The sequence below is a fragment of the Sprattus sprattus genome, assembly GCF_963457725.1.
Source record: "Sprattus sprattus genome assembly, chromosome: 1".
NCBI lineage: Eukaryota > Metazoa > Chordata > Actinopteri > Clupeiformes > Clupeidae > Sprattus > Sprattus sprattus.
Window position 1 is genome coordinate 14,483,845 of NC_137920.1, and position 72,089 is coordinate 14,555,933.

Here is a 72,089-nt window from a genome sequence, read left to right on the forward strand (position 1 = left end):
TGTTCTTCTCTTCAGGTCGAACTCCTCTCTGCCCAGGATGGTGTTTCCTGATGAACTCTTCCCATCATATATGGATCCCAGCAGCACAACTCTGAACTCTGACAGGGGAAGGGATTTGCCTGTAATACAGAATGTATGAATTATAAATGTGTTCATGATATTTAAATGCCCATCTTTCAAATTGCGTTTCATTTAAATAAAATTATTAATATTTCAGTGCGTGACCACACAAATTCACATTCACGAAGATGTCCCTAATAGTGTGAATAACATACCTGTAGTTAAAGGGATTAAAAACAGATCATTTAAAGACATTGTCTTAATTATGTCTCAATAACTGCTATTTTATTATTCATATTTTTATGCTGATTTTCATTTTTTATTTTGTTTATAAAATATCAAGCACAACTCACGCTTCAGTGACTGGAGGTGTTGTCTTTGCTTCTCCACCTTCATCAGTCTCTCGCTTGCTCTCTCTTCCTCTTTCATCCTCCTTTCCTGTGTTTCCTCCAGTCTCTTCCTGTCCATCTCATAATGACAGCCCCTGTTCCCTGTGACCATTTCTTCAACTTTGTCCAGCAGCTCTGTTACCTGTGTGTCATCAGTGCTGTTTGTATTGTTGAGGACATGATATCTGTTCCCACACTTCTCAACCAGCCATTTCAGATGCTCTCCCTCACTCTCAATGTGCTGCTCAATGGATGTGTCTCCCAGCCAGTCTCCATAGGTGAACAGCACCATGGTGTGACTCCACACTCTCTGACCGAGAAGAGATAAGTGTTGTTGAACTGATGTCTTGTGCTCCTTTGTGAAACTAGCATCCGCTCGTATGACAAAACAAAAACCATGTGGACCCTGGTCACACAAACCTTGACTGAGCACAATCTCTCTTTTGACCATTTTGAGGTTATCCTCAAGAGATAGGCATGCCCACCATCCTGGAGCCTCCACCACAGTGACTTGTCTCCCTGCTACTTCTCCCTGTCTCTTCACACACACAGCAGATCTCTGTTCAGGTTGAAATTCCTCTCTGCCCAGGATGGTGTTTCCTGATGAACTCTTACCAGCATTTTCAAATCCCAGCAGCACAATTCTGAGTTCTGGAAGCAATGTGTCTCCTGCAGGAGTAAAGAGAGAATATTAACACCTCCCCTTAACTCAACTCAACTCACTTCAAAGTAAATCTGTGCTAGTGTAGTTCAACTGACAAATGGTTTGATGTACTGTAAAGGAAAGTGTACATTTTTTGGACAATAAGCTAGTAACATTAATTAACATATCAATGTTTAATTTTCATACTAATAATGTGATTCTGCAGATGATAAATTTAACTCACCCTTTGCTGAGCTGAAAGACAGTCTTTGTGTCTGCACCTCTTTCCTTCTCTCTTCTGCTCTCCTCTTTTCTCCTGTCCTCTTCTTTTCCACTTCCTGTAATCTCTCTCTCTGTATTTCATAGTAAAATCCACTGTTTCCTGCCACCATCTTTTCTATCTTCTCCAGCAGCTCAGTGACTTGCGTGTCATCCTTGTTCATAATGTTGAGGACATGATATCTGTTCCCACATTTCTCTACAAGCCACTGGAGCATTTTCCCTTTAACCTCAAAGGCTTTCTCTTCTGAAGGTCTCTCCTGAATGAACAGAACTAGAGAGTGTTTCCAGGCACCATGGCCCAGAAGACTCAGGTGGTTTGATGTGGCATTTCTCTCTGCCTCTGTGAAGGTCATGTTCTCATGGACGACCAGCAGAGAAGCATGAGGTCCTGGAGGACACAGAGTCACACTGAGAACTATCTCCTGTTTAAGGATGTTGGGAGAGTCCTTACATAGCACAAAATCATAGTCTGTCCATCCTGGCGTGTCCACCACAGTGACCTGTCTCCCTGCTACCTCTCCCTGTCTCTTCACACACTGCAGTGTTCTCACATCAGAGTCAAACTCCTCTCTGCCCAGGATGGTGTTTCCTGATGAACTCTTTGCAGCTTCTCTGTTCCCCAGCAGCACAATCCTCAAGTCTGACAGATGGAGGACACCTCCTGTTCATGAAGCAACACAGTACCACAGTCAGACACAAACCACTTTTGCTCCACAAACAAATACAAATAATCACTAATTATACTACAATTCACACACACACACACACACACAAAGACACACACACAGACACACACACAGACACACAGACACACACACACACACACACACACACACACACACACACACACACACACACACACACACACACACACACACACACACAAAACACACACAAAACACACACACACCTGATTAGGATATTAGGCTAAATTAATGAACTCACCACTAGATGATCCCCCTGCAGCCATCTCTTCAGTTTCACTCAGATGGCATCAGTGTCATGCAGTACTTATGGCTGAAAGAAACAGGTTCACAATGCTTAAAAGGAGACAACATAGCAGTATAATAGTATTATATGGTAGATAATAGTATACTGGCATTCTTTATAGATAACTATATATATTAGTGTAATAGTGCAAAAAGTACATCATTGCCTTAAAGGTACACGCACACAAACTACAAACACACATACACATACACAGACACACACACACACACACACACTACACAAACTACAAACATACACACACACACACACACACACACACACACACACACACACACACACACACACACACACACACACTCACACGGCACACACAACTCAGTGGAATTTTGTCAAGATGAGGCATGCCTGAGCTGCTGTGATAAACATGGGCCTGTGACTCCTCCAAGAACACTGTTCACCATTTTCTCTTCTATCGACTGCTTTCTTCCTACCTTTAACATTTTCATCTCTTATTCTCATGTAATGTACCTGTCAATGACATATCACACCCACCATGTCTGTGTACAATTATATAGCTTACCTTCATCAATAAGCATCATCCATTCTGTAGATATAGGTTTAGTTTGAACGGCGATCTTCAAAAGAAGTCTTCGTCTCACGCACACCTGAGTGCTTCTGCCTGTAGTGCACTCTGTGGATATTAACAGTAAATAGGGCCAAAACCTTGTTTGACAGCATACTAGTTTGTCTTACACCATATCACCACTGTTATCATGTTTCAGTGTGACGCATTCGCTACACGTGACATGACAAGTAAGACATGATCTCTATCAGCCTAAACCTGCCATTAAGGACTCTGTTCAGAGATGGAAAGTGCACTGAGCGTTATGGCCCAAAAGTAACAGGAGAGATTATTGTTATTTAATATTACATTTCACCCAAACAAAACTTGGGACTTCACTTTATATTGTTTCTGTAGTAAAAACTTGGGACACTATTTAGTTGCTGTAGTAAGAGTAAAACAAATGTGCACTTCAGTGGCAAGAAGTACTCAGGCAGAGTCACAGACTGTTGATCACCATACCACCAGGACTGTTACTGATTGGTTCCCACCAGGCCATTAGCAGAGTCATTCAAACCTCAAATCTCATTGACTTGATGGTGACTCAACCTCACTCAAAAGCAGGTTATCATGGGTGGGTTGGAACAACGCCATCTAGTGGCCATATACTGGTACCGGCGATTGAAACACACACACACACACACATACACACACACACACACACATAACCACAGACACACACACACACACACACACCGACTCACACACACACACACACACACACACACACACACACAAACACACACACCCAAAACACACACGTCACTCTGGGCCTGTTAACAGTGTGAACTGACATTACATTTATTTTTTTTACAATCGGATACACACTAAAATCAAAAGTATTACACAATTATCAAAACCTTCACTCAAGGAGCAAAACAACGGCTCAGATTTGCACAACTATTAAACATCACACTTTTTCCAAAACCATACACACAAGTGATTTGCAAAGCACTAAACACACTATTATGCTTTAGACACAGACGTATATCAAGAGGTCACTTCCTTGCAATTCCAAAACACTGACTGCAAAATTACTACTCCTGAGCCGGTCAAATAAACACAGCCATCAATGATGATTGCTTACAGTAATTGTAGACAAAACAAACAGGTTTACAGTTAGCACTATAGAAATGCAGCAGATGAGTAACTGTCATCTGTCTTCAACCAAAATGGAAGGAGTCAGAAGAAGAAGAGAGAGGGTGAGAGGGGGAATCCACAGAGGAGGAGAAGGAGGAAGAGGCCGAGGCCATGCCATGAGGCTGAGGTCAAGGTGGAAGTAGAGGAAGAGGAAGACCTGAAGCAGGAGGAAAATGGGCTCAAAGAAGAAGAAGACCAAATTTATCTCATAAACTTGAAAGGAGGACAGGCCTATATTCACGCAAGAACAAGATAGAGAGATCATAAACATGCTTTTGGCAAATACGTAATACTTTCAGGCTCAGAGAAATTCAAGCAAACATTATCATTGACCATGCCATTTTCAATACAGTAATGTCCATCAGGTCTCTCAGTCAACACTGGCAACACTGATATCTTACAGTTTTTCACTATTGTTAAAAAGTATGAAGCGAAAATTCGGCACAATCTGCACAACCTTCACGTCATGTATCAATCGCTCGCCCCAAGTGGGAAATACTTAAGATTCCCTTATCTACATTAGAGTCCGATTTTCCTTGTGAACACACTGATGTCAATTACACATCACGTTGTTGTCAAAACAGTGTACACAAAGTTCTGTTGTTGCACACAATTTTCAAGTAAAATCTCAAAGCATCAACCTGCAAACCACAAATAGTCAAATCTCTAAACTTTCAGGTCTTTTGACCAATTTGCAGTGAGGACTGCACCATTAAAGTGTCTTGAGCCTCTGTTTTGTTGGATAAACTATTGAAAACTTTGAAAAGATCCACAACCAGAGAAGGAGAGGGGTAAGAGTGAGAGGAGGAAGAAGAGGAGGACAAGAAGGAGGAGGAGTAGGAGGTTGAAGAGTAGGAGGACAGAGAGAAGGAAGAGGAGGACAAGGAGGAGGAACAGAATGAGGACAAGGTGAAGAAGGAGGAGGATCAGGAGAAAGAAGAAGAAGAATGGTCATCTCTAATGAGATTTGGGCCGCTGTGGTAGACCATGTTTTCATGGTTTTTCATTAGAACCTTCAGGATGGAGAACAAGTACGAAATCTGTTTGCCTTGTGTACTGTAATGCTGCATATCAATATAATATACGTAGTGTGCTCACAGTATTTGTATTTTGCAGGACTGAAAGAGAACCACACTGTGGAGGAAGAAAACACACTTTCAATATTTTTTGAAAGCAAAGTAGCATTTTCCAGGAGATATAAAGGGTTTTGCATTTTCAGTTAGTTGCTTTGGAATTTGTGTTTAGAGTTTTGAGAACGAGGCATGCTTTCAAAAAATGTGTGTAAGCAATTGAGAAAAACTATAAGCATTTTGTATACAATTTTATGTCAATACAATCTGGTGGAACAGGAGACTAAAATTGTAAATATGGTTTGTGAGAACAACGGTATTGCTGTTTTATGTTTGACTATGAAAAATGTAGGCCTACACTGATACATTTTACAAAAGGAGAAAGGGCTCAATGAGTCATTGTCATTCATATGGTGTGTTTCGATGATTGTGTTTCCAATTTTGCACTTCTGTGTGCTGTAAATGCTTGGTAGTGTGCAGCTAATGCTTAGTTGTGTGTACTAAATGAATGTATGTGTGTGTGTTTTGAAAATATGGCTGTGTGTACCAAATGAAAACACGAGTTCCATTTTGTGAACTGTTAAGAGATTTGATAGCAAAGAGTCATCTTGCAAAGGGAGTGTCAGGTTTAGCATTTTGTGTGTAAGGTTTTCAATTTTCTGTGTGCAGTTTTGAGAAAGACGTTACTGTTTTGAAAAACGGGTTTTAGCAACAGTGAAAAACTGTAAAAAGACATCAAGGTAAAATGCAACTTTATTTGTACTGTATATTCATTTTTTCGGATCTTCTTTTTTACTGTAGATGGAATTGTAACCTGTACTGGAAACATCTTTTCACGTTTGTCTGATATTTGCTGAGCTTACAGTGTTATGGACACTACTGAAGTAGCATGAAAACTGGGACATGTTTTGTTGTGATTCTCCATGTTGACTTGTTGACTGATTTGGGTATATGGAGAGAATTACGTAAGTAATATTTTCATCAGCATTGGTCTTGTGTAGTGTTTTTACTGTATTGTGTATTTTCACTTTCTCTGTGTACTTCACAAACTACTCTAATCACTGAGAAGTAGAATTGCTAAAAGTGTTTTAAGTTTATAACAGCAGTGTGTAAGTGGTACAAACAGAATTCAGTCATATGCAATGTGTGTGTTTCATATGGTAACAAAATATGGTTTTGTTAAATTAGTGTATAGATTTTACAAGAGTGTTTACAGTTTTTTACGATCGGATACACAATTTTGACTGCTTTGTTTTGCTTTTCAATCGCCTCACACAATAAGCACAACCACACACCCAATGAGCAAAAACATCAGATCCATTGCAAAATGAAACACTCTTGTAAAATCTATACACTCATTTAACAAAACCATATTTTGTTACCATATGAAACACACACATTGCATATACTGAATTCTGTTTGTACCACTTACACACCTCTGTTATAAACCTAAAACACTTTTAGCAATACTACTTCTCAGTGATTAGAGTAGTGTAAGTGAAGTACACAGAGAAAGTGAATATACACAATACAGTAAAAACACTACACAAGACCAATGCTGATGAAAATAGTATTTTATTCTCTCCATACACCCAAATCGGTCAACATGGTGAACAATAACAAAACGACTAAACAAGTCTCAGTTTTCATACTGAAACTGCAAAACACAAGCTTTTAGAAAAACATAACATTTCTTTCTATCCATTACCAAAAAAAAAAGAAAAGAAAATACTTTACAGATAATTCTAAACATTATCTCTCCTCCTAGCTGGATCAGGCCAGAGAGATACGTCCACATCACAGGCAATATCATGGTCAACAAGTGTGGCGCGCATGTCATCTGTCAAATTTCGTCCTCTTCTTTGAGCCTCTCCTGCTTCAGGTCTTCCTTTTCCTCTATCTCTCCCTCCACCTCGGCCTCTACCTCTACCTCCGGCACGGCCTCTGCCTCTTCCTCTTCCTCCTTCTGCTTCTCCTTCTCCTTCTCCTTCTCCTTCTCCTTCTCCTTCTCCTTCTCCTTCTCCTTCTCCTCCTCCTCCTCCTCCTCCTCCTCCTCCGTGGATTCTCACCCTCACTCTTCTCGCTCTGATTCCTTACACTTTGATTCAAGATAGGTGAACTCATCTGCTGCATTTTTATAGTGCTTAAACCTGATTGGTGTGTCTACAATTAAGCAATCATGTGTTTGCGCACCTGATGGCTGTGTTCAACCGAGTGCCACATGGTGTAGTATTTTGACTGTCAGTGTTTTGGAATTGCAAGGAAGTGACATCTTGATATACGTCTGTGTCTAAAGCATAAAAGTGTGTTCAGTGCTTTGCAAACCACTTGTGTGTATGGTTTCGCAAAAAGTGTGATGTTTAAATGTGCTTATAGTTGTGCAGATCTGAGCCGTTGTTTTGCTCCTTGAGTGAAGGTTTTGATAATTGTGTTACACTTTTGATTTTAGTGTGTATCCGATTGTAAAAAAACTGTAATTTTGCAATGGATCTGAGGTGTTTTGCTCATTGGGTGTGTGGTTGTGCTTATTGTGTGAGGCGATTGAAAAACAAAACAGTCAAAATTGTGTATCCGATCGTAAAAAACTGTAAGCATACTTTATACTGTATATAATAGTGTGATGCAAAAAGTAGATAATTGCCTTAAAGGTACACGCACACAAACACACACACACACACTACAAAAACTACAGACACACACACGCAAACAAGATGAGGCATGCCTGAGCTTTGCTGTGATAAATATGTGCATCTGACTCCTCCCAAAAACACTGTTCACCGTGGAAAAGACAACGTATTGCCAAATTCCTGAAAGTTTTTTGAGCCTCAAAGTCAAATGTCCTTCCTTTTGTGTCTGTTTATTTGTTGAAATATTTAGTACATACGTATCATCACAAATATACAGTATATGGGATGCTAATGTGAACTACCGTTTCAAAGTTAGACTGCAATTTGAAAAGCAATTTTATATTCATGTTATCTTTGTATTATAATTTAGATAACATCAATCTAAACTTTTTCTGCTTTTTTCTCTTCTATGGACTGCAGTCTTCCTTCCTTTAACAGGTCCATCTCTTATTCTCTTGTAATGTACAATTAGATATCACACCCACCATGTCTGTGTACAATTATAATGTCTTACCTTCATGAATAAGAATCATTCATGCTGTAGATATAGGTTTAGTTTGAATGGTGATCTTCAAAAGAAGTCTTCGTCTCACACACACCTGAGTGCTTCTGTCTGCAGTGCACTCTGTGGATATTTACAGTAAATAGGACCAAAACCTGTTTGACAGCATACTAGTTTGTCTTACACCATAGCACCACTGTTATCATGTTTCAGTGTGACGCATTCGCTACACGTGTCATGAAAAGTAAGACATGATCTCTATCAGCCTAATCCTGCCTTTAAGGAGTCTGTACAGAGATGGAAAGTGCACTGAGCTTTAGGGCACAAAAGTAATTATTTACAGAAGAGATTAGTGTCCATAATTATTTCATTTAACCCAAACAAAACATGGGCCTTCACTTCATATGTTTCTGTTCAGTTGCAAGAATTACTCAGGCTGAGTCATTCCAACCACCAGACTCAGTTCATTGACTTGATGGTGGCTCAACCTCACTCAAAAGCAGGTTATCATGGGAGGGTTGGAACAGCACCATCAAGTGGTCATTTACTGGTGTTGACACACACACACACACACACACACACACACACACACCCCCAGTCACTCTAGGCCTATTAACAGTGTGCCTAGACTTTAAGCTGTGTTATTGTTCAGGAGTGTGTCTTTGTAGGCCAAGCATCTTTAAGACAGAGGCTACACCTTTAAGCTGTGTTATTGTTCAGGGGTGCCTCCTTGTAAGCTGAGCATCTTTAGGCTACAGTGAGAGAGAGGCTTGGTGTGTCTAATGCGGAGAGAGAGTTGATTGCAACATGTAAATGAAGTGGACACATCAGGTGTGTGATGGCAGACTAAAGGTAATGCTCACTCCCTGAAGAAGGCAATGCTTGAAACGTGTTGGAGCATCCTTTAACATGTTGCCATAACATAGCAATGTTTTACTGTAAATAAGACCTTTAGACAGTATTGATTGGGTGTGAGTTCTATACTTCATGTGCATGATTATAAAGAGTCTCTTTGACTAACATGCATGAACATTGAATAAGCTCCAAGTTTGAAGTTGTCTCTGTATATGTGTTGGCAAACAAAGCTGTTAATGAACAAGACAGCTGGGGATCCTCAACATCTCCTGCGTTTGTCTCCCATAACAGACAGTCATGATTGGGTTTGAGCCCAACGCTGCAAGGTTCACATCTGGTTTTCGTTCTTCACAGACAGTATATTAATGCAAAGCTACATTGAGTTCTCTACTTCGTATGAATCTGAATAAAGAAACTCTGCCAAACATACTTGAACATCATAATATCCTCTAAATATAAATAAATATATTCTCTTAATATAAATATAAATATAAATGAATGTGACATATTGACTGAATCATCGCAAAAATGCATCACAGTCCTGTTGAGAGGTTAAAAGTAAAGATCAGCTGATATGAGAACAGCATTATCAACCAGGACTGCTGTTATTGAACCAGACTGATATGAGAACAGCACCATCAACCAGGACTGCTGTTATAGAACCAGACTGATATGAGAACAGCACTATCAACCAGGACTGCTGTTATTGAACCAGACTGATATAAGAACACCGATACCAACCAGGACTCCTGTTATAAAACCAGACTGATATAAGAACACCAATACCGACCAGGACTGCTGTTATCACTAGGGATGGGAATCGAGAACCGGTTCTTGTTGAGAACCGGTTCCCAGTGGATTGATTCCTTGGACTTGTTAGCCAATGTTCTCAAAGATTCTTTTCCACTATCTCAGTTTTGTTCGTCACCTACTGTTTGGCTGTTCCGGTGTTGTATCTTGGTTTCATATACTGTTGCCTCCTAAGTTACATATTATTTTGGTAACATTCCTGAGTTCTGTTAAGCTCTTTGAGGTTCTGTCTTTTTCTAGTTTTGTCTTTAATTTAGTCTAGCATACTTCTAAGTGTTTACCCTGTTTGTTAGTACGCCCTGTTTGTGTCCACTCCCCTGTTCCTGGCCTGTATTCATCAGTAAACTCTGCTTCACCTGAAACACCTGTCTGAGCCTTGACGTCCCGTGACGGCAGTAGTGTTTGTCTCAGGCAAGTTTATTTCTATAGCCTAGTTAGCCAACAAATATGTAGGCTAACCTTATTAATTATCATGATTTAGGAATGTGTATTAATATGAAATACTATTAGGCCTAAATATTGTTGCATTACAGTTATTAATATATCCATTATGTTCATATTTGTTAACCAATTAATCTTTGTGGGGAGACGAGGTGCTTTAATCTTCCAAACACAGAAGATAATGGAATGGTCACTGAAGCAATTAGACAACACCGCTGAATTTAGAATTCTGTCAGGATGGGTGACGAGAATCCAACCTAACAAAGACAAAGACCTGTAATCCACTCTGGTAGGCTCACTTGTGAGTTGGGTTAAGTTTCTGCTGCCAAATAGGTTTCCATCAACGAGGGACGATCTTGCCAATTGCTATAAATTGCTTTTAAATAGATGTGCCTTTCTTGATCTGTTAATTACTCTAGCATGATTGATAGAGGCAACAGATGAGACTATGAGCATCATGACAAGAATATTTATTCAAGTTCTCAATGTGAATGCAATGACCTTCTTACCATGGCATAGATTACATATAGAAAACACAAGTATACAAAAAAGAAGAACAAAATATATTCTTTGCTCATGGAATAGTCAAACTATAAACGTACAAAAACATCATGCATAGTATATGTGCACAGTTCTGAAAGTGACTACAATGAACTCTTTAGTTTGCCATCGGCCATTCAATTTAAACGATGGAAACAAAAATAAAGAACAAGTTATTTTCTTTGCTTATGGACCGACCCAAACCGTAAAATTACAAAAACATCATGTGCAGTACAAATATGTTCACACACGTCATGTTTTACATTTTAGGTGAAAATTCACACTAAAGTTACCTCAGACTCTGGATTTGTAGATAAGTATATTAATTCAATCAACAATTGTCGGGCTCAATCACAACGCGAAGATGAGTGAAGCAATTTCAATAACATCAGACAGGGTTTTTACATCTTACTCTGATAGAGTCAGAGTAAGATATAAAAACCCTGTGTGATGTTATTGATGCAATTAGAACATGCACAAACAGAGGCGTCGGCACTTAAGAATCTAAGTTTCACACAGGAACACAGAAGAGCCATGTTCCCGTACACATATAAGGCATATAATCCATACAAAGGTATTCATTACTAAAAAGGCATTGATTAATACATTCACATTCTTTGATTATGAACAGCTTTTCACAATTCTTCCTATTAATGCATTATATGACAGTAACAGTGACTTACAGTCTCAGCTGATACAGATCTCAGACTGTTGTGTAATAATGTTAATATTCCTGAAACTGTTCCCTGATGGCCCATGTACAGTTGATCACCCAACAACATTGATCTGAGGTCTATGCACAACGATCACTGACTTTGGCTCAAACCAATCACTGACATGGGCTCAAACCAATAAAACAAAACAAAAGAAGATCAGCATGTGCTGACTGTTCCCTATTGATTGCAGATCAATAAACATAAACATACATATCTACACGCATATTTAGTCATCCAGCTGACACTTGTATCCAAAGTTAAACATTCTATACAAATATACATAAACATATCTATATACCTTCATGGGTATTGCAACCATGACTACGGTGTAGTTGGCACCTTGCTATACCCAATGACCTGCATGAACCCATATGTAGGTAGAGGTGGATAACCACCATGTACAGTATAGCGAAGTTTCAGCAGGTTTTTCAACATAATTAACATATATCAAACAATGGCAAGCCTAAAAAGGGGTTGGTGTGTCTGGGGGTCAAGGTAGGTGTGAATGTAAGGCAAGGGAAGGTCTACCTTGACCAATGTGAACTATCTAAATATCTAGTCAGGTAAGGGGGGTTCCAGTTTGACCATGGTCATCTTAATGCTAAATATGCCTGGCTCCATCCATCTTGTAGACAAAGACCAATAATCAGTTCTAACGGCCTGGCTCCAAACACAGACGAAGGCCAGGGATCAAGTCTGATGGCTCTGGCTCCAGACCCCTGGCCTGGTGACACCAGCCTATGTATTTCCGCCTGAATTGATTTCAAGCTCATACTCAGTCTGGCCCAACCCCACCTAACATCGTTTCCAGGCTTCACCCTACAACCGCACCAATCAGCGAACAGTTCAGAGCTGTGATGCAAAACTCGCCTTGCCGAGGTGCATGTAGTACAGTGGCGTTTGTAGTTTACCAGCATTGTCTCGACTCCAGAGAACATCAGAAATCTACCAGATGGCCCCGTTAGTAATGGAGAGACGGGAGACCGAATGCTTACCAAACGTTGCTGATTGGTTAAGGGAACTCCAATGATTTTAAACCTCAAGCTAAGCACCTGCCCATCTCGGAAACGAAAATGCATGGGGTTTTGCCAGACTGACTGATGGAAAGAAATGGAGCCACAGGCTGGTAATGGCCAGGCTACCAGACCCCTGGTATTATTCAAACAGAGAGTGGGGGTTTATCTGATATGGCTTGGTATGTGAAATCCATCTACATGGAGGTAATTAACCGCCATGTACTGTATAGCTACCAGGTTCACATCACATCACATTTCGGAAGAACCCTATAGAACTCCTCCTGGGCTTGACCTCCTTTCCTCTCAAGCAGATGTCCTATAGTCATGAGGTGTCTCAAGGTCTTTCACCAGGTACGGATCGCATATCGAGAGAACTTTGTAGAACTCCTCCTGGGCTTTACCTCCTTTCTTCTCAAGCGTGAGTATCAGAGCACGGTTCTGCTTGGTTTCTGATTCTTTGCTCTCCACGACCTCTCTCTCCTGAGAGTTCAGAACTCTACATGCTACAAGATCAGAGAGGATGGGTGCCAGGAGCCCTAGACGCGTCTCTAGCGCTGCTTTGTGTCTGTGGAAGAAGTTCTGACCTGGTGGGGTGTAGGGACTTGAGGGCAGGAACTCTAAAACAGAAACAGGAGGCTTCTGTCATTAAAATATTGGGAAAAAGGTAAATGTACAGCTAATTTTAGTTTAAGTACCTGTTAGGTAAGTCGTAATCAAAAATAAAGAGTCAGTAAAGGGTACGATTGTGGTAGTTAGTGATTATTACTGTGTATGTCGTTTTTATAAAAGTGCTACATGTCATTACTTCTAAGTAACATCCTATTTACCACACAACCAGACAGTGTTGTTGTAGGGTTAGTAACTGTGAAGTACAGTGTCAAAAATGAGTATTTTTGTAGAGGTGAGTGGTTATTATCGGGTCATTTACAAATGTTTACAATAATTTACAATTTACATTTGATAACGCTTTAGTAAAATTAGTTGATTTGTAGTCTGTTATCTACCAACAATGTGGGGAACCCTCAGAAACAACTGTACTCAGGTTCTGACAGAGGGAACTGTGTGAAAATCCACCTAGTGTAAAATTAACAATTTACCTGCTGAAGTCCCTCCCTTCTGGTGAGCTGTTAATAGAAAATAACAATATCATCTGAAATTACAATTCAGCTAAATGTTTCTAAACATGATTTTACTTCCAATATCTGTCATGAAATGTTTCCCAAGTGTCAAAAACCTATTTACCTGAAAGGTTTATATAGGTCTTCCACACATGCCCATTGCCACTTTCATGCAGATATAGATGAATGGGTTCCATGATGGATAAAAACACCTGAAATATTGGACAGCAGCCTTCATAGCCTTCATGAAATGTATCGATCTGCAGCCCATCAAGAGAAGAGAAAAGGAATTACTCTCATCACCTTTGACTGATCAACAGCTAAATTTAGAACCAATGAACAAAGAATCAATCGTCATTCTATTTACCTCTGGAATAACTTTGTGCACTACTTTGGGCTTCTCTGAAGGGCAGGTGAGACTGTACTCCTCATCAGAGATTAGTCTGCAGTTTGATATGGTATCAACATAGATCTCTGCTCTTTGCTTCAACTTCCTTCTCTTTTCACATAGCTGGATCGAAAGAATATCCCCAAATACAATTAATATACAGTACTGTGCAAACGTTTTAGGCAGGTGTGAAAAAATGCTATGAACTAAGAATGCTTTGAAAAATGTAAACAATAAATGTTTATTTTTTATCCATTTACATGGTAAGACTGAGCACAGCAACAAGACACAACGTAGTTATACTGCATCAGCAGGGTCTCTCCCAGACAAAGATTTCAAAGCAGACAGGGGTTTCAAAATGTGCAGTTCCAGCTGTTTTGAAGAAGACGTTGAGGATCGTAGACGCAGTGTTCAGCCAAGGAAACTTAATGCAGCTGATGAAAAACACATCAAGCTTATTTACCTTCGAAATCGGAAGATTTCAAGCAGTGGCATCAGCTCAGAACGGGCAGAAACCAGTGGTACCCAGGTACAGACATTTACTGTCCGGGGAAGTCTGGCCAGAAGTGGTCTTCATGGAAGAGTTGCAGCCAAAAAGCTCTACCCCGACAAGGAAACAAGGCCAAGTGACTGAACTAAGCACGTAAACATAGAAACTAGGGTGCAGAAACATGGCAGAAGGTGCTCTGGACTGATGAGTCAAAATTAGAAATATTTGGCTGTAGAAGAAGGCAGTTTGTTCGCTGGAGGCTGGAGAGAGGTACAATAATGAGAGTCTGCAGGCAACAGTGAAGCATGGTAGAGGTTCCTTTCCAGTTTGGGGCTGCATTTCTGCAAGTGGAGTTGGAGATTTGGTCAGGATGAATGGTGTCCTCAATGCTGAGAAATACAGGCAGATACTAATCCATCATGCAATACCATCAGGGAGGCGTATGATTGGCACCAAATGTATTCTGCAGCAGGAACATAACCCCAAACATACAGCCAATGTCATTAACAACTATCTTCAGCTTAAAGAAGAACAGAAAGTCCTGCAAGTGATGGTATGACCCCCACAGAGCCCTAATCTCTACATCATCGAGTCTGTCTGGGTTTACATGAAGAGACAGAAGAATTTTAGGAAGCCTACATCCACAGAAGATCTGTGGTTAGTTCTCTTAAGATGTTTGGAACAATTTACAAGCCGTGTTCCTTCAAAAACTGCGCAAGTGTATCTGGAAGAATTGATGCTATTTTGAAGGCAAAGGGTGGTCACACCAAATATTGATTTAATTTAGAATTTTCTTCTGTTCCTTCACTGCATTTTGTTAATTTATGAAGAATTGATGAAAATAAACTGTTAACACTTCCATTTTTGAAAGCATTCTTAGTTTACAGCATTTTTTCACACCTGCCTAAAACTTTTGCACAGTACTGTATATATAGCCATTAAAAAATGAATACACTAAAATGAGCACATAAATGATCATGATTATATATTCCAATGTCTTCTTAAGGGAACATGTCTTTGTTTTATTTTAATCTATGAACAATCCATCAACAACAGTACACTGTATACATTGTGATTTTATTTGATTGATAAAACAGTGCTTGTATGTAGCCAATAGATCACCACTTCACCACACATTGCTTGTGTGTAGCCAATAGATCACCACTTCACCATACAGTGCCTGTATGTAGCCAATAGATCACCACTTCACCATACAGTGCCTGTATGTAGCCCATTTCACCATACAGTGCTTGCATGCAGCCAATAGATCAACACTTCACCACACAGCCTTCTAAAAAAATCCTAAAATTCCTACCTCACAGAGATCGAAATTCCTTGGTAGCAGAAAAACATTCAGTACAGTCTCATCTAGAATGAGTATCACAAGAGCTTCGATCCGGCATTTGATGTTTTCCTCTCTGCGTCTTTTTTTGCCAAGTCCAAACTTAGAGAATCCATTGATGTTAAAAAACACATGGGTGTCTGAAGTTTTCAGAGGCTGGAGCATCTCAAACATTTTGTCACTTATGTGTATTATAGTTAGTGGTGGAGTCTTATCACCTGCAGAAAGATAGAGGAAAAAAGCATCTTGCATGTGGCAAAATAGACAAGTTAGCAAACACTAAATGCCTAGCAAGGGGGAAAGTAACTTTGAAACAGCCACTCACTGGAAATGATCTCACAGTGTGGAAATCCCAGCTGGCTGACAGTCCCCTGAAGACCTTTCATCTTGAACAGCGGACCCGCTGCCATTAAACCTTCACACTCCAGCTGTCCGTAGTCCCAGGACGTTGTGTGGTACTGCACCTCAGCCGCCGTGTCCGTTTTGAAGATCAGCCCTGTGTAACGACACTGGAACACACCTGCAGAGCTACAGCTGAACCTACAATTAGAGCAAATCAGGAACGAGTAAATCATACAGGAAATTACATTTGATAAAATAAGACCTTCTGACACTGGCAAATGCAACAACTAACCAGTATGTGGTCCTCTCTGAAGTAGTGATGTCTGGTGTGAAGACCTGAGAGAATAAAAAACAATGATATTGATATTGTATGGCTGAAAAATATAGTAAATAAATATTATGATCCAATGACTAAATGAACATACCTCTACATCTCCATTGCATTTCCTGTCTTCGGCACTACACATGTCTTCCACTTCCCCTGCAAAACCACAGATTTGTTAACATGATATGATGAGCACTTGATTGACTGCAGATATGTGGGCTGTTAATCATACCTTTCTTTTCTGGAAGCTGTCCACCAAGGAGTCTTCTGCAGAAAATAATGCAGATAAAATGAAAGATTAAATACACTTAGTTTTAAATATATTTTCCCAGTAACTTTTTTCACATAATTTTACATGTCTTAAACAAATTAACAACATAATTATTTCCCAACATTATGGTAGAACATTTTCAAAATCTGTATGCAAAATATGCATTTGTAAAGTTGATCAAATACCAAAATGGCAGTAAAATTAACTATATTTAGTTTACCTCTCTGATTTCTGTGGAATAGACATGTCTGATAGCACTGCTACTGAGGGGCCAGGGGCTTCATTGTTCTCTGATTCATCACAATCTTCATCTTCATCTTCAAAAAAAATAAACCATTAATGTGCCTTCCTTTAAAGTGATCACTACTGAAAATGTTTTTGTTTTATACAGACAAAAACAGTGTAAGTAACATCAGTTTGTTGACACTTCTGTGATCAAGCATGGCCGTATCCAGCTCTGAGGTCACTGAGGTCACTGAGGTCTGGACCTCTGTAATGTTTTCAGTTTCAGAAATAAAATTCACTAATGAATGAAAATTCCAGCGGTTGAGAATGTGTCATCTGACTGTGTGCATGTAGGCTGTAGCGAGTTATTTAGTGTGAGAGTTGAGAGGGGAGGGTGCAGCTCCTCCCTCCCAATACTGTGTTGAATGTAAACTGGCAGCTGTTAAGATTTAAGTCACTGGTTTTGGGAAAAAATTGTCACTCGTCACTGGTTTTGGGAAAAAATTGTCACTCCAAAGTTCTAACACAAGAAATGTCCAAATGCTTTTAGCGTGTATCATCTATGCATAGCTGGGTGTTGGCCAGAAATGTTTATAATGTGCGTGTGTGTGTGTGTGTGTGTGTGTATGTGTGTGTGTGTGTTTGTGTGTGTGTGTTTTAATTTTTTTAATACAATATTTAGGTACCTCTGAAGATTAATTACCTTCCTACTCTTCTCAGATAATTTGCGCTGTATGTAAGCATACGTAGCACTTTGGGATCAATGTTTTATTTAGATAGGTGAAATAGACAAAATTACTTCAAAAGTGGCTGCCGGCTTCAGTCTGATAGTCAACTGTGGAAAGGCACTGTAATACTAGATTTCTAGGCAGAGTTTCAAAGAAGACGTCATATTCAAGACTAGTTGGTGAAAGGTAAAGACTAAAATGAGCAAATTACTAAAATGCAAACTGCTACTGGGCAGAAGATGATTGAAAGAAAACATGGACAGACAAAGATAATACACTGCTGAGAGATAGAGTTTGTCGAGTAAAAAGAAACAAGTAAGGCTCGCCACTCTCATCCTACAACAAGACAAACCAACCCAAAGCACTGCTCCACATTTTGCAAGACTTATTTCAGTCAAGCAGTCAAGCTTTAATACAGCAAACTTTGTAACTGCATGAATTGAAGGAGTCTCTGATGAAAGCAGTTATAAGCTGTTATTTTAAGCAGAAATAATTGGTCATATCTTCAAAATATTGTATTTTTCTATTCATTTCACAACTTATTTGAGGGATACAAATATGTGTTTTCCTTAAAGTCATTTTTTGGTGAATGTCAAACTTTGAAAAATAGTATGATTTCAAAACTGCTGTACTGGGTTAAATTCCCTACAGTATATAATTCATGAGATGATAGTAGTGCACCAGTAAAGAAACACATGTCGTATTACATTTCACATTACATTTTGAAAATGTTTTCTTCAATTTAACTGGCAATGGACTAATATTAAATTAAATTAACATATCAATGTTATACAGTACACAAGACACACACATAGATAATAATTCATCAGGGGAAATGAAAGCAAAAAACACTATTCTTGTACATAAAAAAATCAACTCACCAACTGAAAATGTATGAGTATCTCTCTGCCCGAAGACATCCATCTGTCTGTCCTCCATCTGTCTGTCCTCTGCTCCCTGTTGTTTCCTTCTCACCTCCATTTCCTCAGGTCTCTCTCTGTCCTTCTCATAGTGATGGCCACTGTTTCCTGACTCTGGGCCAGTCTTCTCAGCTCTGAACCCTCTTTCTTTCCTAGAACCTCTCGGAGTTCCAGAACTCACAGTGTTGATGGATTCCTGAGAGCCCCATCCAGAAGGGGCTTCAGAAGGTGCTGCTGATGTGTGTGTGCCGTAGCCAGAGCTTTCCTCTGTGAACATCTCAGATCTGTCATCTCCACTCACTGAAACAGAACACAATTACACTCAAGAGACACTTAAGAATTACACTTACTTGATCAATGTCACCATTCATCCCAAAAGTACATGTAGAGTGACCACCTTTACTGAGGCGGTTTTAATTTGGTGCCACCATATCTACAAGTTTCCCTAGGTGCACTTTAAATGCCAAGATACTGTCTCTGACACTGATTTAGTCAAATTATTAAACATAGACAAAGCATAATTACCAATAACTTGCAGTCAGTACTTTCAGTCAGGACTGATGCTTAATATCACATGTAGAGCATTATATCACATTATACACCCTCTACACCCATGACTGTACTCCCTCCTGCCCATCCAACTACATCTTCAAATTTGCAGATGATACAACAGTGCTTGGCCTCATCTCCAACAACGATGAGGCTGCCTACAGGCAAGAAGTGGGAAACCTGGCAGTCTGGTGATCTGAGCACAACCTCAGTCTCAACATAAAGAAAACAAAAGAGATGATCATTGACTTCCGGAAGTCTGCCCAGCACAATCACCATCTCCCACTCTACATCAACGATAAAGAGGTTGAGCGAGTCACCTCTGTTAAGTTTCTGGGTCTGACACTGACGGAGGAGTTGTCCTGGGTCAAAAACACAGCTTCCGTTTTGGGGAAGGCCCAGCAACGCCTCTTTTATCTCCGGAAGTTGAGGAAAGAACACCTTCCTCAGAGGCTGCTGTATAACTTTTACTGCTGCGCTATAGAGAGTGTGCTGACATACTGCCTAAATGTATGGTTCTACAGCTGCACAAAGGCGGAGCAGGCAGCCATCCAGAGGCTGATTTAAACAGCTGGAAGGATCATTGGAGCAGAGCTGCCCGACATCTTTTCCATCTCCTCCTCCCGTTGCCTGCAGCGCTCTAAACGCATCCTCACAGACCCTTCCCATCCTGCCCATCATCTGTTCCTGTTACTCCCGTCAGGGAAAAGGTTCAGATCATCAAAGGCACGCACCTCAAGGATGGCAAAGAGCTTCTATCCTTGTGCAATAAGGCTTCTCAACAGCTCACCCACACCCCCCACTCCCCCCCCCCCCCCCCCTTCATCTCCCCCCGGCCCAGCCCAACCCCCACGGACTGCACTTCAATATGTAGATATATTGCTTTTAAAAATGATAATATTTATTATTAATATTTTATTAATTGTTATTTATGATTATTTAGCAGTTGAAGAAGTCTGTTGCTGCCTCTACTGTCTCGTTGTCCTTGTGACAATGACAGTAAAGTACTTTGAACTTGAGACACTATGGGATTTACTAACATAATTTAGCCACTTCAGGCGTAATTTCTCCATAAAATGAGGGTAAAGACATGGAACCGTATTTACAAATGTGGCTTGGGTAAAATCACAGATTGCCCGCTGCTGAAACTATTGAAGCAAGTTGCGCTTCTTGTCTAATACGTATGCATACATGGGAAGGTATAAGGGAAAGTGGGTGTTCTCCACAAAAAGATGGGAGGAGATGCGTAATGTGAGCCTAATTATGTATTCCGTGGTATTTTCTAAAACTGCCTGACGAGAGCACATCTGTTATTTGCGTGACAATTATCCGCCTCATAAAAGCAGGTCTAAACCAGGTCTGCTCCATTTGTAACAAAACAAGAGATGTTTTAGCATGACACATCAGCTGCTCAATGGAAAAAATGTGCGTGCGAGATATTTTACGCAATTCATGAAACAAAAACAATACAAACATCAGGGATACAGGTGAAATAATAACTGAAATGTTACTTGTTTAAATGTTTATATTTGATATATCATTTAATTTAGGCATATAATAGTGCTGTAATTTGTCCATTTAAGTTTCACAGCAGGGTACCAGACATATCTTTAACAGAGGGCTCTGCGGTATCGATACCCCCCTCCACACTTGCAACCTGTCAGAAACCAGTGTTTGTTGGAGGACATCTTCTGAGATGGTTAATGGTTCAGATTGTGGGGGGCCTGAGCCGGTCATCATGGTCTGAGCTCGGTTGAATGACACTTTTTCTTTTGGATGTATACATTTGAAAACTCCGGGTTGACAAATGACAATTGTTGTCATGGTTACACGACTCCTGCCCCTCTAGTTATAGCCCCTCGAGAGCAAGTTTCTCCCAGTGCCATGACAACCGAACGCCAGCGTATCTGAAAACCTTGTATCTGAATACGCCGTTTAAGTGTGGACGGAAGGGCTAAACGGAGAAATATTTCTGCGTTTTTATATTTACCCGGGTAAGTGTGGACGGGGCCTAGATTTGTTGTAACCTTGTGAACAGAAAGCTCTAATTCTAATTCTAAATCTAACTCAACATCCATGGTGGCAGTAACACGCAGGCCCATCCCCCCTTGTTTTATGGGAGGGCTAATTACACTAGAGGGCTGAGTAAGGTGCTGATTGCCCAAGGAGGTTCTGGTTCGATAAATACTATGTAGAGTGCGGAAACACAGCCCAGTACTTTCAGGCCTGAGGTAAAATGTGTCACCAGATCACTTGAAGAAATTATCTGACAAATATGGCCAATATTTGTTCTCAGAGAGCATTAATAGTTTAAGGTGGTCATCCTAATGTTACTGATAATGTACTGTACGTCTTCACTGACAAACAAATGGCTTTTGAACACACTTATCTGGCTGGCTGGATGATGTTAATACTGAAATAATATAGCTGTCAAGGTTGCTACATGTTCAGGTAGCTAGCGTGTTTCAACTAGCCTTTTCCTATTAAGATTGAGTCTCCAAATATATGGTATAAAATAATTACTATCACACCCCAACATTCAAATGAGACTCTAGACTGTAGTACATTATGACAAAGGCTCACTGTTAACTCACTTTTAGGGGGACAATCAATGCTTCCCTCCAGCCCCAACTCTGCCATACGCTCTGTCATTCGATCGGCCATCTTGTCCTTCTCCATTTTCTGGCCATCTCTTTTATTCCAACTAAAGAAACCTTGCATTCCAGAATTCAAAGTTAGTCAATCCCAGATACTTGCAGATGTTTAGTATTGAATTCTAGGTTTATCTCTTGCTTCCAAAAAAGTTGTAACGATAGGGAAAGGAATAACATAACATCTGGTTGAAAGAACTAAACTGTGTCAAAAGCATTGCTATCTTCTTGAGTATCTCATCTCAGGAACTTACGAGTAAGGAAGGTTTTTCTTTGCCTCCCCTTTTGTTTCTGCTTCCCTTCCTGTGTTTCCTCCAGTCTCTTCCTGCTCATCTCAAAATGGCAGCCATTGTTCATTACCACCATCTCTTCAACCTTCTCCAGCAGCTGTGTTACTTGAGTCCTGTGACCTCTGCCCTTATTGTCAAGGACATGGTATCTGTTCCCACACTTCTCTACCAGCCACCTGAGGGCATTTCCTTCACTCTCAATGTACTGCTCAATGGTTGTGTCTTCCAACCAGTCCCCATAGGTGAACAGCACCATGGTGTGACTCCAAATATCTTCACCAGCAAGCCTTAAGTGTTCCTCAATATTTTTTCTGTGGAGCTCTGAGATAGATCTATCTACACGTATGACCAGGAGGACAGCGTGTGGTCCTGGAGGACATAGAGACACACTGAGCACAATCTCCTGTTTAGTGAGCTCAGGAGTGTCTTTGAGGTTGAAAGTACTCCACCATCCTGGAGCCTCGACTACTGTGACCTGTCTGCCTGCTACTTCTCCCTGTCTCTTCACACACTGAGCTGTTCTTCTCCCTGCAGTATAAAACTCCTCTCTGCCCAGGATGGTGTTTCCTGATGAACTCTTCCCAGCATCTTGGTATCCCAGCAGCACAATCTTCACCTCTGAGAGATGTGGAACATAACCTGTATTCAGAAACAGCACATAAATAATAATTTAAGAGGTGGGAAAGTCTAGGAAACTGTTGTTCTTTGATGGCAATTAATTAATAATCAATCAAGGGACATATGAAGAAAAAAAGGCATACCGGTAAGTAAGACATGAGTGGCTATTTCCATGTATGAATTCCTATTTAATTGTCCTGAACATGACGTTAAACTGTACCCATGTAGATGGAGCTTGTGAGTGTGCAAGACACAGCAATGGTCTAAGGGAAGGAAACCCTAACAGAAAACCAACTGGTTCTCCAGGTTTGGGGTTGGGCTACAGGCCAATCACCTGTTCCTAGATTTCTGAAACTGAAACTATTCAGACTTCAATCAGCGTTGGTGATGCTGTGACTGTGGACAGAGTTACAGCCACACACATCATGAGGTCACTGGGTCAAAGCCAATGGGAAGCCCAGTATCTAACAAAGTTAATAGCAACAAAAAGAGACAACCACAGGGTTAGTATGCTGGAACGTGTGTACCCTATACAGAACAGGTAAAGCCGAATAAAGAGAAATGGAGCAATATGGATGTGAGTTGTTAGGACTTAGTGAGACCAGATGAACTGGGGCTGGCCGTACCTAGCTTGCAAATGACAACACGTTGATTTACTCTGGAGAAGAGGAAGAATACAAATGGGGTGTGGCCTAATGGAAGCAAAAGAAGCAAAGAGGAGCGTAATGGAATGGAGACTAGTTAGCAGCCGAGTAACAAGCACCAGATCATACCAGACTTCAAGAAAATTACCATCATACAAACATATGCACCAACTAGAGGTCACAGACTAAGATAAAGACGTACTCCAGATGACTTTAGACAGATATAACAAACATGACATTGTAATAGTGATGGTGGACTTAAATGCAAAAGTGGGAGAAAACCACATGGACATGGAAGAGGTCATGGGAACCCATGGAATGTTTTCAACACAGAGACATGCACAAAGCCACATGGGTGTCCCCTGATGGCAGAACAAAGAACCGGATTGACCACATTATGATTAAACAAGAATAAATGACGCCGATAGAAGACACCAGAGTCTATAGAGGAGCAGACGTAGCAAGCGACTCATGACAAGACTACGGATGGAGCTCCATACAAAACCCAGAGAGAAGAAAGATCATGCCAAGGTTGGACTTCCAAAAGAGTTACAATGAAGAATTCAGGGAGAAGTTCAATGTAGAATTGCACAACAGATTTGAGGCCCTTGAAGTGGAAGATGGCATTAATGAACATTGCAACCAGATAGAGAATATAGATAATGTGACTTGACGGATGAATAAGAAGAAGAGTAAACCATTCCTGACTGCAGAGACCTGGCAAGCAATTGACAAGAGGATAGAGACCTCAGACAAGATCAACAGCACCAGATCGGAAAGAATCAAAGAAAGGCTACGGGAAGAATACACATTGAAGGACAGAGAAGTGAAGCTAAGAGCAAGACAAGGCAGGAGGAAATGGCTGGACCTTAAATGCTCTAAAATCAGCAGAGAATGATGGATGGAGAAATGTGAATGAGTGAAGAACTCAACTATACACAAACTTCATCGACTTCAAAAAAGTGTTTCACTCCGCCGAGACAGCCTATGTAAGATGATGAAATCATACATACAGCATTCCAGACAAGTTGACAAAAATGGTCCAGCTCATGTACAAAGACTTTGAATGCACCTTACTGGAGGAAATAGAACATACAAGATGGTTCAAGATCCCCACAGGCGTCAAACAAGGATGCAGCATGTCAGTCTTTCTATTCCTACTTGACTGGGTCATGTGAAGAACAACAGATGGACGCAGAAATGGCATCAGACAGAACTTCACAACCAAGCTTGAAGATTTAGATTATGCAGAAGACATTGTACTCCTTCCAGTGGCGGTTTTAGGCACGGGCGACCCGGGCAGTCGCCCGGGGCGGCACTTTTTCATGACACGTGAGGGGCGGCACGAGCACTTAAAAAATAGTAATAATAATCTGGGCCGCGAAGCGCTTTTCTATTTCTATATATCATATCACTGCGTGAGGAATTGGCAAATTGGCGCCCCCTGCAGCTGCAGGCGCACCTGCTCGCTAAGAAGGTGCAGCGCAATCCTGGGTGAAAGGGGGAAAGAGAGAGGGGGCGGCGGGCAGTTCAGCTCTGGGTCTCCCAATAAACATTATAATTAATTACCCTATACTTTTTGTTTGTCTGAATTGTGTGAAATGGCTTATAAAAATAGGTAATACAGAACGATTATGTGGTCACCAAGGGCAAGGTTAATTGGTGGAAGGAGACCACTAACTGCATCAATGTATCCAACTGGTGAAGGTAATAGTGAGCAGAGTAGATAGATAGTCAGATAGATACTTTATTCATCCCGAGGGAAATGTAATGCATCTTTAACAGAGTAGTCTATTACATTATCGATAAAGCTATTGAAGGATGCTCGAGTGGACAAGGTAAAAATGTGTTTTATTTTCTCAAGTGTAGCTTAACCAATATTCCTATTACTGTAAGGCAACCAGCTAATGTTGAGCACCAACTGAGTTGTTTGCTAGCTAGCGTTAGCTAGCTGATTTGACCATAGGGTATGAACATGTTCATTCATCTGACACTAGGCTAATCCCGCTAGCCACAACTAACATAATGTAACAGCATACAGAGTACTAGTATAATCTTAATAATTAGCAGGTCGATAACTAGCTGGTTAGACCACAGATTTCCTTTTGACACCACTAGACTAGCAAGCGTTAGCGAAATCCCATTAGCCACTATTAGCTAACTCAACTAACTATAATGCATGTTGAGTGCTTGCACAACATAACTTGCAAAGAGCTGGTGTTAGCTAACATTAATGCACATGATGTGTGCATTGATTATCTAAAGTGTGTTATTTAAATGCTCTATTGAAAGAGTTGTGCAATTGAAAAGCATACAGAGTACTAGTATAATCTTAATAATTAACAGGTCGATAGCTAGCTGGTTAGACCATAGATTTCCTTTTGACACCACTAGACTAGCAAGCGTTGCACTTGCACAACATAACTTGCAGATGGCTGGTTAGCTAACATTAATGTAAATTATGTGTGCAATAATTCTCTTAAGTGTGTTATTCAAATGTTCTATTGAAGGATTTGTGCAATTGATACATTTCATTTTTTCTTTCACTTATATTGTTATAATTGGAAAAAGTACGATTTTTTTTTCGGGGGGGGGGGGGGGGGGGGGGGGGGGGGGGGCGCGCTCGGAGGGGATATCGCCCGGGGCGTAATTCCATGCAGAACCGCCACTGACTCCTTCCATCTAAACACGATCACTTCCAAGAAAAGACCAACAGACTGGTTAAGAATGCAGGAAGAGTCGGACTGAAATTTAACACAGCAAAGTGCAAAGCGATGAGGATGAGCAAGTATTGTGTGAATGACAAGATTTGTGAGTGACCGCCGCAACCAGCCCACAAGTTGTTGGCTTTGTGATGAAGGTGGAAACTTTGCCGGAGCGATGCAAATATTAATTTTCTGTAAGTTTGCAGGCATTGCCAATGGCAAACATTATAACAAAACAAAATACTTTAAACAAAACAAGATTAAATGTCAGAATGTAGCGTAACAGTATTACCTAGAGAAACAACTCTACCTCACAGCAGGAGAGCTGTCCTTCTCTCTCAACCACCCCTGTAACAAAATGCCCCTCTTCCTCTCCTAGTGGTACGGTGTGAAGCTAATGCCCCAGCATGAAGTGCGCTTTCCCGTTTGGACCAGTATGGGGAAGCAAGAGCATCAGAAAGTGTGAGTATGTATGTTTAACCGGTTTGTGGACGTTATTGAAATATCAATGGCAAATGGATGATGACAAAAGTGGGTACCACACTATAAACCAGTATAATTTAGAGACGACAGAGGTGTAAGAAAATGTCACAATGTATTAACTATTGCTATATTGCGGCAGACCAAACAAAGGCCAACCGGCGGTAAACACCCGACACAAACATACCCTCACACCATGTAGCAAACAAGCCCCACAAACACTAAACAACACTTTCAATAATTTCAATGATTTTCATACATCGTGATCAGAGGGGAGAGACACTGTGTATGTGTGTATACGTGCGTGGGAGAATAAATAAAGTCTCCCTCTCTCACTCCGCACTCATAGTAAAGCGGGCAAACAGTCCACAAAGTTTATAGCAGTGAGAAGGGAAATGTTAACCTTCTCTCAAGATCGGAAACGGAAATGATGAAGTAGAAGATGTAGAAGAGTTTGCTTGTCTTGGAGCCTCAGACAGGAATGACGGAGGAGGGACAGAGGACATCAAGAATAGACTAAACAAGGCAAGAGGAGCATTCTACAACCTGATGAAGATATGGGGAGCTCTTTGGTTGTGAAGCATGGGAAGTAACAAAGGCAGAGCAAAACTAAATGGACAGCTTCCAATTCTCATGCCTCATAAGGATCCTCAGAATAAGATGGCCACAGAAAATATGCAATGAGGAAATTGAAAAGATTACAAGGGTCAACTAGATAAGCAATGAACTTAAAAGAAGAGGCTGGAATTGGATCCAACATGTTCTGCAGAAAGAGCAAAATAATGATTGTATGGTGGCAATGGGCTGGCAACCAGAGGGGGAACGCGCTGTAGGTCATCGAAAGACAACCTGGAGACGAACAGTGGAGTAGGGAGAGGAGTGAAGGATGGAGAAGCTCGAATGAGATTTGAGGTCTGACGAAAGACCGAGCAGACTGGAAAAAGGAAGTTGCAGCCTTATGTGCCTCATGGCCCGGAGAAAATAAAAAATCATATGTATATATATTCAGCAAACCAAAATGAAATGAAAGCAAGTGTTTTAAGTGCGGTAGGATATGTTCCTCCATTTTGTTTAGAAGTTCATGTAACTTATGTGTGCAGGAGGTGAATTTGTGGTCATGTAGATTAGTGTTGAATATGAATTTGAACTTTAAACTTTATAAACATAAACTATACATATTCTGCAGAACCTTTGAGGTATCTCTCTTTATTTGAGGATTAATCGCAACATCACAAGGGACAGTTTTTGGGCCATTGCTCTGCCCCTGACACTCAAACTCTCACTACACACAACAGCTTGTCATTAATTATGTATAATAACTCATTCTCTCAATTTAATGATAGTGGATGTCAATAAAAGATAAGAAAGAGATAATAAAAAATATTGTTTTAATATTTATCAACTCACCCACTGAATATGCAAGAGCTTTTTTCTGCCTGTAGACAAACATCTCTCTGTCGTCTGCTCTATGTCTCTGTTGTTTCCTGCTCTCCTCCATTTCCTCCAGTCTCTTTCTGTCCATCTCATAGTGAAGGTAACTGTTTCCTGCAACCATTTCTTCTATCTTCTCCAGCAGCTGTGTAACCTGTGTATCATCGCCTCTATTTTCATTGTTGAGGACATGATATCTGTTCCCACATTTCTCTACTAGAGACTGCAGGGCCCCTTCACTCTCAATGTACTGCTCAATGGTTGTGTCTCCCAGCCAGTCTCCATAGGTGAACAGCACCATGGTGTGACTCCACACACTCTTACTGAGAAACTCCAGGTGTTCCTGCAATATGCCTAGCTCGTCCTCTGTAATGGCATCAATCACACGTATGACCAGGACGATAGCATGTGGTCCTGGAGGACACAGAGACACACTGAGCACAATCTCCTGTTTAGTGAGCTCAGGAGTGTTTTCGAGTTTGCTGTTACTCCACCATCCTGGAGCCTCGACTACTGTGACCTGTCTGCCTGCTACTTCTCCCTGTCTCTTCACACACTGAGCTGTTCTCCCTGCAGTATCAAACTCCTCTCTGCCCAGGATGGTGTTTCCTGATGAACTCTTCCCAGCATATCCGTTTCCCAGCAGCAAAACTCTGAACTCTGACAGTGGGGGTGATTTACCTGTGATATAGAATTTATGAATTATAAAGACATACGTGATATTAAAATTTCAATCTTACAGAGCAGGTTTAATTTAAATCTAATGATTCATATTTCAGAGTGTGACCACACACATTTACATTTAGATAGATTTCCTTAATACTGTGAATAACATGCCTGTAGTAATAGGGTTTTTTAAAAAACACACCATTTACAGACATTGATTATTTTACATTCTTTTAAATGTATTCAAATGTGTATACATGTGTCATTATATTTTGTATTTAATGTGAATTACTATTGTTTTATTATTGTGAAAAAGCATTCACTTTATAAGTGAAATATTCATATTTGTCTGGTCATTTTGAGTTGGGTTTGTAAATTATCAAACAGAACTCACTCTTCAGTGACTGGAGGTGTTGTCTTTGCATCTCCACCTTCATCTGTCTCTCTTTTGCTCTCTCTCCGTCTTTTTCCCTCCTTTCCTGTGTTTCCTCCAGTCTCTTTCTGTTCATCTCAAAGTGATGGCCCCTGTTTCCTTCCACAATTTCTTCAATTTTCTCCAGCAGCTGTGTAACCTGTGTATCATCCTCTCTATTTTCATTGTTGAGGACATGATATCTGTTCCCACATTTCTCTATGAGACACTGCAGGGTCCCTTCACTCTCAATGTGCTGCTCAATGGTTGTGTCTCCCAGCCTGTCTCCATAGGTGAACAGCACCAAGGTGTGACTCCACACACTCTCACTGAGAAACTCCAGGTGTTCCTGCAATATGCCTCGCTTGTCCTCTGTAATGGCTTTATCCACACGTATGACCAGGAGGACAGCATGTGGTTCTGGAGGACAATGAGACACACTGAGTACAATCTCCTGTTTAGTGAGCTCAGGAGTGTATTTGAGGTTGATATTATTCCACCATCCTGGAGCCTCGACTACTGTGACCTGTCTTCCTGCTACTTCTCCCTGTCTCTTCACACACTGAGCTGTTCTTCTCTTCAGGTCAAACTCCTCTCTGCCCAGGATGGTGTTTCCTGATGAACTCTTCCCAGCATTTATGTTCCCCAGCAGCAAAACTCTGAACTCTGACAGTGGAGGTGATTTGCCTGTAATATAGATTGTACAGTATGAATTATAAAGACATACATGATATTTAAATTCCAATATTACAGATTATGTTTTCTTTAAATAAAAAGATTAATATTTCAGAGTGTGACCACATACATTTACATTTAGATACATTTCCCTAATAATGTGAAAAACATTCCCGTAGTAAGAGGGAACAGACCATTTAAAGAAATTAGTAAATTTACTGTCTTTCAAATGTATTCAAATGTGTATACATGTGTCATTATAGATTTGATTTAATGTGTCAATAACTACTGTTTCATTTTTGTTAAAAAGCATTCACTTTATGAGGGAAAGAGTTATATTTGTGTGGTGATTTTGAGGTGGGTTTGAAAATTATCAAACAGAACTCACTCTTCAGTGACTGGAGGTGTTGTCTTTGCTTCTCCACCTTCATCAGTCTCTCTTGTGCTCTCTCTTCCACTTTTTTCCTTTTTTCCTGTGTTTCCTCCAGTCTCTTTCTGTTCATCTCAAATTGATGGCCTCTGTTTCCTGCAGCCATTTCTTCTATCTTCTCCAACAGCTGTGTAACCTGTGTATCATCACCTCTATTTTCATTGTTGAGGACATGATATCTGTTCCCACATTTCTCTATTAGAGACTGCAGGGCCCCTTCACTCTCAATGTACTGCTCAATGGTTGTGTCTCCCAGCCAGTCTCCATAGGTGAACAGCACCATGGTGTGACTCCACACACTCTTACTGAGAAACTCCAGGTGTTCCTGCAATATGCCTAGCTCGTCCTCTGTAATGGCTTCACTCACATATATGACCAGGAGGACAGCATGTGGTCCTGGAGGACACAGAGACACACTGAGCACAATCTCCTGTTTAGTGAGCTCAGGAGTGTCTTTGAGGTTGAAATTACTCCACCATCCTGGAGCCTCGACTACTGTGACCTGTCTGCCTGCTACTTCTCCCTGTCTCTTCACACACTGAGCTGTTCTTCTCTTCAGGTCAAACTCCTCTCTGCCCAGGATGGTGTTTCCTGATGAACTCTTCCCAGCATTTATGTTCCCCAGCAGCAAAACTCTGAACTCTGACAGTGGAGGTGATTTGCCTGTAATATAGATTGTGTGAATTATGAACACATACTGCACATGATATTAAAATTCCAATCTTACAGATAATTTTTTATTTCAATGAAAACATTAATATTTCAGAGTGTGACCATACACATTTACATTCAGATAGATGTTCCTGATAGTGTGAAAAACATGCCCTTAGTAATAGGGTTTACAAACAGACCATTTAAAGAAATTGGTTCATTTACTGTCTTTTAAATGTATTCAAATGTGTAAAAGTATGTGTCATTACATATTTTATTAAATGTGTCAATAACTACTGTTTCATTATTGTTAAAAATGCATTCACTTTATAAATGAAAGATTAATATCTGTGTGGTGATTTTCAGGTAGGTTTGTAAAATATCAAACACAACTCACTCTTCAGTGACTGGAGGTGTTGTCTTTGCTTCTTCACCTTCATCAGTCTCTCTTTGGCTCTCTTTTCCACTTCTTTCCTCTTTTCCTGTGTTTCCTCCAGTCTTTTTCTGTTCATTTCAAAGTGATGGCCCCTGTTTCCTTCCACCATTTCTTCAATTTTCTCCAACAGCTGTGTAACCTGTGTATCATCGCCTCTATTTTCATTGTTGAGGACATGATATCTGTTCCCACATTTCTCTACTAGAGACTGCAGGGCCCCTTCACTCTCAATGTACTGCTCAATGGTTGTGTCTCCCAGCCAGTCTCCATAGGTGAACAGCACCATGGTGTGACTCCACACACTCTTACTGAGAAACACCAGGTGTTCCTGCAATATGCCTAGCTCGTCCTCTGTAATGGCTTTATCCACACGTATGACCAGGATGACAGCATGTGGTCCTGGAGGACACAGAGACACACTGAGCACAATCTCCTGTTTAGTGAGCTCAGGAGTGTCTTTGAGGTTAATATTATCCCACCATCCTGGAGCCTCGACTACTGTGACCTGTCTGCCTGCTACTTCTCCCTGTCTCTTCACACACTGAGCTGTTCTCCCTGCAGTATCAAACTCCTCTCTGCCCAGGATGGTGTTTCCTGATGAACTCTTCCCAGCATTTCTGTTTCCCAGCAGCACAACTCTGAACTCTGACAGTGGAGGTGATTTACCTGTGATATAGAATTTATGAATTATAAAGACATACGTGATATTAAAATTTCAATCTTACAGAGTAGGTTTAATTTAAATCTAATGATTCATATTTCAGAGTGTGACCACACACATTTACATTTAGATAGATTTCCTTAATACTGTGAATAACATGCCTGTAGTTATAGGGTTTTTAAAAACACACCATTTACAGACATTGATTATTTTACATTATTTTAAATGTATTCAAATGTGTATACATGTGTCATTATATTTTGTATTTAATGTGAATAACTATTGTTTCATTATTGTGAAAAAGCATTCACTTTATAAGTGAAATATTCTTATTCGTCTGGTAATTTTGAGTTGGGTTTGTAAATTATCAAACAGAACTCACTCTTTAGTGACTGGAGGTGTTGTCTTTGCTTCTCCACCTTCATCAGTCTCTCTTTTGCTCTCTCTTCGTCTTTTTCCCTCTTTTCCTGTGTTTCCTCCAGTCTCTTTCTGTCCATCTCAAAGTGATGGCCCCTGTTTCCTTCCACAATTTCTTCAATTTTCTCCAACAGCTGTGTAACCTGTGTATCATCACCTCTATTTTTATTGTTGAGGACATGATATCTGTTCCCACATTTCTCTATGAGAGACTGCAGGGCCCCTTCACTCTCAATGTACTGCTCAATGGTTGTGTCTCCCAGCCAGTCACCATAGGTGAACAGCACCATGGTGTGACTCCACACACTCTCACTGAGAAACTCCAAGTGTTCCTGCAATATGCCTCGCTCCTCCTCTGTAATGGTTTCATCCAGACCTATGACCAGGATGACAGCATGTGGTCCTGGAGGACATAGAGACACACTGAGCACAATCTCCTGTTTAGTGAGCTCAGGAGTGTATTTGAGGTTGATATTATTCCACCATCCTGGAGCCTCGACTACAGTGATCTGTCTGCCTGCTACTTCTCCCTGTCTCTTCACACACTGAGATGTTCTTCTCTTCAGGTCAAACTCCTCTCTGCCCAGGATGGTGTTTCCTGATGAACTCTTCCCAGAATGTATGTTCCCCAGCAGAACAATCCTGACCTCTGAGAGCTGTGGAACATCACCTGCATTTAGAAACAGCATATCATTTATCATTTGAGAGGGAGTCAGAAGGAAGCTATTGTTTCTAATTGAAGGTAAAATGTAAGGGTGTAAGGATATGCAGTGTTAACCCCCAGCACTATTTCTATGAAACAAAGTTTTTTTTTTTTTTTCATGACTATCATCAGGGAAACACTTTTTTGATTACAGCCTAAATGCAAACTTTTTAACCCCTTGATCTTCATCCGATGCCTCCCACCCGGGTCACAAGCTCTTCGAGGTCCTTCCCTCCGGCAGGAGGCTGCGGTCCATCAGGACCAAAACCTCATGCCTCAAAACCAGCTTCTTCCCAGCAGCAGTTGGCCTTATTAACAAGGCCCGGGATCCCCATCTGACTTGGACTCTTATCCCGCCCCCACACCTCAAGTCTGTGTTATGTTAACACACATGATATTACATTGCACATTCACTGTTGCACTCCGGCCCTGCATTTTTCCACTTTACTGTTTAATATACTTTTTTTTATATATATATATCTGTATCCAAACTGTGTTCTTTCAGAAGTATTTATTATTATTTATTTATTATATTTGTCATTTTTTTAATGTATCGGCAACGGCCGATTTTTGGAAAAAAAAGGGGGGGTAGTTCTCTGGATTCCTAGATTATGGATGTTTGTAAGTATTAGGCTGTGTGTGTGTGTGTGTGTACGGGGGCACAGACTTAAGATACTAGTAGGGGAGTTAAATTGTGTGCATCTACTTATTATTAGTATGACGCTTTAGCATGCAAATTAATGGGAAAACGTTTAGATATCGGCCCTAAAAATCGGCCAAAATAAATCGGCAGCCCATATCGGCTATCGGTTAACCCTGACCTCTAAGTATCGGCATCGGCATCGGTTATAGAAAAATCCATATCGGCCTCTAATTGTGTGTGCATGTTTTTATGTTTACTGTATGCACCATACACCAGAACAAATTCCAGGTAGGCGTATACCTACTTGGCAACAAATACAATTCTGATTCTGCACACACAAAGAAACACAGACACACAGACAACCACAGAAACACACAGACACACAGGATGTAAGGCTAAATTGATGGACTCACCACTAGATGATCCCCCTGCAGCCATCTCTTCAGTTTCACTCAGACTGCCTCAGTGTCATGAAGAACCTACGGCTGAAAGAAACATTTTCAACCTGTTTGAAAGGAGACAACATAGCAGCATAATGGTATTATATGGTAGATAATAGTCTCTAAAGATAACTACATATTATAATGTAAAAAGTAAAGAATTGCCTTAAAGGTACAGACTGTTCCATGTGTCATGACAACAGCTTGCCTTGAAATATTTGTGGAAACGGGGGATTTTAGGGGTGGATAAAAAGTTTTTTTTCTAAAGATTCAAGGCAAGGGAGAATGTTGTAGTACTGTACATTTTCCAAAGTAGACTTCCTGAGATAGAAAACATTTGACAAAGTTACAGCAGCACGAGTCACTTTTGGGTGAAGTATGAAGTGTTTTGGTGGTTGCTGTGAAATGTTTGGAAAAAGTGTACATGGTATTGAGACATTAGTGAAAAAGTTTGGAAAAAATTGTAAGGCAGTGGAGTTAAAAAAAGTCTAATACTGAAGTCTAATGCTTCTAGCGTGGCACTGACACTGAAGTCAGGAGTCAGCTTCAGACAAACAACACAGGTCTGATACACACACCACGCAAAAACACTCACACACACATAAAACGATCAGAACAAAATTAGCTTTACAGTGTTACTCTAAATAACTCCTACTTTTTCATTCCACGCTCTCATTTCTTCACACATCTTTAAATAACCACAAAATGGGCTAACATGTCTCTGCTACAAACTGCTATGAATGTAGCATACCCCTAAGAGTAGATAGAGGAGAGATCCCTGTGGTCATGTGATATACTGGTTTAACTAGAAATGATCAGAGCAGGCCCTCTAGTGGTGAACTTGTAGAACTACTTAATTGACCATGGATATATTTTTCACAGTACAAATATTATCCATGTTCAACATTAGCTAGCCAGTAGACACAAAACAAAGAGTGTCTTTGGGTGCTTCCATTACAGTGGACTATTACAGCCAGATAAGGACCTAGCGTCCACTTTATTATACAATCACAAAGTGCACCAGTAACACACTAATAATTAACATAGAGACAACTTAATGACCTTTGTAGTTTCACACAGTTCTGGACAATTACAGTTTTTGAACCACGACTTTCCTTGATAACCCTGAGTTAAATCTGAGTGGGTTGAACTCCCTGCGTAGTGCAGCCCTCTGATTAAGCAAGTATGTAAAAATTATGTTGAAAAATCTTAAGAATTGTAGCCCTAAACAATCTGTATGTAGAACTTCAAAGCATTTAAATTCCGGTGCTTGTCATTTAAAAGTAATTTGTTCATTTGGGGGGAAAAAAAACATTAAAGGGATAGTTCGGTTTTTAAGACATGAATCTGAAAGTTGATTCGCGAAAGTCTGATTCACCAAAGTTGCCTGAGAGAAACGTCCACCACAGGAAAACGATGAAAACTGAGACAACATTTGATACAATTGACATAAAGCATCGTTTTTCTGTGATGGACGTTTCTCTCAGGCAACTTTGGTGAATCAAACTTTCGCGAATCAACTTTCGCGAAATCAAACAGGTAGACTCTACTAGTAGTATCTGCCGTAGACTCTGCAGTATCGAGCGTATTGAAAATAGGGCCAAGTGATAACGAGGTGTGACTTTTTCCACTACAATGTTTTTGGGATGCAAATATATCACTCTTTTGAACACATAATGTTTTGGGAAGAGAAACTTTTTATTTTGCTGGGTCTAGCAAACCTGCCGGACTACTTTCGGTTTGACCAAAACTGGACGAGAACTCTGCTCACAGGACGCTGTCGGGGGTAAGTGATGCATGATTGCATGACACTGGTGACGGGGAAGACATACATATTCATGTCTTAAAAACCGAACTATCCCTTTAAGTAACTCATGGGTCAACATTAGTGTAGCTTGAACTTCTTGAAGTCCCAGACCCATCCCACTTCATACTCATGATGTGTGAGGACACATGCTTCTACCAGATACAACAACATACACCTCAAGATACATATACACCTCAAGATACACCTCAACATGATTTCATATATCTCTGTGTTACCTTGAGCTTGGGACATGGCTTTTCCATGGGTATGAAGTAAATTTTCATTGCTCATCCAAGTTTTTGTGCTCCCCTTGATAACCCGTGTTAGATCTGAGTGGGTTAAGGCATCTGCATGGTTATCCAATTCACCTTGTACGACTTCACGAGAGACACGCCCTTTCTAATCTGATGATCGTACGACTCACCTTTACCTGCATGGTTCTACGAGGGGCTGTGGAGATTACCATAGGTTTATTATGATGTTACAAGGCCATTACATCATCATCAACAACAGTAGAACTATTAAATAAGAAATCGTTTGTTTTTATCCCGTGTATTTTCCGTTAATGATCGGAGGCTGTTGTTGTGAAATGAATTACTAACGACAATGACCAAGCTGGCGGTTATTGCTGAATATTTTCTATGTTTATACCACACACACAGTTCTGCTTTTTTACGTCTACAATTCAGGTTCTTTTACAATTTAATCATTTACACTGCATCCTCTGCTAGCTCAAACACAAAGAGGCTGTTCGAAAACCAAGAAATGTTTTTATTATTGCTGTAATTAGACGACGTCTCCCTATGCTTTATATGCGGCGAGCTCCACGATAGAGCAAGGAAGAAGGGAGATGTCGGTTTTCCTCCTGCATCGCCGCTGGTACCCTTCATAGTTTTTTTTCATTTTTACAAACTTGTCCCTGATCTTCCTCCAACTCCTAATGCACTCCTGGACCTCCAGCCCCAGGTTCCCAGCGATCTCTCAGCGATTTTTTTAAAACGGCGGTGCTGTCATATAGGGAACGAAACAGGAAACGTGATTTTAGTCAGGGGTGTCGGACAGCTCTGATCGGATAGTGAGAAAATTCAAGCGGTGCTCCAGAGGCCATCCGAGACCCTCGGATGGCTCTCCAAGGTGCTCAAAGGTGTGGTCCCACTTCAAGGAGGGCGTTTTAGGGCGTGCCTCGTGAGATCGGAGAGCACGATCGGATAAGCATGTGGGGGCCTTTAAACTCCCTGCGTAGTGCAGCCCTCTGATTAAGTGAGTAATGATTTGTGCCTCTGTTTTTGTAAATCTACAAAGCATCTAAATACCTGTGAAGTGCTTTTCATTTAGAAGAGCTTTTTTCATTGGGGGGTATTTCAAAAAGCCATTAAGAAACTCATTCGTCAACAGTAGTCTAGCTCGAATTTGTTGAAGTCCCAGACCCACTCCATCCACACTCATGACTGGTTAGTACACATGATTCTACCAGAGACAACAACAGATACTCTTCAGCATGATTTCACATATCTCTGTGTTAGGTCAGGTTAATTCACAAACCATGTCACGACCACTGTCTGTGAGCGCCTCACCCACAACCACTGGCTTGCTTTTTCAGCAGCCTCAGACAACCATACTGTTTTTAAATGCTTGTTGTCTGGGCTACAGATAGCTCTTTTAATGAAGAGCTTACAATTCATGAGTTCTACTGGTTCTCAACATTGTTTTCCTCCGTTGTTTGAATTTGAAACCTGATGGCGCTCAACGTAGCCCACACACACACGACTCCCTGCCCCTTAACTCAGACAGGTAATGGTTATTGGCCCTAAACAACTGAGAAATACATTATTGTTCCACCTACCCAAAGTCCTTTCCCTCCCAGATGCAATGAACACTACCCACACACACGCAACTCAGTGGAATTTAGTCAAGATGAGGCATGTCTGAGCTTTCCTCTGATTAACATGAGCCTGTGACTCTTCCTAAAACTGTTCGACCCCTGGGGAGCAGAACTCAGAAACACACACACACACACAGAGAAACACACACACAACGCAAACACACACAAACAAAACGATCATAACAAAATAAGCTTTACAGTGTTAAATCCTACTTTTTCATTCCACACACTCTCTCTCTCTCTCTCTCTCTAACTCATAAATCTTCTTTAAATAACAGCAGCATCAGCTACCATGTCTCTGCTACTAAATGCTATGAATGTATCATTCCTCTACAGTGGTTCTCAACCAGGGGTACGTGAAGGTAGTCCAGGGGGTACGTGAGATTTTTAAAAGATATATTTTAAATTAGCCTCCATTCAAAAATAATTTAAAAATAGTTATTATACGGCTCTTCAGAATGTTCCAAAATGAACGTTGATTTGTATGGGCCATATGTGGGTTAAATGTCTGCGTTCGCAGGTTTGTAATTCCTTGATATTCACTGCCGCGGAAAGTTTATCACCGCTGTCATTGGCAACGGGTTTTTTTCTTCTAATTCACATCTTTCATATCATTCCGCAAGTATTTCGGTTAGTTAACGTAACGGAAGGTCATTGAAACTTGAAGTCAGAAGGTGGATTGCTAAGCATTTGCGTGCAGAACTATTTTTTTCTAAGCGGAAATCACGAAATGGCAACAAACTCATTCAAAAGAGGTATTCTGGAGGAATGTCTTCTATCGTTTTGGCAAGTAACTGTATAATAAGCGCGATTTTTTTTTCCGCGAAAACATGGGAGCTGAACACACACAACTGCTGCTGCACACAGAAGTGCTATGGCTCGAGGGAGAATACTCAAACGGCTGTTGGAATTACGATCTGAAGTACAGACCTTTCTGATTGAGCACAGATCCCCCAATGCCACACAGACTGGCTTGCAAATATGTGCTATCTGGCAGATATTCAGCAAACTGAACGAACTGAATATGTCTGCAGGGAAAGGACACCAGCATTTTAAACCTGCATGACAAGGTGGTAGGCTTCCCGAAGAAAGCAGTGCTGTGGAGAAGAGCCTCTGCACAGGGGAATTTCACCTGATTTCCTCAGATGGATGATTTTCTCTCTAGTGAGGATGTGGACAGAGCTCCAGTCCAGTTGGTCATCGTGGGACATTAGACCAATTTGATTCAACATTTTAATTTTCAATTTCCTACTTTCCTGACATGGAGGAGAAATCTGCACAGCTGGATTGGGTGAAAAAAAAACATTTCTCTTGTCCGAATCATGTGGAAGCTCTGTCACTCATGGAAGTGTCATCTGACCGTGGGCTCCAGATGAAGTTTGCCTCATCCACACTCACACAGTTTTGGATTTATGTGAAGCAGGAGCACCCTGACCTGGGAGAGAAAGCTTTGGAGCAGCTACTACCCTATGCCTCCACATATTTATGTGAGGCCTCCTTCTCTGCAATGACTGTGATCAAAACAAAGCAGAGAAACAGACTGTGCCTGGAGAAGAGCTTGATCACAGCAGTTGCCTCCTTGCCACCAAGACTGACAAAGATATTCAGTGAAGCACAAGTTTCTAACTAAAATGTAATTGCAAACGCACTCAGTTCAATGCAACAATGTTCAATGTTCAATCTTCAGTGCTGACAGTTTAATAAATCAGACAATGATGGCATAACGCTGTGTATAACATATTTTTTTCAATCAAAAATGCTTTGCGCTGGTTAGGGGGTACTTGGCTGAAAAAATATTTCACAGGGGGTACAATACTGAAAAAAGGTTGAGAACCACTGCTCTAAGGCCACTGCCACACTAAGCCGATTTTCATACTTTCCGGAACGGAACCTTGACAAACTGGCCTCCCGGCCAGACAAATCTGCCATTTGGAGCGTCTCTTACCGTCAAGGTTAGAATCCACTCTCCAGAGTGGGAAGGTTGCAATCTACCCTGCTAACAGAGCCTGTCTGACCGCAAATCGGGTTTGAATCCGCAAATCTAATGACGTAATTATCCCACGTGAACGCTGGAAGCTGTCAAGTAGTCACGTACATCTTCCCAATCGCAATAAAAACAAAAAAAGTCTTCTGTTCTGTTTATGGCTGGCAAACAACAATCTAAGAAGGGCACGTTTTATTCACTGAGTTACCAAAGCAGTCTTCTTTATGGGGACTAATTAGCACCGCACTGAATTACACAACTAATATTACTAGATACATATAATAGTGGACATTACACTAGGCAACATGGATCTCATTCATATCTCATCCAGTCGAAATCTTAGCAGGATTGAACACATCTTTATTACAGCGTATCAACATAAGAACAGAACATAGCTAAATCTCCGCTTAGCATGCTAATCACTACTTATAGCACTAGAAGGTAGCCCAAAATGTGGTATTAATTTAATACACGATCTAACACAGTAGCAACTTCATGAAAACCCTTACTTTCGTTAGGTATGCACATAATGCATCACATACAGGTCGAACAATGATGATTTAAGCATAGGAAATGTATAAGGCACAGTATGGTCAACTACTTGGCGACAAACTGAACTGTCACTAACTTAACTAGTTGTAACTTGTCGTCGTCTTCTTCTCCGAGTCTTCTTCTCCATTTCCGGTAGCACCCTTCACAGCGCCACCAACAGGCCTTGCATATGTACTACAGCAGATTCACCAGTTTCAATGGGTGTGTGTGGCCGCAGCACAGCACAGCACAGCTTTGTCTGGCCGCGATTGACTAACCCCGAATTCGTTCCGGAAAGTATGAAAATCGGCTTAGTGTGGCAGTGGCCTAAGAGAAGAAAGAGGAGAGCTCCCTGTGGTCATGTCATGTACTGGTTTAACTAAAAATTATCAGAGCAGACCCTCTAGTGGTGAACTTGTAGAACTACTTAGTTTGCCATGGGTATATTTTTCACAGTACAAATATTATCCATGTTCAACATTAGCTAGCCAGTAGACACAAAACAAAGAGTGTCTTTGGGTGCTTCCAATACAGTGGACTATTACAGCCAGATAAGGACCTAGCATCCAATGTATTAAACAATCACAAACCATGCACCAGTAACACACTACTAATTAACACAGAGACAACTTAATGACCTTTGTAGTTTCACACAAATGTGGAGAATCACAGTTTTTGAACCCTGACTTCCCTTGATAACCCTGAGTTAAATCTGAGTGGGTTGAACTCCCTGCGTAGTACAGCACTGTGATCACGTGAGTAATGAGTTGCTAAATCTTAACAACTGTTGCAAAATCATAACACCTGAAGCCCTAAACAATCTGTATGTAGAACTACAAAACATTTAAATGATCTTATGTTTTAGGCTGTTGTTTGTCTTTAAAAAAACTAATTAAGACAAATTGTATTAATCTTGGCATAGGTTGAATGTTAAATAATGTGGTTAAGATATGACAACCATTGTATGAGAGAGAAGGAGGTATTGAGTGTTAGTATTATTATTTATTAACTCCTCATACTAGGCCAGACAGGAGTGTGATCGACTTTGAGCCTGGGACGTGGCTTTTCCATGGGCATAAAGTACATTTTCACCGTTCATCCAAGTTTTTGTGCTCTCCTTGATATCGCTGAGTAAAATCTGAGTGTGTTAAACCCCCAGCGTATTACAGCCCTCTGATTAAGTGAGTAATGTTTTGTGCTAATGTTGAAAAATAAAAATAACTCTTGCCTTTAAAAAAATCTGTATGTAAAACTACAAAGCATCTTAATACCTGTGCTTTTCATTCAGAAGAACTTTCTTCATTTGGGGGAAAAACTAAAACATTTCAAAAAGCCATTAAGTAACTCATGTGTCAACAGTAGTCTGCTCAATGGTGTTTTGAGCCCTCAACTTCGACTGCCAGGCAGCGGCTGCCTGGAAGGTGGTTCCGCCCCCAAAACTCTTATCCAATCAATGTGCTTCCCACCTCCAAACCTCTGGTTCCGCCCCCAAACCTCTGGTCCAATCCAAACACTTTGAGCCCAAATTCAAACTTTCTGTATAGTGCTCTCATTCCAGCTCCAACTTCATTCTACCTCTCAGCAACGAGTGAAAGCTCCAACTTTACAAAGGTATGTAGCTAATATATTTCTATTTTAAACATGAAATGGCTAATTGTGTTTGCTTCAGGGCTGTACATGTAAGATGGGCCAGCTAATGTTATGTTTAGCATGCAATATGTTAACCATATTTAAAGATAGATCGTGCTAATCTTAGCTGTGGTAATGTCTTTTCAACCTGCTAGCTAGCTCAATCTGGTTAAAACATTAGGTAACAGTAAGCCTACAAAGTAAAATGTATTACTGTAGATTAATCACTGTATAAAATGGGCCGGCTAATGTTATCTTTACCATGCAGTATGTTAACATAAAGATAGATTATGCTAATCTTAGCTGTGGTAATGTCATTTCAACCTGCTAGCTAGCTAAATCTAATTTTAGCTGTGGTAATGTTATTTCAACCTGCTAGCTAGCTAAATCTGGTTAAAACATTAGGTAACAGTAAGCCTATAAAGTAAGACTAATTACTGTAGATATGTATTTAAGTGATTAATTACTGTAGATATGTATTTTAGTGATTGTTAATGGTTAGTGGTTATCTTTCAAATGACGTTGAGCTGCTTTGGAATAAGGGTAACTCTCAGGCAGCCAATTGGTTTTAGATACCTGTGAGGCACTTGATGTTGAGACTGGTTGACTACCAGGCTGCTTACTAACACTGGGTAACTCTCAGGCAGCCAATTGGCTTTGGGTGCCTGTGAGGCACTCAATGTTGATACTGGTTGACTTCCAGGCTGCTTTGGAATAAGGGTAACTGTCAGGCAGCCAATTGGTTTTAGATACCTTTGAGGCACTTGTTGAGACTGGTTGACTTCCAGGCTGCTTACTAACACTGGGTAACTCTCAGGCAGCCAATTGGCTTTGGGTGCCTGTGAGGCACTCGATGTTGAGACTGGTTGACTTCCAGGCTGCTTTGGAATAAGGATAACTCTGAGGCAGCCACCAGTTGTTGTAATAGGCTTTTTAATAGACTTCATACAGGTGACTTTGTGACAGCCAGTGGAGAGGAATCTAGGCATGGTGGATTAACGTTATGCTTTAGACTGCTTAACACTGGCCATGTAGACTACAGTTCAGGTCATCACAAGATAAAATAGTTTAGGATGTGTGTCTCAGGGAGTCATAGGCTTATGTTTTCATACTTTTTCCCCGTTTCAGGCAATGGAGAAGAATTGGCTGAAGTCAATCGAAGATGGCTTAAAGAAGGAAAGGGACCCTAGAATCAAGCAATCCTTTGATATTCTTGAAGGGAATATTCCTGAGGATTTTTTTGAGGATATTAGATTTTTACCATTTTCACATTATTCTGTATCAACTTGGTTACTGTGTGTATGAGTGTTGTACTTGGCCTTGGCCTTTCAATAAAGAATACGTCACACCCCATCAGTCATGTCTCTCCTCCATCATGTGTGTCCTCTGATGATACATTTTTTTAAAATAATTAATGTAAGTTGGGGTTTCATTAACTTGTGACACTCTACTGGAATAAACCCTTATGTGAAGCTGTAGAAATAAGTGTTGAAATTTATTTATTTCATTTCAGGCCCAGCTAGCTAAATGATCAGACTAGTTAAATCAAGATGCCAAGTTCAATACACTTCCAATTCATCATGTGTTTCCTCTGATGATACATTTTTTTAAAATAATTAATGTAAGTTGGGGTTTCATTAACTTGTGACACTCTACTGGAATAAACCCTTATGTGAAGCTGTAGAAATAAGTGTTGAAATGTATTTATTTCATTTCAGGCCCAGCTAGCTAAATGATCAGACTAGTTAAATCAAGATGCCACGTTCAATACACTTCCAATTCAATACACATACACAGTGATGTAGAACATCTAGTTATTTTATTAATTAACAACAACAAACAACAGATTTTTTTATTTTTATTGTTAATATTTGCGATGTGTGTGTCAACACACTTTTTAAAAACGTCAACTACCACCTCTACCATTCCTGGTCCCAAGGTGAGTGTAAGGAGTCCAAAATCCTCATTTGAGCACACCTGGTTGGCGAGGTGCTGGAGCTGTTGTCTGGAGGAAAAGATAAAAACATAAATTCAGGATAAATAATGTCTATTATACCTGTCAGAGCCCAGATATAGGATGTGGAATATTGCAAATTACTTGAACTCCGTGGCTCTCCCTGTGGCCATAGTGGGGTTTAGAGCAGGCAGCATGGCCACTTCTTTAAAATCAATGGCTGCCTGAGAGTTACCCTTATTCCAAAGCAGCCTGGAAGTCAACCAGTATCAACATCGAGTGCCTCACAGGCACCCAAAGCCAATTGGCTGCCTGAGAGTTACCCAGTGTTAGTAAGCAGCCTGGAAGTCAACCAGTCTCAACAAGTGCCTCAAAGGTATCTAAAACCAATTGGCTGCCTGACAGTTACCCTTATTCCAAAGCAGCCTGGAAGTCAACCAGTATCAACATTGAGTGCCTCACAGGCACCCAAAGCCAATTGGCTGCCTGAGAGTTACCCAGTGTTAGTAAGCAGCCTGGTAGTCAACCAGTCTCAACATCAAGTGCCTCACAGGTATCTAAAACCAATTGGCTGCCTGAGAGTTACCCTTATTCCAAAGCAGCTCAACGTCATTTGAAAGATAACCACTAACCATTAACAATCACTAAAATACATATCTACAGTAATTAATCACTTAAATACATATCTACAGTAATTAGTCTTACTTTATAGGCTTACTGTTACCTAATGTTTTAACCAGATTTAGCTAGCTAGCAGGTTGAAATAACATTACCACAGCTAAAATTAGATTTAGCTAGCTAGCAGGTTGAAATGACATTACCACAGCTAAGATTAGCATAATCTATCTTTATGTTAACATATTGCATGGTATAGATAACATTAGCCGGCCCATTTTATACAGTGATTAATCTACAGTAATAAATCTTACTTTGTAGGCTTACTGTTACCTAATGTTTTAACCAGATTGAGCTAGCTAGCAGGTTGAAAAGACATTACCACAGCTAAGATTAGCACGATCTATCTTTAAATATGGTTAACATATTGCATGCTAAACATAACATTAGCTGGCCCATCTTACATGTACAGCCCTAAAGCAAACACAATTAGCCAGTTGAGGGCTCAAAACACCATTGAGCCAGTAGTCTAGCTTGAACTTCTTGAGGTCCCAGACCCACGGCCACTTCATACTCATGGTGTGTGAGGACACATGCTACTACCAGATACAACAACATACACCTCAAGATTTCACATATCTCTGTGTTAAGTCAGGTTAGTTCACAAACCGTGTCACGACCACCGTCTGCGAGCGCCTCACCCACAACCACTGGCTTGCTTTTTCAGCAGCCTCAGACAACCGCACTGATGTTAAACGCTTGGTGTCTGGGCTACAGATAGCTCCTTTAATGAAGAGCTTACAATTCATGCATTCTACTGGTTCTCAGATGGATGCTGCTACATAGTTTTCCTCAATTGTTTGAACTTCAGGAAAATCTGATACCTGATGGTGCTCAACATAGCCCACACACACACGTTCATCACAGCTCCAGACATGAGGTTGAGCTTGAGTTGTGCCACAAGACAAACCTAATTTTGGAGAGCTTATCAATTTACCCCAAGTCATCTAAAAGTTGATGATTACTGAACTAGAAGAACCTTAAACTGTTGATTGGTGTGAAGATTGCAAAGTAAACCTCTGTGACACATTATAATGATGAATGCAATAACTGAAAACAATCTAACAGTCAGTCTTGGTTTAATTTCCTGTGTTTGTTGTATAAAATAACGTACTTCATTTAGGGTGAAAACAATACTTCAATAGTTATACCATTGCCACAACTGTGACAATACTACAATAGTTATAACATTGCCACAACAGTGACGTATGGCATGAACCCCTACAGGCATGCGCAGGTTGGGTGTTCAAGCAGAGCAGAGCCCGTGAGAAGGTGAACAATATGGATGTTTGGAAGATTTTCACTTTCCCTGCTTCCCTCACAGACTCACTGCCACGCCCCTTTCCCAGCCTGTTCATTTCCCCATGCTGTTTCACTCAGCTCCAATTAGCCCTGATCACGGCCGGATTAACCATATGGGCAACTGGGCAACTATTTAATATATAGTAATAATAATAATGATGATAATAATAATAATAATAATAAAACATGTAATTGCAATTATACAGTACATACATTTGGGACAGTGACCCAAAAAAATCACTTTAGTTAACGTCCCACTATGTGTCTTAGTTTGTCTGTGGTGCCTCCTGCGTTGTGTCTGTGCAAGCAGGGCACCCAAGTATTATGATTTCTAATAACATAAGTTCACATTAAACATAATTTACAGCATATGCATTATTTACTTTCGCAAGTAAGCTGTGATATAAGCAAGAAAATGCAATAAAGTACTGCATGTATAAAAAAAACAATCAAGTAAAGTACAGATACTCAGAAATAATACTTGAGTAAAGTAAGAGAGTATTTCTACTCAAGGACTAAAACACCCCTGTGGTTAGGTATGGTTTGTGTTCTGCGGGTGGGGGTAGGTGGGCACCAGAGTCACTGTTGCCCAGGGGCACCATGAAGTCTTAATACGGGCCTGGCCCTGATCACTTGCCACCCTGCCACCAACCTTATAAGCTACACCTGTGCTCACAGTCCCGTCCTTTCACTCAGAGACACAGAGAACTTGAATGCTGCTGCATGTGCTCATCCTGTGTGTGTTATCTGAACAATAAACTACACACAAGCCATCCACACACACACAAGCCATCCACACACACAAGCCTTTCCATCACACAACTTCCTATTACACATACATGCTTTAACACACACACTCACACACACACATCCATACAGTCCTAATCATATCGTCACTCGAAACTCCAATAAACAAATTGAACTGTGAATCCTGACTGGACAAGTGTGTTCTCACCGACACCCCCATTGGTCTCAAGCCAGCCACCGTCAACTCCTCCAATACTCCTTATCAATGGACGTGCAGTATGCTTGCCTCCTTCATATCAGTAAACCATCTTTCTTAACACTCGTTCTGATCATTGACTCACACAACGAGAACATCACAGTTACTTGTATCGCCAGTTGCCTGAGGCACGTTTCACACTGGCTGCTTAAACATATTTACTGGGTCTTACAAGTCTTATATCCGTTGTATAAACACACGTTTTACCTTAGGAAGTGTGTGATAAGATGAGAGCAAACAGTCCTTTCAAGTAGACGACAAAACAAAAAGAGTGACACAATGTCGAAACCTCTTTACTTCTGCATTTTCTGCCCCTCACACTTGTACTCTCGTAATGGTGTCGGCTAAGATTCAACCAATCAGCTTCTGTTTTTCTAATATTCACCCAATCAACTATTGTTGTCAGGTAGACTTGATGTTTGCCAGACCACACAATATTTGTAGGCTACTTGTTAAAAAAAACAGATCACCAGGTGATCTCCTAAAACTTTACTATTTGACATTCATTGCCACAGAATATACATCAAAATAGCTGGCATGCTTGAAAAAGTTTAGAATTCGAAATGCAATACCTACTCTCATGTTTCAATGCGTCTTAATCGGAGGACATTTTGCTGCACCGTTTTCCGACATTGTTTGAACTACAGAAAACTGTTTTCCTGATGTTGTGCCACAAGACCAACCTTTTTTTCAGAGAGCATAACAACTTACCCATTTCAGCTAACTAAAAGTTGTTGACACTTTTAACCTTTTGTTTGGTGTGAAAAAGAAAAACCCTTTTTGGGAATGATGAATATAAAAAACGGCCACCAAGGCACCAATCACACTGGCTGCCTTGAGGCTCCGTTACTTGATTATTCAGTGATGTTTTTAGACCGTTTGGCTACGTTATTGCTTGTACATATTTACTGGACATTACAGGTCTAATATCCGATTATTTTGATCATTTCATTGTATAAACAAGCGTATTACCTTAGGAAGTGTGGGGTGAGAGTAAATAGTCATTTAAAGTACAGGAAACAAAGTGAAACAAAGTCGAAACCATTTCTGTTTCCTGCTACTTGAACTCGCGTGGTTGTGTAGGCTAAAATTCACCCAAACAGCTTCTGTTGTACAGAATTTACGTTTTTTTCATATTATTTTGATCATGTCATTGTATAAACAAACGTATTACCTTAGGAAGTGTGGGGTGAGAGTAAAGAGTCCTTTCAAGTACACGAAACAAAGTCGAAACCTTTTCTGTTTCCTGCCCTTCTTGTGTTGGCTAATATTCACCCAATCAGTTTCTGTTGTCAGGTAGAATCACAGAATGGGTGTTTTCCAGACCATATTTGTAGGCTATTTGTATGTTAGTTTAATTTGACATCCACTGGCGGAGAATATACATCAAAATAACTGGCATGGTTGAAAAAGTTCTGAAAAAAAGAAAGAAAAGAATCAGAAAGGTTTTTACTGCCAAGTAAGTTTTCACCTACCAGGATTTTTTTTTTATGGTACGTTGGTGCAAACAATAAACGTACACAATAAACAATAAACAATACACATATTAAGTTACTTTTCAAACAGCAGGAGTGTGCAAATAAGAGTCCGGGATAAGAGTCAGTGTTGGGGGCTGGGGGTCCCGGGCCTTGTTGATGAGGCCAGCCGCAGACGGGAAGAAGCTGCTCTGGTGGGGTGAGGTTTTGGTCCTGATGGACTGCAGCCTTCTGCCGGAGGGGAGTGGCACAAGGAATTTGTGTTCAGGGTAGGAGTGGTCGGCCATAATCTTCCCTGCACGCCTCATGGTCCTGGATGCCTACAGATCCTTGAGAGATGGCAAATTGCAGCCAATCATCTTCTCCGCAGAACAAATGACACGCTGCAGTCTGCTTTTGTTCTTGGCAGCAGCGTACCAGATGGTGATGGAGGAGGTGAGGAAGGACTTAATGATGGAGATGTAAAAGTTCACCATCATTGCCTTTGGCAGGTTGAAGTTCAAAGTTCATTCAAAGTCCAATGTCACGTTTTAAAGCTTCTTAATGGGAGGACATGGAAACCGAGCCTCCAATCTTCAAACTGCAAACGAATGCTGAACGGACACGCACATTATTTAAGTAAAAGACGATGAAAACCCCTATCTGTACATCCCAGCTCAGATCTTGATATGGACAGCAGGGGTCCTCTGACATCAGGACAGGGACGAAAGGGGTGATGGTGTGGGATAGGTGAGGGAAACAGCTGGCATCAGAAATAAACAGTGTTTTAAAAACACAAACTTTGACTCAATCAATGATTTAATCTTTTTCTGGCTACTGACCCCTCTGTCCCTCCAAAGCCCTGTGTGTGTGTGTGTGTGTGTGTGTGTGTGTGTGTGTGTGTGTGTGTGTGTGTGTGTGTGTGTGAGTGTCTTTGTGTGTGTGTGTGTGTGTGTGTGTGTGTGTGTGTGTGCGTGTGTGTGTTAGGGGTGAAACGGATCAGTGTGTCCACGGTTCGGTTCAGATAACCGTTTTGGGCCTCGGTTTCGGATACGGGTTCGGATTAGGATCATGTCCGTGATAGTAAAAAGGTGGACTTTTTTTTGACGGAGGGTTTGGGGGAGAAACACAAAAATGAATGAGACCCACAGGCTATTTGCAATGTGTTAATTGACTGCAATCAGACAACTTGCAAGGCTTTTTTGTGCAATAAATGTTCCCCTAAATGCATTTGAAAACATGGTGCACTGAGTGTAACATGTAAGAGATAACGGCCGACGAGGCTTAGAACTCTGGCGACGAGCGCAGCATGAAGCCAGAGTTGCCTCTACCTGTCCATTATTTCCATCGAACCGGTCGACCTCGAAGGCATTTATCCCGCTTATCACCCGTTTGTATTTATCTCCCGTATATTTAGAATATAATTGTATCAATTACTTTCTTTAAATTTAGGAATCGTGCGCTTGAACTTCAGAAAACAACCTATTACAGCTACCGTTACACGAGAGTTACAGTAAATTAGCCCCTTACGGTCAAGTGTGCCTTTCCAATTTCCTCTTCTGTCAAACTTGTGTATATCCCCTTGTCAGTCTCATTAAATGCCTCTTCAAGCCATTGTTCAAATGTTAAATCACCAAGAACATTTTATTACACAAAATCATCTATTCTGTTCATCGTTTTTTCCGATGTCTTTTCCGCCGTCCATGACTTGTCAATCAACCGTCGGTTAGGCTACGTTTACTACTGTTGTTGTTATGGTTACCATTCATAAGCGCATTGATATGAAACGGTGATTATTTTTTTTCTGGAACTACTTGAGAACGAAGCAGGTTATACGAAATTAATGGTCACCCCATCAGCCAACAAGACAAGAGAATCCCATTGTTGAGGGTGATAATATGAAATAAGAGGCACTGGTGAAATCAAAGGCATTTTATTAAAAACATGGAATAGGCCCGTCAATCAATCAAATGGATCCTAAACATGGATCATAATTTGATTCATAAACTGATATAAAAACATGGAATAGGCCCATCAATCCTGGAGTCAATCAATCACATGGATCCTAAACATGGATCATAATTTGATTCATAAACTGATAAAAACCCTTGAACTTCCAAATAACACATAAAAGTGACTGATAGAATGTGAACATAACATTTAAATGTGCCAAAGTGAACTAAATGAAAATAAATAACATTTCAAAGTGGCTGATAAAATGTAAACATAAATAACACAATTAAACAAAGTGCCTTATAAAATTTAAATAAAAGAGTAAATGTGCAAAAACAAGTGCACTTTCAAGTCAATAAACTGCCTAATATAGGCACTATTCTGTTTTCATGTTCTTTTGTAAAAAGATAAGCATGTCAACATTTTCTGGGGAAAGGCAAGAACGACTTGCACTCACGATATCACCTGCAGTGGAAAACACTCTTTCACTTGCAACAGAGGTTCCAGGGACACAGAGATACCTTTTGGCATGTTTTGAGACACAAGGAAACTTGTGCTGATGTAATTTCCACCACTGAAATGGATTGCCATCTATATGGAGTGATTCCGCTGCTCTGTATAATGCCACCTCCCCCTCAATGGTTGCCGAAAGAGGTTTAGGATGTTGTTCCCCTGTTGTGAAAAGCTCCCCAAATAGGTCAGACATTGCAGTCTTCTTCTGGGGAGGGGGCAACGCTGATGCTGATGGCAGCTTTTCCTCATCTTCATCCTCTGCGTGTGTGCCTTCAACCTGCAAAATGAATAGTATTAAAATGATCAGCATGATCAATGGGTACATTATTTTCTGTGGGGGTTCTGTTCCACGCACTACTTTCTCACTACTTTCTCTAACGGGAGCACTAGGCTTCAAATCAATAATTCATCAGGTTATTACGTTTCCTAAAGATAAAGGAAATTCTAAATAATAATAATAATAAACAATTTTGGATGTTGTAAACGGGAGATAAACGGGATAACGGCCGACGAGCTGTGCAATTCAACAAAGAGAATTGGACTTCGCGGAGCGTCGTGCGTTCTTAGCCCCGCGTCGTTCAATTATCTTTGTAGAATTGCACAGCTCGTCGGCCGTTATCCCTTACATATATTCTAAAATATAACTATTTAAATATAGGTCTATGTTGTTTAAAATATACTAAATAAATAAATACCTGTTGCTCATGGTCCAGAATATCTGCAACAAGGCCTTTGTAGACTTGGTCACAGGCGGCTTCATCAATGAAGGGTAAAGACTTGAACCTGGGATCAAGTGCTGTAGCCCGGTGCAGGTAGTCAATCAGATCTGGATTTGTGTACCTTTTCTCCAAGTCTGCTGTGACGGCTCGCTTGGCTTCTCTGATGATTGGACTGTCTTGTGGGTTTGCGGTCATGGCTCGTAGTGTCCTTGTCTTGAGTGGCAGTATCATAGATGTTGTAGCTGTTGATTCACTGCTCATCAGTGTTGTCATCTGTTTTAGTGGAGAAAGCAGCTGGATAAGGCCTTCTGCCAGCTTCATCTCGCCGTCACTGAGCATGGCCAGGTCTTTCCCCGTCTTCTTCACCGTCTTGTCCAGCAAGGCAGAGAATATTGCAGGTTGCTGCTCCACATACCGCACCAACATGTCGTGCGCGGTGTTCCAACGGGTCGGGACGTCGTGGATCAATTTATGTTCCGGTATGTTGAGCATTTGTTGCTTTTGTGTCAGAACGTTGGCTGCAGTGGTGCTCTTGTGGAAAAAGGTGACGACTCTTCTGACTATCCCCAGCAGGCGGGACACAGCATTGATGGAAACAGCTTTTTTCGCGGCCAGGTTAAGCGTGTGGGCAAAGCAGGGAATATGCGGGCCAAAGGCAGAAGTGTCACGGATGGCATTCACGATGTTGGTGGCATTGTCCGTGGCGACAGGGATAGTGACGTTCGCTCGCTCCAGCTTCCATTCGGTGGCTGCTTGCCGTAGTTCTTCAGCCAAATGTTGGCTTGTGTGGCTTTCGTACACCGGACGAGTTTGCAGCACGTAACACTTCATCTCCCAGTCTGCTATGAAATGGACAGTTACCGTCAGGTAGCTGATGGTGGCTCTTGACGTCCAGCTGTCAGTGGAAAGGGCGAGGAAGTCCGCGTCTCTCAGTTCCCCCTCAACTTCACCCCGAGAGACCGCATAAAGTCCTGGGACCACTTTCCGACTGAAATATGTCCGGGAAGGTATGCTGTAGCGAGGCTCAACCGTCTTCATCATATAGCGGAATCCCTTGTCAGTCACCACAGAATATGGCTGCATATCTTTGGCGATGAACATGCCGATCCCTTGGGTGATGCGTTTATGACGGTCCGAATCCACAGGGTATTTTTGTTGAAAGGCCGACGAGATTGATGTTTGAACGGTCTTTGAAGATGAGCCCAGATCTTTTCTAGCTGTTCCACTCACATTAATAGTTGGGTGGCTGCGGCGAAGGTGTCCTGCCATATTCGAAGTGCTACCCGAGGAGTAAACGAAGGACGAGAAACAGTGTTTGCATACTGTCCTTTGCTTGTCAACGGTCCTTTTCCCCTGATCATCGCACTCCACACTAAAACCGAAATGATCCCACACGGCTGACTTTAATGAGGCTGGTGCTTCCTCAAATTTCCTCTTATTGTCATTTCCATTCATCTTTTCCATTCATAAATCGTCATGGACCGCTTAAAGTTTAAAGCCCAGTTTGTTGAACGCTGACAGGCTGAACGGAGGGGCGGGAAAATTCTCATTGGCTCGGGCAGCACTGGAGAGAATGCATTCCGCTGGGTCCTAAACACCCTTTTGTATCGGACGTAGGCTACAGTAGGCAAAATACGCTACATAAGGCAATGCCTTCATTGAAACCGAAATCCGCGGATCTCCAGAATGCTCCGAACTGTGGTAAACGAACCGAACGGATTCGGATACAATTCGAATCCGCTGCAGGCCTAGTGTGTGTGTGTGTGTTTGTGTGTGTGTGTGCGTGCGTGCGTGCGTTCGTGCGTGCGTTCGTGCGTGCGTGCCTGCTTGCGTGTGCTGTGGCTGTCCTATATGATATGATGTGTAATGTGTGTAAATATTAGGGGTGAAACGGATCAGTGTGTCCACGGTTCGGTTCAGATAACCGTTTTGGGCCTCGGTTTCGGATACGGGTTCGGATTAGGATCATGTCCGTGATAGTAAAAAGGTGGACTTTTTTTTGACGGAGGGTTTGGGGGAGAAACACAAAAATGAATGAGACCCACAGGCTATTTGCAATGTGTTAATTGACTGCAATCAGACAACTTGCAAGGCTTTTTTGTGCAATAAATGTTCCCCTAAATGCATTTGAAAACATGGTGCACTGAGTGTAACATGTAAGAGATAACGGCCGACGAGGCTTAGAACTCTGGCGACGAGCGCAGCATGAAGCCAGAGTTGCCTCTACCTGTCCATTATTTCCATCGAACCGGTCGACCTCGAAGGCATTTATCCCGCTTATCACCCGTTTGTATTTATCTCCCGTATATTTAGAATATAATTGTATCAATTACTTTCTTTAAATTTAGGAATCGTGCGCTTGAACTTCAGAAAACAACCTATTACAGCTACCGTTACACGAGAGTTACAGTAAATTAGCCCCTTACGGTCAAGTGTGCCTTTCCAATTTCCTCTTCTGTCAAACTTGTGTATATCCCCTTGTCAGTCTCATTAAATGCCTCTTCAAGCCATTGTTCAAATGTTAAATCACCAAGAACATTTTATTACACAAAATCATCTATTCTGTTCATCGTTTTTTCCGATGTCTTTTCCGCCGTCCATGACTTGTCAATCAACCGTCGGTTAGGCTACGTTTACTACTGTTGTTGTTATGGTTACCATTCATAAGCGCATTGATATGAAACGGTGATTATTTTTTTTCTGGAACTACTTGAGAACGAAGCAGGTTATACGAAATTAATGGTCACCCCATCAGCCAACAAGACAAGAGAATCCCATTGTTGAGGGTGATAATATGAAATAAGAGGCACTGGTGAAATCAAAGGCATTTTATTAAAAACATGGAATAGGCCCGTCAATCAATCAAATGGATCCTAAACATGGATCATAATTTGATTCATAAACTGATATAAAAACATGGAATAGGCCCATCAATCCTGGAGTCAATCAATCACATGGATCCTAAACATGGATCATAATTTGATTCATAAACTGATAAAAACCCTTGAACTTCCAAATAACACATAAAAGTGACTGATAGAATGTGAACATAACATTTAAATGTGCCAAAGTGAACTAAATGAAAATAAATAACATTTCAAAGTGGCTGATAAAATGTAAACATAAATAACACAATTAAACAAAGTGCCTTATAAAATTTAAATAAAAGAGTAAATGTGCAAAAACAAGTGCACTTTCAAGTCAATAAACTGCCTAATATAGGCACTATTCTGTTTTCATGTTCTTTTGTAAAAAGATAAGCATGTCAACATTTTCTGGGGAAAGGCAAGAACGACTTGCACTCACGATATCACCTGCAGTGGAAAACACTCTTTCACTTGCAACAGAGGTTCCAGGGACACAGAGATACCTTTTGGCATGTTTTGAGACACAAGGAAACTTGTGCTGATGTAATTTCCACCACTGAAATGGATTGCCATCTATATGGAGTGATTCCGCTGCTCTGTATAATGCCACCTCCCCCTCAATGGTTGCCGAAAGAGGTTTAGGATGTTGTTCCCCTGTTGTGAAAAGCTCCCCAAATAGGTCAGACATTGCAGTCTTCTTCTGGGGAGGGGGCAACGCTGATGCTGATGGCAGCTTTTCCTCATCTTCATCCTCTGCGTGTGTGCCTTCAACCTGCAAAATGAATAGTATTAAAATGATCAGCATGATCAATGGGTACATTATTTTCTGTGGGGGTTCTGTTCCACGCACTACTTTCTCACTACTTTCTCTAACGGGAGCACTAGGCTTCAAATCAATAATTCATCAGGTTATTACGTTTCCTAAAGATAAAGGAAATTCTAAATAATAATAATAATAAACAATTTTGGATGTTGTAAACGGGAGATAAACGGGATAACGGCCGACGAGCTGTGCAATTCAACAAAGAGAATTGGACTTCGCGGAGCGTCGTGCGTTCTTAGCCCCGCGTCGTTCAATTATCTTTGTAGAATTGCACAGCTCGTCGGCCGTTATCCCTTACATATATTCTAAAATATAACTATTTAAATATAGGTCTATGTTGTTTAAAATATACTAAATAAATAAATACCTGTTGCTCATGGTCCAGAATATCTGCAACAAGGCCTTTGTAGACTTGGTCACAGGCGGCTTCATCAATGAAGGGTAAAGACTTGAACCTGGGATCAAGTGCTGTAGCCCGGTGCAGGTAGTCAATCAGATCTGGATTTGTGTACCTTTTCTCCAAGTCTGCTGTGACGGCTCGCTTGGCTTCTCTGATGATTGGACTGTCTTGTGGGTTTGCGGTCATGGCTCGTAGTGTCCTTGTCTTGAGTGGCAGTATCATAGATGTTGTAGCTGTTGATTCACTGCTCATCAGTGTTGTCATCTGTTTTAGTGGAGAAAGCAGCTGGATAAGGCCTTCTGCCAGCTTCATCTCGCCGTCACTGAGCATGGCCAGGTCTTTCCCCGTCTTCTTCACCGTCTTGTCCAGCAAGGCAGAGAATATTGCAGGTTGCTGCTCCACATACCGCACCAACATGTCGTGCGCGGTGTTCCAACGGGTCGGGACGTCGTGGATCAATTTATGTTCCGGTATGTTGAGCATTTGTTGCTTTTGTGTCAGAACGTTGGCTGCAGTGGTGCTCTTGTGGAAAAAGGTGACGACTCTTCTGACTATCCCCAGCAGGCGGGACACAGCATTGATGGAAACAGCTTTTTTCGCGGCCAGGTTAAGCGTGTGGGCAAAGCAGGGAATATGCGGGCCAAAGGCAGAAGTGTCACGGATGGCATTCACGATGTTGGTGGCATTGTCCGTGGCGACAGGGATAGTGACGTTCGCTCGCTCCAGCTTCCATTCGGTGGCTGCTTGCCGTAGTTCTTCAGCCAAATGTTGGCTTGTGTGGCTTTCGTACACCGGACGAGTTTGCAGCACGTAACACTTCATCTCCCAGTCTGCTATGAAATGGACAGTTACCGTCAGGTAGCTGATGGTGGCTCTTGACGTCCAGCTGTCAGTGGAAAGGGCGAGGAAGTCCGCGTCTCTCAGTTCCCCCTCAACTTCACCCCGAGAGACCGCATAAAGTCCTGGGACCACTTTCCGACTGAAATATGTCCGGGAAGGTATGCTGTAGCGAGGCTCAACCGTCTTCATCATATAGCGGAATCCCTTGTCAGTCACCACAGAATATGGCTGCATATCTTTGGCGATGAACATGCCGATCCCTTGGGTGATGCGTTTATGACGGTCCGAATCCACAGGGTATTTTTGTTGAAAGGCCGACGAGATTGATGTTTGAACGGTCTTTGAAGATGAGCCCAGATCTTTTCTAGCTGTTCCACTCACATTAATAGTTGGGTGGCTGCGGCGAAGGTGTCCTGCCATATTCGAAGTGCTACCCGAGGAGTAAACGAAGGACGAGAAACAGTGTTTGCATACTGTCCTTTGCTTGTCAACGGTCCTTTTCCCCTGATCATCGCACTCCACACTAAAACCGAAATGATCCCACACGGCTGACTTTAATGAGGCTGGTGCTTCCTCAAATTTCCTCTTATTGTCATTTCCATTCATCTTTTCCATTCATAAATCGTCATGGACCGCTTAAAGTTTAAAGCCCAGTTTGTTGAACGCTGACAGGCTGAACGGAGGGGCGGGAAAATTCTCATTGGCTCGGGCAGCACTGGAGAGAATGCATTCCGCTGGGTCCTAAACACCCTTTTGTATCGGACGTAGGCTACAGTAGGCAAAATACGCTACATAAGGCAATGCCTTCATTGAAACCGAAATCCGCGGATCTCCAGAATGCTCCGAACTGTGGTAAACGAACCGAACGGATTCGGATACAATTCGAATCCGCTGCAGGCCTAGTAAATATCAGTGTGTCATCAATGCTTTATCCTCCACCCTATCACCCCTGCAGTGTCTCCCCCCAGGCAGGTGCTGCTCTGTGGCTCTCCTGCCCTCATGTCCTCCTGATGGGGAAGCCACTACTGACACAGAAGGTATTTCTGTTCACACTATAAGTGGGCAGCCAAACTGCTACGGAAGACATGACACCAGGCTGGAAGGTGCATGCATGTCTGAAGCTTATGGGACAGCACAAAGCCTCAGAGTGGTAAATAAAGTAGAAAAATACAATTCACCTGACTCCATGAAATTATTATATGACCTCCGATTGTATCTCGCGGTAGGAGCGACACAGTAGTCCGAGTCATGGGGGCTCAAGACATTAACTCAAGTCATCACAGCTCAAACCCAACTAACACACCAATCAGAACATCAGGATAGATAGACAGAATGGTCATGGACCAATCAATTCACTTGTTTTTGGAACAATGGATCCAAGCTTCTTTATGTACGAACATTCTTTTTTCTAATTAGTTTATTGGTAAATACATTTAAATTGTTTTACTGTATTCAACATAATTTATGTATCAGTTGCATATTTTTGCAGTACATTTTCTTTTTAACTGAATTTCAGTTTATTTTGCTACAGTATATTGAGGAATTTATACATTTCGAAATTGCCTACATGTGTTGTGTCTTTATGTTGTGTTCATTGTGTGAAGAGGTTGTTCTGTGGGAAAACCATAAGCGTCATAACTCATTGCAGTAACAGGTGTTTATGGTAGTGTTTTGAATTCATCTCACCAGTGTGTAATGGGTATTTTGCAGTATATGTGCATTTGATGGCTTGTGTGTGATGTCTGAAGGCAAGGTTTGGTTTAGATGTTAGATCACATGGTTTTGAGTGGTTTTGACAGGGAAGTTCGAAGTTTGTGAAGATGAAAGTGCAGTTATCCATTTGTGTTTAGAGCTGTGGGAAATAGAGTGTTATTTCAAGAAATGTGTCTTGGCAACAAGAAAAACTGTAATAAATATAATAAAGTTGTTTGGGAGTCAGAGAACACACAGGTATCAAACCGCTTTAAACAAGAAACAATAGAGGCAGGTTTACAAGGCAGAGCTGCTGTTGCGTCACGTCATGCTGGTTACAATTCTGAGAAGCCGTAATTACACCTTCTCTCTCTTTTTTTCTCTCTCTCTTTATCTCTCTGCTACTCATTCCCTCTCTCTGAATATGATTTGTGGCAGCAGTGAGGGTGTCACTTTTGTGAGGAAAAAATAGAATTGCAAACCGCATCCGTTGGCAGTCTGAGCTGAACGAAAACGCAAGCGCGTTGTGCACAGTGGTTCTTTTTCACACAGTGTGGGGGACGGACAGCTGGAAACCAACCGTATGAAGAGGACCATCAGTAAAGTCATCTGGACTTTAAATCCAGAATGAAGACCCAAGTCTTTTTTGTTCTTTTTGTGATTTCAGGTAAGAAACCCTTCACCTAACCCTGCGAGCTTTAAAAGTAGGCTTTAACATTTGACAAGAAAGTGCAACGTTGCACAAACAACTCACGGAAGACACTGAATCGTCTTGGACCTTTTGAAGTGGCTTGTTGTGACAAGCAAGAATAGACTAAAGGAAAATGTAAACAGTGCCTTCTCGTCAAAGTCTAAGCATTTGTTTATTTAGCATTTTTGCGAATGAAATGCCATGTGAATCGCCAGCTTATAGATGAAAATTGTTCCACTGCCGCTTTGTGCACAAACAACAACAACAACTGGTTTATGTCAGCTTCGCTCCTTTCTCACTGTAGCCAGCATGGAGGTCCTCCACACAGCCCCTACCTGTGCGCCAGACACCTTCCAGTGCGGAGACGGGAGCTGCATCGCCGCCTCTGACGTTTGCAACGGACAGGTGGAGTGTGCGGACATGAGCGATGAAAGGAACTGCAGTGAGTATCGCACCTTATTACAGTTAGTTTCTTCCTTTCTTTCCTGATATCTTTCTCTCTATCCTTCCCCTTTATAGTTTTATATCTCTCTGTCTCTGTCACTCATGTGGGCCTGTTTGCGTCTTTAAGTAATGCTCTCTGAAAACCAACACATTTAACCAACATGTATTCTCCATAGTGGTTGGGGGCTAAATTAAACCAACAACATTTTGTGTATTTTTAGCCCTAAACTATATATATACACTGTATATATATATAATGGCATGCCGTTCAGGAAATTAACATTTGAATATGTATATACAAAAGTTTGAATATATATACAAAAGTCTGAATATATATACAAAAGTCTGAATATATATGCAAAAGTCTGAATATATATACATGTGTGCTGTTCATGATATGAATGTGAGATGTGTGCTGTTCATGAATGTGAGATGTGTGCTGTTCATGATATGAATGTGAGATGTGTGCTGTTCATGATATGAATGTGAGATGTGTGCTGTTCATGATATGAATGTGAGATGTGTGCTGTTCATGATATGAGATGCGTGCTGCGATATGAATGTGAGATGTGTGCTGTTCATGATATGAATGTGAGATGTGTGCTGTTCATGATATGAATGTGAGATGTATGCTGTTCATGATATGAATGTGAGATGTGTGCTGTTCATGATATGAATGTGAGATGTGTGCTGTTCATGATATGAATGTGAGATGTGTGCTGTTCATGATATGAATGTGAGATGTGTGCTGTTCTTGATATGAATGTGAGATGTGTGCTGTTCATGATATGAATGTGAGATGTGTGCAGTACATGAATGTGAGATGTGTGCTGTTCATGATAGGAATGTGAGATGTGTGCTGCGATATGAATGTGAAATGTGTGCTGTTCATGATATGAATGTGAGATGTGTGCTGTTCATGATATGAATGTGAGATGTGTGCTGCGATATGAATGTGAGATGTGTGCTGTTCATGATATGAATGTGAGATGTGTGCAGTACATGAATGTGAGATGTGTGCTGCGATATGAATGTGAGATGTGTGCTGTTCTCGATATGAATGTGAGATGTGTGCTGTTCATGATATGAATGTGAGATGTGTGCTGTTCATGATATGAATGTGAGATGTGTGCTGTTCATGATATGAATGTGAGATGTGTGCTGTTCAAACTGGCCTCCCTCCACTGTCTGCTAGGCTGCAAGAGAGACGAGTTCAGCTGTGGAGACGGACGCTGTGTCCCCTCCTCCTGGGTCTGTGACGGCGTAGTCGACTGTGGAGACAAAAGGGACGAGACCAACTGCAGTGAGTGTCTCTCTGTGTCTCTCTGTCTCTCTGTCTGTCTCTCTGTCTGGCTGTCTGCTTGCCTGTTTGTCTGTCTGTGTGTCTGTCTGTCTGTTACACTGTTCAGACGTGCAGTGGTCATCTCTTGGTCTCTCTCCAGATAACATTGTTCAGACGTGCAGTGGTAATCTCTTGGTCTCTCTCCAGATAACACTGTTCAGACGTGCAGTGGTCATCTCTTCTCTCTCCCCAGATAACACTGTTCAGACGTGCAGTGGTCATCTCTTGGTCTCTCTCCAGATAACACTGTTCAGACGTGCAGTGGTCATCTCTTGGTCTCTCTCCAGATAACATTGTTCAGACGTGCAGTGGTAATCTCTTGGTCTCTCTCCAGATAACACTGTTCAGACGTGCAGTGGTCATCTCTTGGTCTCTCTCCAGATAACATTGTTCAGACGTGCAGTGGTCATCTCTTGGTCTCTCTCCAGATAACATTGTTCAGACGTGCAGTGGTCATCTCTTGGTCTCTCTCCAGATAACACTGTTCAGACGTGCAGTGGTCATCTCTTGGTCTCTCTCCAGATAACACTGTTCAGACGTGCAGTGGTCATCTCTTGGTCTCTCTCCAGATAACACTGTTCAGACGTGCAGTGGTCATCTCTTGGTCTCTCTCCAGATAACACTGTTCAGACGTGCAGTGGTCATCTCTTCTCTCTCCAGATAACACTGTCCAGACGTGCAGTGGTCATCTCTTCTCTCTCCAGATAACACTGTTCAGACGTGCAGTGGTCATCTCTTGGTCTTTCTCCAGATAACACTGTTCAGACGTGCAGTGGTCATCTCTTGGTCTCTCTCCAGATAACACTGTTCAGACGTGCAGTGGTCATTTCTTCCACTGTGACCACGTGCGCTGCATCCCTTTCTCTTGGATCTGTGACGGAGACGTGGACTGCATGGACAAGAGCGACGAGAGAAACTGCTGTGAGTGCTTAGACACACACACACACACATACGTATAAACACACACACACACACACATACGTATAAACACACACACACACACACACACACACACACGCACACACATATACACACACACACACACACACACACACACACACACACACACACATACACACACACACACACACACACACACACACACACACACACACACACACACACACACACACACATACGTATATACATACACACACACACACACACACACACATACAAATAAACACATACACACATATTCATACACACTGACTCCTTGTCAGATCACATGGGGATGGGTGTGGAGAGGCCGTGCCCTTTGAACTCTTTCCGCTGCGCTGACGGGCGGTGCATCCCCTCCTCTGGCTTGTGTAATGGACGGAGTGAGTGTGTGGACGGGAGCGACGAGAGAAACTGCAGTGAGTATCCCACCTTTTCATCTCTGCCTTCACTGTCCCCCCTTCTTTCACTCTTTCTTTCTTTATTTCTTTCTTTCCCCCTTTCCCTTTTGTCTTCTTCTCTCTCCTCCTCTTTCTGCTCTTCTCTCCCCACCCTCCTGGCCATCTTCAGTGTAAATGTCATGTTGTTCTGGTTCATTACGTTTCCTCTGAGACAAAACTAGCATGAGACCTTGAGAACTGCCATCTCCCCACACAAGTGTCTCCAGGTTTCAAAGGCCTAATGTTGGCCTCTCCCGTCCACTCTTAGACAGTGTGGGGAGGATCAACGGCCAGAGGTCGTGCCCTTTGAACTCATGCCCTTTGAACTATAATGTCCTTGTGCCTCTCCCTTCCTCTCTTGGCCAGTGTGGGGAGGACCAACGGCGAGAGGATTTGCCCTTTGAACTTGTGCCCTTTGAACTCGTGTCCTTTGAACTCTAATGTCCTTGTGCCTCTCCTGTCCTCTCTTAGCCAGTGTGGGGAGGACTGACGGCGAGAGGTCGTGTCCTTTGAACTCGTTCCGCTGTGCCTCGGGTCAGTGTGTGCCCATGTCTGGCGTCTGCGATGGACACAGAGACTGTTCTGACAACAGTGACGAGAACGACTGCAGTATGTACCATGTACCTCCATCCCACCTGAACCCCTCTCTCTCTAGCTCACTCTCTCTGTCTCTCTCTCTTGCTCACTCTCTCTGTCTCTCTCTCTAGCTCACTCTCTCTGTCTCTCTCTCTAGCTCACTCTCTCTGTCTCTCTCTCTAGCTCTCTCTCTCTCTCTCTAGCTCACTCTCTCTGTCTATTTCTCTCTCTCTCGCTCCCTCTGGCTCACTCTCTGGCTCTCTCTCTCTCTCTCTCTAGCTCACTCTCTGTCTATTTCTCTCTCTCTCTCTCTCTCTAGCTCACTCTCTCTGTCTATTTCTCTCTCTCTCTCTCTCTCTCTCTCTCTCTAGCTCACTCTCTCTGTCTATTTCTCTCTCTCTCTCTCTCTCTCTCTCTCTGGCTCTCTCTCTCTCTAGCTCACTCTCTCTGTCTATTTCTCTCTCTCTCGCTCCCTCTGGCTCACTCTCTGGCTCTCTCTCTCTCTCTCTCTAGCTCACTCTCTGTCTATTTCTCTCTCTCTCTCTCTCTCTAGCTCACTCTCTCTGTCTATTTCTCTCTCTCTCTCTCTCTCTCTCTCTCTCTCTCTCTAGCTCACTCTCTCTGTCTATTTCTCTCTCTCTCGCTCCCTCTGGCTCACTCTCTGGCTCTCTCTCTCTCTCTCTCTAGCTCACTCTCTGTCTATTTCTCTCTCTCTCTCTCTCTCTAGCTCACTCTCTCTGTCTATTTCTCTCTCTCTCTCTCTCTCTCTCTCTCTCTCTAGCTCACTCTCTCTGTCTATTTCTCTCTCTCTCGCTCCCTCTGGCTCACTCTCTGGCTCTCTCTCTCTCTCTCTAGCTCACTCTCTCTGTCTATTTCTCTCTCTCTCTCTTTCTCTGGCTCACTCTCTGTCTCTCTCTCTCTCTCTCTAGCTCACTCTCTCTGTCTCTCTCTCTAGCTCACTCACTCTATCTATTTATCTCTCTCTCTCTCTCTCTCTAGCTCACTCTCTCTGTCTCTCTCTCTAGCTCACTCTGTCTCTCTCTCTAGCTCACTCACTCTATCTATTTATCTCTCTCTCTCTGGCTCACTCTCTGGCTCTTTCTCTCTCTCTAGCTCACTCACTCTATCTATTTATCTCTCTCTCTCTCACTCTCTCTATCTCACTCTCTCATTCTCTCTCTCTCTCTGGCTCACTCTCTGGGTCTCTCTCTCACTCTATCTAGCTCACTCTCTCTAGCTCACTCACTCTCTCTCTCTCTCTCTCACTCTCTCTCTCTCTCTCTCTCTGTCTCTCTCTCTCTCACTCTCTCCATCGTCTTTCTCTCTAAGACACTGAAGAGAGGAGTAGCACAGACCCGCTGTGCTCCCTGGACTCTTTCCACTGCGCTGACGGCCGCTGCGTCCCCCTCATGGCAGTGTGTGACGGGAGGAACGACTGCTCCGACCACAGCGACGAGAACAACTGCAGTGAGTGCACTAGCTTTCTTTGCAGTTTCTGCTGTTTCCTTACTCTGTTGATACTGGTGTTCTAACCTCTTATAACTCACATTTGATTCAGGGGAAACTATGGATGTGGCCTTCAGCTAAAACAGCTAGAGAATAATAAAGAAAATGCTATTCTCTATTTTCTGATTTTAAATATTAAATATTACATTTTATTTTATTTTCAATTTTTTTCTCCTCTTCATTCCCTTTTTTGATGATGATGATTTTGAAAAAAAATGGGAGGGGGGTTTATGAGTGTTTGTGTCAACAGGGGGGAATAAGCAACAAAATAAACACACGTTTCCCTAAAGCACAGAGAGCAGCTAGCAACAGCAGCCTCTGATAGCTTCACATGTAATATGTTTCCCTAGAGCACTGAGAACAGCTAGCAACAGCAGCCTCTGATAGCTTCACATGTAATATGTTTCCCCAAAGCACTGAGAGCAGCTAGCTACTGCACCACTCTGATAGCTTCACCTCTCTTTGCACCGCAGCCAGCTCAGAGAGAGGCCCGCCCACAACCTCCTGCTCCCCCAATCACTTCCTCTGTGGGGACGGGCAGTGCATCCCATTGGCTGGAATCTGTGACGGACAGCTTGACTGCTCTGACCGTAGTGACGAGGCTAACTGCAGTAAGTGTTAGGATGTCCCCTCACCTGTGGCCCCTCACCTGATGCCCCTCACCTGATGCCCCTCACCTGTCCCCCCTCACCTGATGCCCCTCACCTGATGCCCCTCACCTGTGGCCCCTAACCTGATGCCCCTCACCTGTCCCCCCTCACCTGATGCCCCTCACCTGATGCCCCTCACCTGTGGCCCCTCACCTGTCCCCCCTCACCTGATGCCCCTCACCTGATGCCCCTCACCTGATGCCCCTCACCTGATGCCCCTCACCTGATGCCCCTCACCTGATGCCCCTCACCTGATGCCCCTCACCTGTGGCCCCTAACCTGATGCCCCTCACCTGTCCCCCCTCACCTGATGCCCCTCACCTGTGGCCCCTCACCTGATGCCCCTCACCTGATGCCCCTCACCTGTGGCCCCTCACCTGATGCCCCTCACCTGTCCCCCCTCACCTGATGCCCCTCACCTGTCGCTCCTCACTTGTCGCCCCTCACCTGTCGCTCCTCACTTGTCGCCCCTCACTTGTTGCCCCTCACCTGTCGCCCCTCTCCTGTCGCCCCTCTCCTGTGTCTCGCCATCCCATGCTTCTCAGCCCTCTGTGCAACACCTGGAAGATAAGACCACAAGGGTTTGAGGAGAAATAAATTCATGCTCCACTTTATTAATACGACCTTTATTGATTACTATGTATACTGTTTATATATACTTTATGTGTCTATATATATTTATACGATATGGATATCTCCTGAAAATGCAATTTTATAAAAAAAAGAATACAGAAAAAATACTGTGTTTCTCATGCGACTCATCACTGACGTCACAAATCCTCTCAACCTAATATGCCTAAATTATTGACGAATCTGTCATTTCAAACTTTCCATTAAAACGAACACAGATTCTGTTCATCACGCTGTAGCGAACGTGGATAGGGGCGTTGCAGAGCCAACATGCTCCCCAAACGCCTTCCGTTGTGGCGATGGTGTGTGTGTCCCGTCCAGCGCGATCTGTAACGGACTGGTGGAGTGCCCTGACAGAAGCGATGAGGCAAACTGTAGTGAGTATCTTACCGCTAACACCTTTACGTTTAACTCCTACCTGCAGTGAGTATCTTACCGCTAACACCTTTACCTTAACTCCTGCATGCATCGAGTATCTAGCCGCTCATCTTTGTGTTAAACTCCAAACTGTGTCTGTTTGCTCTTCTGCTTGGCAGATAGCGGATTGTAGTAAAGAACCTCACCTCACCTCACCTCACCTCACCTCACCTCACCTCACCTCACCTCACCTCACCTCACCTCACCTCACCTCACCTCACCTCACCTCACCTCACCTCACCTCACCTCACCTCACCTCACCTCACCTCACCTCACCTCACCTCACCTCCACTCACCTCACCCCCACTCACCTCATCTCACCTCACCTTTGTAACTGTTTTGAAGCAGGCTATCACTTTTAACATTACAGGCCAATTGTGAGACCCACCCCCCCTCACCCCCCCTCACCTCACCTCACCTCACCTCACCTCACCTCCACTCACCTCACCCCCACTCACCTCATCTCACCTCACCTTTGTAACTGTTTTGAAGCAGGCTATCACTTTCAACATTACAGGCCAATTGTGAGACCCACCTCACCTCACCTTCGTAACTGTTTTGGTGCTTCGTCTCTGTTTCGCAGTGTTTCTCTGTACGAGTCAATAATGCCTGTTTCAAAATGACCACAGCCGCCACACTCTCTCTCTCTGTTCCACAGCTGTTACCCCGGTAACCTGCCACCCGGCCTCCTTCCGCTGTGGTGATGGCACCTGCGTCCCCTCGGCGTGGGTCTGTGACGGGCAGCTCGACTGTAGTGACAGCGCTGACGAGAGCAACTGCAGTGAGTAGACCTTACAGATGAGTGTATCATACATCCACCCATTCATGCACCTTTGCAACTGCAGTGAGTAGATGTTACGACCCGACTCCTGAACCGCAGCATAAATTGGACCACAGAGTGTACAAAAATAGGGGTTTATTTTCTATATCACAAAGACACGGAGTAAAATAGTTAGTGCCAAGCAACAGTAATCCAAAATGTCCACACCAGCATCAAATGCATGCTTGTCATGATTGTCATGTGCTGTGCATGTTTCTTCTCTGTGGGTGCTGGAGACATTACAAAGCCTCATTGGTCGAGCTACAAGCGCCTTTATTTTTGCTCACCGTCTCAAATGTGATATCTTGTTGTGCTTTGGCCAGCCTTGACGGACAGGACCTGCGCCCCGGACTATTTCCTCTGTGGAGACGGACGCTGCATCCCCTCCTCCTGGGTCTGTGATGGACGCGCTGACTGCTTGGACCTTAGTGACGAGGAGAACTGCAGTGAGTTCTCCCTCCGTCCTTCCTTCCTTCCTTCCATCCTTCCTTCCTTCCTCCCTTCCTTCCTTCCATCCTTCCTTCCTTCCTTCCTCCCTTCCTTCCTTCCTTCCTCCCTCCCTTCCTTCCTTCCTCCCTCCCTTCCTTCCCTCCTTCCCTCCTTCCTTCCTTCCTTCCTCCTTCCTTCTTTCCTTCCATCCTTCCTTCTATTCTTCCTCCCTCCTTCTATTCTTCCTCCCTCACTCCCTCCCTCACTCCCTCCTTCCTCCCTCCTTCCTTCCTTCCTTCCTCCTTCCCTCCCTCTTTCCTTCCCTCTTTCCTTCTCTCCTTCTGTCCTTCTTTCCTTCCTTCCCTCAACTTCTCAGACATCTTTATTTCCTGTGTACCATGTTGACGCCTAGGTTTGTACCTTCTCAGCCACCGTAGAACCCCCCTGCTCCCCATCTGACTTCAGCTGTGATGATGGTACCTGCATCCCCTCTGCTGGAGTCTGTGATGGAGTGATTCAGTGTGTGGACAGGAGTGACGAGAGGAATTGTTGTAAGGACAAATCTTTCATCCCTCTTTCTCTCCCTCTGTCTACCACTACAAATGCCACAATAGGACAAACAGAGCAGCTTCATATCCTTCAAATCTACCAAATGTGATATCTTGTGGTGCTTTGGCCAGCCTTGACGGAGAGGACCTGCGCCCCGGACTATTTCCTCTGTGGAGACGGACGCTGCATCCCCTCCTCCTGGGTCTGTGATGGACGCGCTGACTGCTTGGACCTTAGTGACGAGGAGAACTGCAGTGAGTTCTCCCTCCGTCCTTCCTTCCTTCCTTCCATCCTTCCTTCCTTCCTTCCTTCATTCCTACCTTTCTTCCTTCCTTCCTTCCTTCATCCCTTCCTTCCCTCCCTACTACCTTCGTCCTTCATTCCTTCTTTCCTTCCTTCATCCCTTCCATCCTTCTATTCTTCCTTCCTGCCTCCTTCCTTCCTCCCTTCCTCCCTCATTATATTCTTCCTTCATCCCTTCCTTCCTTCCTCCCTCCCTCCTTCTATTCTTCCTTCCTGCCTCCTTCCTCCCTCCCTTCTTCTTTCCTTCCTTCCTTCCTTCCTCCCTCCCTCCTTCTATTCTTCCTTCCTGCCTCCTTCCTCCCTCCCTTCTTCTTTCCTTCCTTCCTTCCTTCCTTCTTTCCTCCCTTCCCTCAACTTCTCAGACATCTTTACTTCCTGTGTACCATGTTGACACCTGAGTTTGTACCTTCTCAGCCACCATAGAACCCACCTGTTCCACATCTGACTTTCTCTGTGATGATGGTACCTGCATTCCTTCCTCTGGAGTCTGTGATGGAGTGATTCAGTGTGTGGACAGGAGTGATGAGAGGAACTGCCGTAAGTTATTTAACATACCCCATGACTGAGTAATTTGCATTCAAATATACGTATACATATACTTACTATACATACTATTCTACATATATACATGACTTTAAACATTCCCAAAGACTTCTGGAATGAGAACTGTGTTTGAGGCTGTCTGATGACCTTTGGAATCTGTGTCCAATCATAATCTCTCTAATTTTGACCTTCTCAGCCACCATAGAACCCACCTGTTCCACATCTGACTTCAGCTGTGATGATGGTACCTGCATCCCCTCTGCTGGAGTCTGTGATGGAGTGAATCAGTGTGTGGATAGGAGTGACGAGAGAAACTGCTGTAAGCATCATCCCTCATATCTTTCTGCCTTTGTCTGTACAGCTTTTGTTACTCATCCCATGACCGAGTAACACACATTAAAATATACTTATATATACTCACTATATATACTATACTGTATATATACATAACCTATTAACACTCTCACATATTTCTTGGATGAGAACCGTGTTTGGACACAGATTCCAGAGGTCATCAGACAGCCTCAATCATAAATTCTACAATTTGTACCTTCTCAGCCACCGTAGAAACCACCTGCTCGGCAACAGACTTTAGCTGTGATGATGGTACCTGCATCCCCTCTGCTGGAGTCTGTGATGGAGTGATTCAGTGTGTGGACAGGAGTGATGAGAGGAATTGTTGTAAGCACAAATCTTTCATCCCTCTTTCTCTCCCTCTGTCTACCACTACAAATGCCACAATGTGACAAACAGAACAGCTTCATATCCTTCAAATCTACCAAATGTGGAATGTGACGAGTCTCTCCACTTTCAACTGATACTCTCAACATCTTTCCTCAAACCTCTTTGATGCCTGAGTTTGTACCTTCTCAGCCACCTTAGAAGCTACCTGCTCCACATCTGATTTCCTCTGTGATGATGGTACCTGTATCCCCTCTGCTGGAGTCTGTGATGGAGTGAATCAGTGTGTGGACAGCAGTGACGAGAGGAACTGCCGTAAGTAAATAAACCTACCCCATGACTGAGTAACACGAAATATGTATAATCAGTATACTTACTATATATACTATACTATCCATATACATAAGTAATAAACACTCCCGCAGACTTCTGGGATGAGAACTGTGTTTGGACACAGATTCCAGAGGTCATCAGACAGCCTCAGTCATAATATTTCCAATTTGACCTTCTCAGCCACCGTAGAACCCCCCTGCTCCCCATCTGACTTTCTCTGTGATGATGGTACCTGCATTCCTTCCTCTGGAGTCTGTGATGGAGTGAATCAGTGTGTGGACAGCAGTGACGAGAGGAACTGTCGTAAGTTATTAAACCTACCTCATGACTGAGTGACACGCATTCAAACGTACGTATAAACAGTATACTTACTATATATACTATCAGGGTGCGATTTGCCGGGGGGGATGGTGGGGATTTACCCCCCCTCTGGTTTTTACATCCCCACCTCAGCTGGATGAATTTCATACATGGGGGGGGATAACCCTCAATTATTTAAAAAACAATAAAAAAACAGACAGGTTGTGACAGCGTTTTCTTACACTTGCTTACATCGCTGGCACTAACGTTCACCTTACCCGAATTGTCGGCATTCTCAGAATTTGCGAACGTCCCCATGCACATAAACACATTGTATACATTGCAACAATAACATTACATACACGGAAATTAGCAAAGCCAGCTAATTAGGCTACTGTACAATGAAACGAGTCCAGAGCAGCATATCGTCCTTTTTAACAGGACCTGCGCAAAAATAATCTCTAACCTCTACACAACTTAAAGCAGTCATTTCCGGTCCTGAAACTTCTTCTTTCTTTTTTGATGGTGCGGTCCTGAAACTAAATTAGGCATCTCCTAGTAACCTGTTTCAGAAAAAAATATATTTCATGTAGGCTATTTTATATACTGTTCAAAATGTAACCTAGTAGTGTCTATTGTTAATTTGAAGAGAATTAGGCCTATGTATTGCTTGTTTTTTTTTTCATGATAAAAAAAAAAAAAAAAAAACATCCCCCCCTCTGGTTTTTGGGCAAATCGCACCCTGTATACTATACTATATATATACATAACTAATAAACACTCCCCCAGACTTCTGGGATGAGACCTGTGTTTGGACACAGATTCCAGAGGTCATCAGACAGCCTCAGTCATAATATTTCCAATTTGACCTTCTCAGCCACCGTAGAACCCACCTGTTCCACATCTGACTTCAGCTGTGATGATGGTACCTGCATTCCTTCCTCTGGAGTCTGTGATGGAGTGAATCAGTGTGTGGACAGGAGTGACGAGAGGAACTGCCGTAAGTGCTATTTTTTCTGCCATCACTTTGGTCTGTCCCCTACTACCTACTAGCTACTACAAATGCCACCATAGGACAAACAGAACGACTTCAAATTCTTAATAATCCTTCATATCACACTTTAGTGTTTTGGAAGGAATTGCCATCAGCACTGCTTCTTGCAATCCCATAATCACTATATATCACTACACTAATCACTTTCGTTGCTGGTTTTTATACTATAACACACCTCTGACCTTCTCAGCCACCGTAGAACCCACCTGTTCCACATCTGACTTTCTCTGTGATGATGGTACCTGCATTCCTTCCTCTGGAGTCTGTGATGGAGTGATTCAGTGTGTGGACAGGAGTGACGAGAGGAACTGCTGTAAGTTATTAAACCTACCCCATGACTGAGTAATATGAATTAAAATATACTTACTATATACAGTACTGTGCAAAAGTTTTAGGCAGGTGTGAAAAAATGCTATGAACTAAGAATGCTTTGAAAAATGTAAACAATAAATGTTTATTTTTTATCCATTTACATGGTAAGACTGAGCACAGCAACAAGACACAACGTAGTTATACTGCATCAGCAGGGTCTCTCCCAGACAAAGATTTCAAAGCAGACAGGGGTTTCAAAATGTGCAGTTCCAGCTCTTTTGAAGAAGACGTTGAGGATCGTAGACGCAGTGTTCAGCCAAGGAAACTTAATGCAGCTGATGAAAAACACATCAAGCTTATTTACCTTCGAAATCGGAAGATTTCAAGCAGTGGCATCAGCTCAGAACTGGCAGAAACCAGTGGTACCCAGGTACAGACATTTACTGTCCGGGGAAGTCTGGCCAGAAGTGGTTTTCATGGAAGAGTTGCAGCCAAAAAGCTCTACCCCGACAAGGAAACAAGGCCAAGTGACTGAACTAAGCACGTAAGCACAGAAACTAGGGTGCAGAAACATGGCAGAAGGTGCTCTGGACTGATGAGTCAAATTAGAAATATTTGGCTGTAGAAGAAGGCAGTTTGTTCGCTGGAGGCTGGAGAGAGGTACAATAATGAGAGTCTGCAGGCAACAGTGAAGCATGGTAGAGGTTCCTTTCCAGTTTGGGGCTGCATTTCTGCAAGTGGAGTTGGAGATTTGGTCAGGATGAATGGTGTCCTCAATGCTGAGAAA

General features: G+C 42.1%; 2 protein-coding genes across 2 annotated transcripts in view; both read right to left on the minus strand.

Annotated features, from left to right (window-relative positions):
- LOC308367706 (uncharacterized protein) overlaps window positions 1-1,535 on the minus strand; it is a gene marked incomplete at both ends in the record, with an annotated part of 40,330 nt that extends 38,795 nt beyond the window's left edge. Inside the window, 3 exon segments of the mRNA XM_080841697.1 lie at window positions 1-119; window positions 414-1,118; window positions 1,337-1,535. The exon segment at window positions 1-119 is cut by the window's left edge and continues 589 nt beyond it. Of these exon segments, the coding sequence (XP_080697823.1) occupies window positions 1-119; window positions 414-1,118; window positions 1,337-1,535 (1,023 nt within the window).
- An 11,432-nt stretch (window positions 1,536-12,967) lies between these two features.
- Window positions 12,968-57,257, minus strand: LOC308367717 (uncharacterized protein; the record flags this gene model as incomplete). Its single annotated transcript, XM_080841708.1, has 13 exons — window positions 12,968-13,281; window positions 16,328-16,542; window positions 18,927-19,113; window positions 22,268-22,942; window positions 28,158-28,862; window positions 29,242-29,946; window positions 30,323-31,027; window positions 31,413-32,117; window positions 32,495-33,199; window positions 34,194-34,203; window positions 51,698-53,093; window positions 55,275-55,360; window positions 55,779-57,257. The coding sequence occupies 13 exons, from the start codon at window positions 57,255-57,257 to the stop codon at window positions 12,968-12,970; spliced, it is 7,887 nt and encodes a 2,628-aa protein (XP_080697834.1).
- Between the last annotated feature and the right edge of the window lie 14,832 nt (window positions 57,258-72,089).